Source organism: Urocampus carinirostris, chromosome 11 (assembly GCF_059441175.1).
Source record: "Urocampus carinirostris isolate Australia breed hairy pipefish chromosome 11, RoL_Ucar_1.0, whole genome shotgun sequence".
NCBI classification, from domain to species: Eukaryota; Metazoa; Chordata; class Actinopteri; order Syngnathiformes; family Syngnathidae; genus Urocampus; species Urocampus carinirostris.
The window spans coordinates 9,251,059-9,302,125 of record NC_142359.1 but is presented as its reverse complement, the minus strand read 5'-3'; the positions used below and the strand labels follow the sequence as shown (position 1 = coordinate 9,302,125).

The 51,067-nt window shown below is 39.4% G+C and overlaps 2 protein-coding genes across 4 annotated transcripts; one reads left to right on the top strand and one right to left on the bottom strand.

Moving 5' to 3' along the window:
- Positions 1-729: 729 nt before the first annotated feature.
- On the bottom strand, positions 730-12,650 carry snx15 (sorting nexin 15). The gene is made up of 7 exons (XM_088348324.1): positions 12,474-12,650; positions 9,734-9,896; positions 8,222-8,337; positions 6,383-6,644; positions 3,805-3,948; positions 3,540-3,734; positions 730-1,675 (listed from the first exon to the last, which is right to left on the bottom strand). The coding sequence occupies exons 1-7, from the start codon at positions 12,567-12,569 to the stop codon at positions 1,545-1,547; spliced, it is 1,107 nt and encodes a 368-aa protein (XP_088204450.1). The 5' UTR covers positions 12,570-12,650; the 3' UTR covers positions 730-1,544.
- Positions 12,651-21,916: 9,266 nt separating this feature from the next.
- On the top strand, positions 21,917-40,045 carry slc3a2a (solute carrier family 3 member 2a). 3 transcript variants are annotated; one of them, XM_088348323.1, is made up of 12 exons: positions 21,984-22,076; positions 22,813-22,856; positions 24,151-24,355; positions 25,502-25,686; positions 29,303-29,476; positions 32,888-32,982; positions 33,062-33,198; positions 34,826-34,935; positions 35,018-35,217; positions 36,158-36,238; positions 36,315-36,534; positions 39,900-40,045. In XM_088348323.1, exons 3-12 carry the CDS (start codon positions 24,165-24,167, stop codon positions 40,043-40,045), a joined length of 1,539 nt encoding a protein of 512 aa, XP_088204449.1. In that variant the 5' UTR covers positions 21,984-22,076; positions 22,813-22,856; positions 24,151-24,164. The 3 variants fall into 3 exon arrangements, with proteins under 3 accessions (XP_088204448.1, XP_088204449.1, XP_088204447.1); XM_088348322.1 differs by lacking the exon at positions 22,813-22,856 and having other exon boundaries at positions 21,917-22,076; XM_088348321.1 differs by lacking the exons at positions 21,984-22,076; positions 22,813-22,856 and adding an exon at positions 22,182-22,340.
- Positions 40,046-51,067: the final 11,022 nt, after the last annotated feature.

Genomic DNA, 51,067 nt, shown 5'->3' with positions numbered 1-51,067 from the left:
CAGGATGGAGCGGTGTTATCGCTCACTTTCATCCCTCCATCCTCTCCATAATGCTCAAAACAAAGTGCCAGGGGCTGGGGGGGTAGCTTGGGAGATGAATACAGAGGACGAGGGAGGGTCACTTTTTCCATCCCTTCAACAATAAATGGATGATCTCTGCTTATCTTCTAATCACATCCCTCCTTTTTCCCCCATTCTTTCCTCCGCTTTTGTTGGCTTTCAAGCTGTCCGTCCTTCTAGTCATCCATCCTCTCCACGGAGACTGTGCGAAATTGATAGGGTCCCCTTGCTTCCTGACACAGTCAAAATATTTTTTCTTCCCCATCTAACGGCACTGTGTATTTTCCAATAGACCCCTTTCGGTAATGGGAAACACGTGTAATGTAGCCTAGCTGCGCGTGGATTGTTGAGGCAGAATGGCGCCATATGTGTCAGTTTATGAGTTTATTGACAGAAAAAGATGGTGGATCGTAGATAGTCAACTCAAATAAGCATAAAATTAGTTGCAAGCAGGAAGATAGGGACTTTATTTTAGTGATTTAAGTCTTTTGTGTGTGACTTTTTCGTGTGTTATATTTGTAAATTGCTACTCAACATACAAAATATCTGTCACTCTATTCAAACTTGTACTGCTACTCTTGCTGTTTTGGGTTAACACTGCATGCACATTCTGTGCTTATTCAGTGATGACAAAGCCTGAAAAGGGGTCGATACAGCTGGAAAAAAAACAACCGCTGACAGTTTTATTAAGAAAAGCGTGCAAAAAAATTCATACAGTACACACATTTAATATGAAAACAAAATCAGATGACTCTGTAGTGTCGTACTATTTGATTCACGTATTCTTAACAATGTGCGTTTTTGTGAACATTTTGGTCCGAACTATTCACCATGAAAATGTTTTTAAAAGGACCTGAACAGAGGTAAGATCGTGAGCCCAAGTCTGAGCCTGACCTGAATTTTAGCCCAGGTCAGGCCTAAAATTACCTTCCGGTGAGGCCAGGCTTCTCTCTCGCTGACTTTTTTTTTATTATTAACCACACAATATTGGTTTTGTTTGTCTCTCTGCCTCACTCTCTCTTAAAGTGCTGTACTAGACTTTTAAGGATGTACTGCTGCTGTAGTTAACGGTCCAATTTTCAACTGACCAAAATGACAGACGGCCTTAAAATTTTCCAGTCAACTCTTCAAAAGTTTTGTCAATTTTGAAAAATTGTCGGTTAATGTAAGCTCTCCAAACACAGAAATATAAAATATATATCTGTCTATACAGTCTTGTTTAACTTATTATTTCATCGCAAAAGGCAGGCTTTAATCTATGATTGATCACTTCTCCTCCTCTCGAGTCCTCACAAATAAAATATGCAATTTTGGGTTTGCTTCCGGCTTGGTCCTTCAAATGATGTTAATGGGTCAGGCTCCAGCTGAATCAGGCTTTCATAACTGCAGGCCTGGGTCGGGGAGATTTTTTAGGCCCCATCTTACCTCTGGTCCTAAGAGGTAAAATATCGTCATTGTTTTATTGTGTTAATCACTTTGACATTTCATGTTTGGTTTGCTTGGGTGTCCTGTGCACGTGTAGGCATCGTGTGTCCTTCCAGAAGCTTCTCTGCGTGTTTCAGATACTGAGCGATCCTTCGCATAATGGCATCCTTTCGCGCTGGGTCTGGATCATCTGGAAACAAAAAGAGAAGGGAATCCTAAATTGGGTATGCCACACACTCTAAAAATGAACCAATCTAATACTTGGGTCAACGTGACCCGTTTTTCTGGGCCGTTCTACACACAAACACAACAAACAATTATTAGGATTGTTCTACACAAAATTTCCCTTTTTTTTGCACAATTGTTTGTGCAAAAAAAACTTAAAACATCACCAAATTTTTGTGGCTGTCGTTTTTGGCAAGACAATACAAGACAATGGAGCAAACAACCCAAAATTGGGTTATTTCAACACAACTGTTTTCCACAAGGATAAGCCTCGATAGAAATGTACAGCATCATCTGTACTCTGTTATAATGTTCTAACGTGAAAATCATGAGTAGAACAAACAAAATTGGTGCAAGATTCTTAAATGAATCTCAGGTTCAGACAAAGGCTGCAACAAACAATTGTTTTTGTCACGACCAGATCGGAATCAGGACCCAAATGCGTAGCATTAACCACAAGTTTATTGATAGAAAGAGGAAGGGCAGCGCCCGCGATCCGGTGCTCGCTGGACGCGGGAAGCAAGCCGCTCACACAATTGGATCGTGATCCGAATACGGAAGTGGATCTTCCGGAGCGGGAGATGGCGGTGTTGAAGACGGAAAAAAACAGGTCGATAGCCGGGACAAGAGAGCAAAAACATGGGCGGGATCAAAAACGGGTCATAAGCCGGGACGGGAGAGCAAACGTGGTCAAAGCCGGAGACAAACGTGGAGATCAGGAACGGACGGCTGGAAAAACGGGTGCAAAAAGCGGGACTGACGGGAGTCAGAGTCAAAATGCTTGCCTTGTAGAAACAGAGGTTTGCTGACGGACTGACAGCAGGACTGAGCTTAAAATGGACGGGGAACCAATCAGGTAGCCCGCAGTGACTGGCGCCAAACGAGCGGGCACAGGTGAAACTAATGAGTTATCACGACAGTTTTAACATTTGACGTTTCTATTGAATATTTTCTTGGTTAATTGATGAATCAGATGATCTCAATTTCTGTTTTATTAAACATAAACAATTTGTAGAAAACAAATACATAACGATTTAAAAAAAATAATATAAATTGGCAAAAATCTTTATTTCCCAAAGTAATATTTTTTCTGCAAAATGTATTTATCTAATTATCTTTTTTGTTAATGCTAACAGAAGTACAATAACAAAAAACATTGGCCCACAGAAGATATAAAACAATACGGAGACATACCCAAAAAAAAAAAACAATACGGTCTAATATTTAAAACAGAAATAAAATAAAAAAGGCATCTTTTTTTTAATTAAAACAACAAGTCAGATAGTCCAAGGAACTGTGTTCGATATAAAGTCATATCCCACTGCGTTTTCTCGGGTGTGTGGCCTGAAACTGAATTCATAACCATTAGAAAGTAAGCAACCGGCATAGTTATTTGTGATTCTTGTTCGTAACAACAGAGTCAGATAGCCAAAGCAAATGAAATACAGTTTTGAAAGGAAAAGCAATGCAAACTATTCGATTGAATCCCTGTCTATTGATAAGCCAGAACTGTATTTTTGGGCAAAGCTGATTAAAATAATCCAAGAAGCTTTCGTTTACAAATGATAATTTGAAAAACATCGACATGTGTTGATTAACCAATAAAAATGATTTTTTAACATATATAATTCTGACCTACCAAGTTTGCTCCAACATTAGCGCTAATGTTTTGATTTAAAACATCAGGGTATATTTATTTGCCGACGAGACCTTTTTAAGAATCGATTTAATTCATCTGTTAGTTGTTGCAATTCTACAACATGTTACCCCCAATCTTAGGACTCTTGAGTGTGCTACATTGCTAGCCACGTTTCAGAATTGTCTCTCACCTTTTACACCAGTGATGAGTATCTCCACCACCGTCCTGTATCCACAAATGGTGGCGCTAACTTCTCCCTCTGCCTCTTTTGCAATGGCCGATGTCAGTTCTGCTCCCGCCTGGGTCAAATAAACCGCGTCATCGGGCAGATTGCTTATCGGCAAGGAAAACAACTCTGAGTTGTCACCGCAGGATTTGACCCCCTCTATGACGGGTGGAGAAACGAATGAGAAAGAACTCAAAATAGTCAAATCTTGGGCTTGATTTGCGCTTACCTTGTTTATAACAGGGATCAAAGACAGCCAAGTCGTTGTCAGAAAGCGCTGGTCGTGTGTTTTCCTTTTGTGGCGAGGTGTCGGAAAGCAATTCATCCTCTTCCTGGGATGCTTGCGGTGTGTGTGTTCTGACTGGTGAAGTGACTAGAAGAGTTTATTAATTAGTTTAGGACGTATCCACACTTCACAAGCTGTGTAAGATTATCAATGGACAGATCAACAACAACCATCTCACCCATTTCCTATAACTTCCAAATCTTTGACATATAATATATTAACATGGTGTTAAGTTTAAGTCCCCAACATTTTTAATAAAACGCTCTGAAATAAAAAGACATAGAGAATCGTTCATTTAGAATTGGTTATTTTATTAATCATTATCATGAGAGCGGCGGAGACCAGGCTGTTACAAATCTCCTCCTCGCTCTGAACAAGTCCCCGAACCCTCCCTTCTAATATTAAGGTTCTTGGAGAAAAACAACTTGAGTTATGGCATGCACAGGTCAGGGTGCACCCACTAGAATGTGAAAGAGACAGAAACAAAAAAACAACTCATGGCCTTGAAGAACAGCTTACGGCTGAAAACTATACAAAAAGGGCTGAGAACACTTATAACATATTAATGTCAACTGTAGGATAAATATATGTATATAACTCCAACACATGGTCATAACAAATCTCTTCCTAGATGCGTTGATTCTTTCTATTAAGGAAGACCATAAAGTCATGAGCCAAATGGGTAGAACCATTTGAAATGATCTGCTGTCAAGTAAGAGCCGCTACCGTATCAAACAAGTATTCGGGGTTATTTTTATGTGCAGCAATAACCTTTGAGAAATTGGCTGTTTTTGGAAAGGCTCGAGCTACTGTTTGTACCATTGCGACAACCTAGGAAAGGTACCCCACGTCCATCATATTTGCTTACTAATTGATGGATGTCAGGACCAGAACGGAGACAGGACCCGCTTGCGTTACTTTTCTCTCAGTTTTATTGGGAAGAAAGGAAAGGATTGCACCCACGATCCGGTGATCGCTGGTCACGGGAAGCAGGTCGCTCTGAAAGCGGAAGTGGCACTTCCGTGGCGAGCGATGGCGGTTTCGGGAACGGAAAAAACGGGTCAGTAGCCGGGACAGGAGAGCAGAAAACGTGGTCGGGATCAGCAACGAGTCGAAAGCCAGGAGAGGATAGTAGACGTGGTCAAGATAAAAAAAACGGGTCGCAGCCGGGAACTAAAACAGGAGTGAATCAGGGTCGAAAAAGCTTGCCTAGAGTAATCTGATGTTCGCAGACGGACTGACAACAGGTGACAGATAGATGTGGGTTTTAGATAGTGACAGGGAGCCAATCAGAATCCGAGGCAGTTGGCGCCAAAGGAGCGGGCACAGGGGCATCACATCGGTAATCATGACAATGAGCTCCTTTTATTGCGATAAACCAGCGATTATCTTTCGAATACCCCATGTAATGAAAACTGTTATGTGCTCTACGGTAAACCTTATTATGCTGAAACGAACCGTCAAATTATCCACTGATAAAACGGGAGATGAATGTTCAGAAGATAAGGCGTCGTTTTGCCAAAGTAAACATTTTCAACATGCTCAAAAGTGATTTCTAGAGGTTATACACGGGGGAAAATTCTTTGTGCTTTACTGTTTTATTTCATTTCCCCTAAAATTAGATCTCATCTCATTAGCTCAGCAGTCGGCAACCTGCGGCTCCGGAGCCTCATGCGGCTCTTTCATCCTTATAATGCGGCTCTGATTGGCTTGGGAAAATAAATTACTAAAAAAAATGTTTTTATATTTAATTGAAGTGTGTTTTATTTGTGTTAGTTATATATTATTTTAGTTCTAAATTTGAAGATTATTGTGATCTTGAAATATTAAAATATTAATTAAATTATTTGATATTATTTTTTCGTCGCTCAAAACAGACGTCACACTGCGGAAGCTGGTATACCCGCTGAAACGCCGTCTATTTTGAGCGACTTTCAACCCCGGCAAAGCCAATGGAGAAATGTAAGAAAAGAAAAATATCTCAAGAAAATAGAACATTCAATGATGCCTGGGCAGATTCAATCGCATTTACCTCGGGCGAGAGTGGCCTACCAGTATGCCTAATTTGTGGAGAAAAACTGGCTAACAATAAACGGTCAACTGTCGCAAGACATTTTAACAATACACACAGAGCCTTTGGTCTGTAATTGACAATTAGATACGAAGTTATTTTAGTAAAGTTTGGTTTTAGAGGTTTTTGAGTTTTTCCTTGCCCTCATGTAGGTTTTAGATCAGGGGATGGTGTCATAATAGTCTGTGGTTTTCAATAATCTGTGGTCTGCGCAGCCCTTTGAAACTCTTAGTGATTAAGGGCTATACAAATTAACATGACTTGACTAGTAAAGTTTTTTGCTACAACACCCCTTTCTCAAGGTTTCTTCATTTTTAGGGTTTTTGAGTTTTTCCTTGGCCTCATATAGGTTTCAGTTCAGATATGTTTTAATAGTGGTCTTTTCAGCCCTTTAGGACTTTTTGTCATTAGGTTATTAAAAAAAAACCTGACTTGACAAACAATCCATACCTTTGTCATCCAGATTATCTTCCATACAAGCATCTCCTCCTTCACTCATCTCGTTGTAGGCCTCAACAGCCACTTCAGTTTTTCCCACATTGATGATGGGGTTGGTTCCAAGGTCTTGTGGTAATATGGGTGCCTCTCTACCCATCTGCTCCTCTGCCAGTTCGCAGTATGAGGCTCTCCGCTTGGGGAGAGGGATGAGAGGAGGAGGTAGATCCACGGCAGAGTCAGGAGACGGCTCTTGAGGCCACGTGACATCGCCGTCCTTTAAAAGTAGAATATAGGCTGTGGCATACTTGGAACTACCTCATTGCGATTGTATCCTCGAATGACAACACGCTTGTTCTTGGAAAAACAGACAATATTTCACTGTTAATTCAAATGTGTCAGCTTGGCAATACACTGACTGATCTTTGCAAAGGATAACAGGAACGATTGGGATTTCTTCTACTTGGTTCTAAGTGCATGCTGTGTTCAATCAACGGGTTGGCAACCCAAAATGTTGAAAAAAGCCCAACTGGACAAAAAAACAAAACCAATCACATACCTGTCAACCTCCACGGCTCCATGCCCTTACAAACTGTCATATTTTCCCTTACACAATACAAAATAATCTTACTTTTTTATCAAATGTGTTTATTGATGTAGTTTAACATGTTATATTGTACATGTGTTTCGTTATATCATATATATTGTTAATGAACATTTTGTTGTGAGTTACTTAGTTCCTCGACATTAATGAGGTTTATTATAAAAAAAAGTTAAAAAATTAAGCAACTTGGATGTTCACTGTAGAAGGAAAAAATACATGCAAATATGATTTTCTTGTTCAAATCATTAATTCATTTTCTGCATTAAATTGTCGTTGGTAATATACTGATTAAAGGGATAACCACAAACCTGTCTTTTTTTTCATTTTCTGCTTTTATACTTCCTTGTTTTCTTAACTTCTTTATACAACATAATAATTTGTAATATAATGCATCAAAGCAAGTGAGCCGTTTGAGAGCCGGCTCTCTTTAATGAGTTGAGCCGAAAAAGCCGGTTCTCTAAAAAGGGATTTCCTTTCACTAGACAAACTACCACAAGAAATCTGAGGCGGCAGACGCATGCGCACAGTAGCATCAAACCGCTCTCTTCGTTTGCAACGAAAAAAACGATACCGAGATAGAGGCTTCCGCGGCGAACTCGTTTGACTTGATTGATTTGCCGTTTGGTGATAGTCGGTGTATACCGGATGGTACCCATAGTTGACAAATTTGCGTTTTTCCGTACAGACTTTCTCGTACGTCGTACACGTCTTAAAATGCATAAAAAACGTACTTTGTACGGCAAAACCGTACAGGATGACAGGTATGCAAACATATGCTTCAAGCCTACAAAAAAATAAAGCTTTATATAAGCCTTATAAGGGAGGCAACACATATTGTTTATATACTCTATTTATATTCGTTGGTAAACTTTACGAATGTTTGTCATCCTACAGTGCCACTAGTTGCTGACCCCCGTCTTAAGCATTACTGGGCTTTAAAATCAATTGGTTTATCATTAACATAAAGCTAGCACAACTAAATGCAATTTTTATACACAACATGTCTTCAGTTTATTTTTCTTATAGATTTCCTTTTTTGAAAGCGACAATTATCTTCCATTGACATCCGTACCCGTCAGTGGCATTGAATCAATAAATACCCATGACGTCTAAAGTGAATAAGTTATGGTCCCGTTTGGAACAATTTTGCGTGATATGAGTCGAATGGATTTCATTTACTCCCATTCGAGGGACACAGGTGGAATGGAACGGGTTCGTATCGCTATGTTTCACATCAATAATTGTGTTACCCTGAAGAAGTCCAAGAGCTGTGGGCTGTTGTAGAGTGCCCGTATGGTTGTACAGAAGACTAGCATGTCTTCGGCAGCCTTCCTCCTCTCTTCAATGACAGCCTCATCGAATCTTGCTATCAACAGAAATGCAAATTGAATAGGAAAGTGTTCAGTGAGATCACTTGTGTATTAAAGAATTGGGCATTTTGTCATGTACATGTGACCATAACAGATTAAGTTATTACAAAATGGAAATTCCCATTAATTGCAGGTGATTTCAAGGAACTTGCGAAAAATATATATAATGTAAAAATGTATGGATATATATAGGGCATAGTCCTAACAATAGTTTACAGTCTGTGTTACATGTATGTGTTAGGTTAACCCCAACACTTATAATAAAACCTGCACTCAAAGGAGACACAGAGACGTGAGTATAACTTTACTTGCAAGGAGAAACGACCAGAGACTGCCCTTACGGTCTACCGAAGTCACTCTGAAAAAGTCTCTTTCGTCCTTGCCTTTTTATTGTATTAGGAACTCCCTGGTTTACATAAGGTTTCTTCTGCTAAAGGGAGGGGAAGTGACAAAAAAACAGTTTTCACAACAACATGTTATCGTATCAATACCTGTTTAAACTCACAACAACATGTTATCGATTCAAAAATATTATTCCTATTGAACTAGGCGAGAATGGCACACTAAGTAAGAATAGTATGCAACAGTAGAATAACATATTTACAGTTTAAATCCATCAGTATGGAGTCCTGTAATGGAAGCTCGTCAAACAATGTATGTTCACTGTTCCGACAGTTTATGATAAAAGCCCACAGAACAAACAACACGCACCAGAAAATACCATCCAACTGCCCTGCAATTTGATTAGGTGAGCGGTAGGAGTGGGCGGATATAATCATATAGACATAGCACACTCCCTTTTCTCTCTCGCCTGGCACCTTCTGCACCAAAGGTAGATACAACCGCATCCTTCTCATTTGCAGTATTTTGTGACATTTCAACACAAGAACTGTAGTCGCACCTTAGTTCAAACAATAGTTTACAGTCGGTGTTACACCAACAGACCCCGTTTGGCTATATGTATGGAGTCCTGTAATGGAAGCTCGTCAAACAGTGTATGTTCACTGTTGAGACAGTTTATGATAAAAGCCCACAGAACAAACAACACACACCAGAAAATGCCAACCAACTACCCTGCAATTTGATTAGGTAAGCGGTAGGAGTGGGCAGATATATTCATATAGACATAGCACACTCCCTTTTCTCTCTCGTCCAGCACCTTCTGCACCAAAGGTAGATACAACCGCATCCTTCTCATTTGCAGTATCTTGTGACATTTTTACACAAGAACTTTGGTCGCACCTTGTTTTGAAACTATTATTCACAACAAAAAAGATGGTCAAAATGAGCCTGTTGTGATGATGAAAGAATAAATTGTCAGACTTCTGATTATAGTTTGCATCAGCTAGAACTGAGGATCAAATGTTGATGTTGCAGTTTCCTTAAACCCACCTTTACCGAAGACCTGTGCTGCTGGAAAAGGCGGGAATTCCTCCTCTTTTCTGAACAGATTTTTGTGTGTGTAGGCCAGCTCGCTGTGTAGCTTCTTCAGCTCTGAGTACCTTGTCCAGACGATCACCTCTTTAACAGCTTCTGGGGAAGACTTGGACACAAACTGAAAAGGCAACGGTATTAAATCCATGTTGTTTATATTTCAACAAAAATATGAAAGCCACAAATGATGCAATGCATATTTTACAAAAAAGCTGAACAAAATGTTTTTCCCTGTTATCTAGAATCTAGTACAGCAGTCGATAACCTTTTGGACCCAAAGAGCCATAAAAGCAAAAATATTTTTTGAGACAAAATACAACAAACGGGCTCTCCGACAAAAGCTAATTCTTTAGCGCATTTTATTTCACTGTGTGACGTTTGATGATTTGATACAAATTTATGAAATAATATAAATGCCAGATGCCTGTGTATCAATATACATATACGACTTAAAATTTGCCTCCCTTCCCCATTTAAGCGTGTTAAGGCTCATTTTGACCGTCATTTTTGTCTTAAACAATGATTTGAAAAACAAGGTGCAAGCAAATTTATTTTGTAAATGTCACAAAATGGTGCAAACAAGAATACCAACGTATTTACCTTCCGCAGAGAGTCCTACCCCTACTGCTCATCCACTTAAATTTCTCTCGGTGATTTGCTTGAGTTTTTGGGTGTTTACAGTTTGTTCTGTGTTTTTTTTCCCCACCATATAAGGGATTTGTTATCGATGTACAGCCAAAACGGGGTCTGTTGATGAGACACCATGACTAAAAACTGAAACCATGCGCTATATATACTGGACCGAACCTTTCTCACATTCGGTGATGTCTCGGCTTTGTAGGCGCTGAAAACAGTTTTGCATGCAATAATACAATAGTTAGCACTTGTTCAGTTTTCTCTCTGAGCCAGTTATACTTATGGAGCGAGCCATAGGTTCTCCACACCTGATCTAGTACCAGTATTGTTACACAAATGCCAGTGCCCGTCATTGCCGAGGTCCAGTGTTCTGCCAAAACGCCCTACCCTCCCTAGACATCCTACCGTAGGCTGATCAGAAAGCAGATTTGTTTTCTTCATAATCAAGTAAAACCAGCAACACTGAAACTCTGACTGCAAACAGAACTTTTACCGATGTAAAGCAAAAGGTTGCCATGCATACATACACTACGTGGTCACGTAGTCAACAAACACCATGCTAAAAAGCTACCACATCAAAAACAGTATTTTGAAGCACTGAAAGAGTCAAAACTAAATATAAACGAAAATATTAAGTACAGTGGAACCTCGGTTTTCGAACGCCTCTCAGTTCGAACAAATCGGTTCTCGACCAAAAATTTCTAGAAATTCTTGCTTCGCTTTTCGTTCAAAAAATCGGAGTTCGAACGCCGGTACGCTAGGGGCGATGCTGAGCGGCGTACGGGTGTAGATTGCCCCCACCCCTGGTGAAGAACTGTTGTCACGTGAGCGCGCACTTCTTTTTGCTTTCGTTTTTAATATCGGTGAACGGAGTGTTTTAACCCCAATTATGCCTCGGAAGAAGGTCGGTGCAAGCAGCAAAGTTGCTACAGGTGAAAAAAGAGGAGTAGTGCGTACAACTATTGCATTTGAGAAATAAATAATAGCAAAATATGAAGAAGATGTGCGAGTTTCCCTTCTTTCGAGGGAATAGAGCATGGCTTCTGCAGACCACCACAAAGGTAAGAAATCCTATTCATAAATCTTTTCTTTATCCTTTAACCGCTCACCACTTGTTGCGGCGACCCGGGTGCTAAATGATGTGTAAACGACCTGATTTTTTTATTTTTACACGTTCATGTCTTCCGTACAAAAGATTACGCTAACGCGGACCTACGATTAGCCTGGGTTAGCTTCATGTTTACGTTCGTGGTAAACATTCAGGGTGTTGGAACGGATTAAAACGATTTTACATTACTTTTAATGGGAAAAAACGATTTCGGTGATTGAACAAATCGGTTTTCAAACAGGGTTATGGAACGGATTATGGTCGAGAACTGAGGTTCCACTGTAGTCACCGCATTCAACTGAATGTATCATCGCTTTGAAAAGAAAAATCAGCTTTTTACTGGGCATTAGTCTCGACAGGTAGAACGGAATTTCCGAACACCGGCTCGTCTCTGAGAAGCGGTAGGATGATGTACACCATGAAACAATGGTGACCAGATGATGAAGGTGCTGTATCGGAGTCAGATCAGAAGGCTTCTCCTGCGACGGGTAACCATGAAAACCAGTACTATCTGTTTCAGAGGAGGGAGGATACTCCTACCCAATAAAACAGCATTGAGATGCATGGGCGCCGCCAGGCTGTACTTGCCCAAGAAACACCACAGACCCCGGCGGTTAAGGGAGAGTGAATGTGAGTATGTATTTGCATTTTTTTCTTTGTATAAATCATAGAGTTGGATTTGCAAAGGAAGATCGAGGCCACCATGAAGCTTGTTAAGCGATTCGAAACGATTCCCTTTGATGATGTCTCCAGGAATCACAAGTTCTCATTCTCTACTCACATGACTAACAATGCCTGCATAAACTTGGAACACCCTGCATGTCAAAACAACTTAAATAGCTGGTAAGAAAAATACTTAACAGCAAAATAAACAAAACTAATGCAGTTATCTCTGAGGAGATCTTAAATCGCTTCGTCGTTTCAATATAGTTTTTAACACTGAATGCAACTAACCCTTGCTGTCACTTTGTACTCCGTGTGTCCTTTTTCGTGCGTGCGCGTGTCAGTTACACTGAAAAACCTGTACAATTCTTCGTCCTTCCGTGACATTTCCGATCTTGGCGAGTATTTAAAACTAAAAAGAACGGGTATGGACGCCGATCATGATTTTGACAGCTTCTCTTTCGACTCACTTCCGGGTTCTGGGCGTACACGCTGACGTCACGTATATATTTTAGTTTTCGCGTTGCAATAAAGTCATCAAAATATATAAACCCCTTAATCACAACATCGTGTTTTTTTTTACTTTTTGTATGCCGTAAATAAGAATAACAACATTTCAATCACTCAGAAAAATGATAATTATTTATTGCTGTAAATACATGTTCCATTACTGTTATCAAAGGCAATCCCGCTAGTACTGCAGTTTATATTTATAAATCTAAATTATTATTCGAGCAAGTTGTGTTACGTGGAAGCATATAAATCAGTTTTATTGCAAGAACGAAAATTACTTTTTGGAACGCTGTCGGATATAACTGCACTACACAAGAAAGCCACTAAAGAGCGCTCAAAGCAGCAGTATACTTGAGCCCCAAATGCTAAGCGAATGGGAAGGACAGTGTTTATTTATTCTTATTGTCACATTTCTTTTAGACACAATACATACAACGCTTCATTTATTTATTTTTTCAAAATAGAGAATACCAGGAATAGTTTGGGCCTCATCCTGTCTCAGACAACAGAACAAAAGGTTGAAACCACAAACATGTTACGGAAGTTGAGGTATTTTGTAAATGTTAGGATTTCAACTGCAATGGGGCGTCAATGGTTGGTGAAACATGAATTAAAAGAAGATTTTTTTTTCATCTTTTATGTGACGACGGGAGGAAAAATTACATCTAGCAGAGGATGGTTTCGATCCATCGACCTCTGGGTTATGGGCCCAGCACGCTTCCGCTGCGCCACTCTGCTTGCTGCCCCAAAGGGAAGATATTTACAATATAGTACTTTAGTGTAGTGCAGGTTGGTTTTATACTGGCTGATGGCATGGTATGAAGACTGAGAAAATAATAAAAAAATTCTAAAGAAATTAAATACTACTTTAGAAATACTTCAAAAAAACATTTACAGTTATACTATAATACAAAAACACTGCTAGAGAGATATTACTACAGAAATGTTACAAAAACACCACTACAGAAGTATTACAACCCAAAATACTGCAAACATACAACTGCAGTACTAATACTAGAAAAATTATACTCCGGAAATACTACAAAAAGTTACAGTAATACTCCAGATATACAACAATAAAATTCACTATGTAAATACCGCAAAATACTACAGAATTATTACAAAAAAAACTACACTAATACTATAATACGAAAACACTGCTGGAGAAATATTACTACAGAAAAGTTACAAAAACACTACGAGGGTATTTTAACAAAAATACTGCAAAAATGCAACTGCAGTAATACTAGAAAAATTCTACTATGGAAATACTACAAAAAAACTACAGTAATACTATAATACAAAAGCACTATTAGAGAAATATTACTTCAGAAATATTCAAAAACCACTACTAAAGAAGTATTACAACAACAATTCTGCAAAAATATAAACTTCAGTAATGCTAAAAAAAATCTACTACGGAAATACTATGAAAAAAACACAATAATACTACAGATATACAACAATAAAATCCACTATGTAAATTATTACCAAAAAAAACTACACTAATACTATAATACAAAAACACTGCTGGAGAAATATTACTACAGAAAAGTTACAAAATCACTACTACAGAAGTATTACAACAAAAATACTGCAAAAATACAGTAAAACTACAGTAATAATAGAAAAATTCCACTAGGGAAATACTACAAAAATCCTACAGAAATACTAAAAAAACACTACTATGAGAATACAATGAAAATAATACTTCAGAAATACTACAAAAATAATACTACAGAACTACATCAAAAATTGGACTGCAGAAATACCAAAAACATAAATAAAAATAAAACTGCAGTAATACTACAAAACGCAACATCAAATGAAGTGCTTAAAACTATCATGAATACCGATATGCTTCACCTGTGCCCACTCCTTTGGCGCCCACTGCCTCGGACTCTGATTGGCTCTCTGTCCCTATTTAATCCCACTCCTATCTGTCCCGTGTTGTCAGTCCGTCTGCGAACCTCAGTTAACATTAGGCAAGCCTTTTTCGACCCTGACTCCCACCTGTTTTTTGCTCCCGGCTTCGATCCGTTTTTGATCCCGACCACGTCTACTCTCTCGTCCTGGCTTTCGACCTGTTTTTGTCCCCGACCACGAGTAAAGTTAGTAGAGTTGGTCGAGAACCGGCTTCTTCGACTGGGCTCACTAAAAGGAACCGGCTCTTTCGGGTCCTAAACGGCTCTTCAGGTTGTTTCTGCTTCTTTAATCCCAACATCACCAAATATTATGTAAATATTGTGTGAACGCTCAGACCCGTGGAAAATCAGAGGGAACATTGGTAGGGTTACTTTAACGGGATTACTTTCAATTACTTTTGGATTACCGGGTACTCCAATACCAAATATGCTGATTAAAGACAAAAGAAACTAAATATGAATAAAATGACTAAATTTGGTGCAGGCTTGGGGAGTAACGGAACACATGGAAGGGCAAAAATGATGTTAGCAAGCTGTTTGGATTTATTTTCATTTTGTTCCTGTCGCATTTTATGCTCGTTTTGCCGGAGATCAAAGAGATCAAAGCCAGGAGAGAAAGCTTACCACGTGTTGTGAGTCATCATTTTATTCATATTTAGTTTCTTTTGTCTTCTATTAGCATATTTGGAATTGGAGTAATCCAAAAGTCATTGAGAGTAATCCAGTTAAAGTAACCCTACCCAACCCTGCATTTTATGTTAGTTTTGCCAGAGATCAAAGAGATCAAAGCCAGGAGAGAAAGCTTACCACGTGTTGTGAGTCATTATTTTATTCATATTTAGTTTCTTTTGTCTTTTAGTAGCATATTTGGTATTGGAGTAATCCAAAAGTAATCGAGAGTAATCCAGTTAAAGTAACCGTACCAACCCTGCATTTTATGTTAGTTTTGCCAGAGATCAAAGAGATCAAAGCCAGGAGAGAAAGCTTACCACGTGTTGTGAGTCATCATTTTATTCATATTTAGATTCTTTTGTCTTTTATTAGCATATTTGGTATTGGAGTAATCCAAAAGTCATTTAAGTAATCCAGTTCAAGTAACCCTACCCAACCCTGCATTTTATGTTAGTTTTGCCAGAGATCAAAGAGATCAAAGCCAGGAGAGAAAGCTTACCACGTGTTGTGAGTCATCATTTTATTCATATTTAGTTTCTTTTGTCTTTTAGTAGCATATTTGGTATTGGAGTAATCCAAAAGTAATCGAGAGTAATCCAGTTAAAGTAACCGTACCAACCCTGCATTTTATGTTAGTTTTGCCAGAGATCAAAGAGATCAAAGCCAGCAGAGAAAGCTTACCACGTGTTGTGAGTCATCATTTTATTCATATTTAGTTTATTTTGTGTTTTAGTAGCATATTTGGTATTGGAGTAATCCAAAAGTCATCGAGAGTAATCCAGTTAAAGTAACCCTACCCAACCCTGCATTTTATGTTAGTTTTGCCAGAGATCAAAGAGATCAAAGCCAGGAGAGAAAGCTTACCACGTGTTGTGAGTCATCATTGTATTCATATTTAGTTTCTTTCGTCTTTTATTGGCATATTTGGTATTGGAGTAATCCAAAAGTAATCGAGAGTAATTCAGTTAAAGTAACCCTACCCAACCCTGCATTTTGTTAGTTTTGCCAGAGATCAAGGAGATCAAAGCCAGGAGAGAAAGCTTACCACGTGTTGTGAGTCATCATTTTATTCCTATTTAGTTTCTTTTGTCTTTTAGTAGCATATTTGGTATTGGAGTAATCCAAAAGTAATCGAGAGTAATCCAGTTAAAGTAACCCTACCCGTCCTTAAATCTTACTGTTTAGTGCCATTCAAAGTCTATGAATGCAAGACAAGTTGCAAGGAAAGTTGAACTGTACTCCAGTGTGATACCTAACAATTACTCGAATACAAAACCGAGGAAAGCCGGTCAAAACCGGTTTTTCTCAGCTCGTGTGTGAACCTCCATTTTGTGCAAGCAAAATATCCTCCCACTGAGAATCCGCACAGGAATTTGCTCACGTGCATGCACCGGCTTTTCAGTGCTCAGTACACATGCATCCTCCCGAAATAGACTTTTGAGGTGTATTTTTGTTGTTACTGCCTCTGAAAAAATAGTATAACCTCGTAAACATGCCGATTTCTTTCCTGCACTTTGACCTTTGTTTCTTTATATATCCAAATTCTTTTTATCTTTTTGAATCTTTTATCTTTACAGTTAAAGGTGTCACTGGAGTGCCACGTCCAATTTCGTTGTCACAATATGTTCAACTGTGAAGGATTTTATACATTCGACTATAAAGGATTTTACACGATTGACTACAAATTACATTTAATGCAAAAGGTATTCACTGACTGGGCTGTCACACTTGTTAAGTCTCCAAAAGTCACCGAAATTTTTATGTGAACAAAGTTTTGCCGATTAAAATGTAGCCGAATTATCCATAGTCTTTATCATCGTCTTTTTCGCCGTTCTGCACTGGAAAAAGCTCGAACTCCACGTGATCTCATTCCTTCGAGAGCAGCAGACGAACATAAAATAACAATAAAGTAGATTCAAAAACAAATTTTATTATTATCTTCTCAAATAATAATAATAATAATAATCGCCTCGGAAAAAAAATCTCCCGATTTCCCATTTCTGAAACTTAACATGTATGGGCTGTAGTTCAATGTCAGGGCACCCTGGTGGAAAATGTTGTTTACAGGAACGGCGGGAACGGGACATAAGGCTGATAAGATTATTGGCACATCCGGACGCAGAAAGGCCCTGATGACGTAGAAACGCTCAGTGTTGTTTTGAGTATTCTTCTTTGGCACGCTCATGGGAGGAGTTGGTACGCCATTATGCGGGGAGAAGGTGGTGAATAGGAGAGAGCTAACGGACTTCAGAAAAGGGCTTCCCAGAGACTCCTACGACACTAATTCGGCCGTTTAAGATGGAGTACACTTAGTTAAATTGTCCTGAATGGAGAACGCTCTATTCTGATATTATCACCTAACAGAAGCTATACATGCTGAAAAGATGGGGACCAAGTACTGAGCCCTGCAGAACGCCACAGGTAACACTAAAGGGCTCAGAGGTAAAATCGCCATTTCCATCACAATGCGTCCTATCTGAGAGATGGGATCTGAACCATGAGAGAAGAGTTTCTAAGAGATTAATCTATTTTTCCAGTTAAACTCAGAAGATATGATGGTCCACAGTCTCATGGGCAGCACTGAGACCCAGCAGAAGCAACAGTGATGAGGTCTATTTCCAGGAGAAGATTGTTGTTTACTGTTGGGAATTAAATATTAAAATGTATCGTTTACCAAATTGTTCGAATTAGTTATCTGACTCCATTAACATTCACCCAACAATGCGCGCTCGTTTCTTGATGAGGGCAGATTTAATTTTATTAACGATTGAACTAAGTAAACTCCATCGAATATGGCCGAATTAGCCGAATTAGTGTCGTCGGAGTGTCTGGGGAGCCTTTTCTGAAGTTTTCCAGCCTTTCTCCTCTCGGCCCACGCCTCTCCGCAAGATCGTGTGCCGGCTCCTCCCATGGGCATGCCAATGAAGCCCCCTGGGCTCCACCATCTCGGAGAAGAGCGCCGCGATGTCTAGAATTAACCAAAACAACAGAGCGTTTCGATGTCATCAGGGCCTTGTTCTCCAAACATTGCCTACCGTCCTCCTTCGGAGTCTTCTTATCAAAATTCACTAGTCAAAATATTCTGCATTTGGAACGGCGTGACCTGTCATTGAACTATAGCCTACTCGGTGAAAATCTTCATTGCACTCAATAAATGCAACTTGTGTTCAATCGTATAAAATCCTTTATAGTCAATTGTATAAAATCCTTCATTACCTAAACCAGGGCTGTCTCATAGAGTGATTAGCCCTGAATCCTGAATCCTCTATAATGTTGTTGGCTTTCGAACCTTTCTAAGAACTGCAACAGGATCCGTGTAAACAGGTATTTCTGTTTCACCACTTGCTTAATCTGTTGGCTTTGTCTCGGCATTGCAGTGACTTTATTAAAATCTTCAACAAGTGATGCAATCAGAATGGGACTTTCGGAGTATTTACACTGAGTGAATGAATGAATGAACGAATGAAAAGACAGCATGTTTGTGTTTCATCATTTTATCACAGATTCCACTCAAGTATCTGATAACATCACGAGTTGATCTAGAGTACGACAGTTGAAAAGCATACCTGTCAACCTCCAGGGCTCCATGCCCGTACAAACTGTCGTATTTTCCCATTCAAAATAATCATACACCATTTTTTTTTTCTGAATGATGCATGATGGGAAATCGCCAGGCGGCAGACGCATGCGATTGACAAATTTGCGTTTTAACATACAGATTTCCTTGTACGTCGTACTCTTAAAATGCATAAAAAACGTACTTTATACGGCAAAACCGTACAGGTTAACAGGTATGAGCCTACTCGGTGAAAATCTTCATTGCACTCAATAAATGTAACTTGTGTTCAATCGTATAAAATCCTTTATAGTCAAACGTATAAAATCCTTCATTACCTAAACCAGGGCTGTCTCGTAGAGTGATTCGCTTTGAATCCTGAATCCTCTATAACAAGAGTCCCCAAACTTTTTCCTGTGAGGGCCACATAACTTTTCCCTTCTCTGATGAAGGGCCGGGGTCAGTTTACAACAGAAAAAGTGTGATGATGTAAGTCAAGTCATATTTATTTCTATAGCCCTTTATTACAAAAAGTCTCAAATGGCTGTACAGAACACAACAACAACAAAATAACTAGTAAAATATAACATTAGCTTTAATATGTATTTTTTTTTGGTTTTATGAATTTACCAGATTTGTTTTTATATCCTTGATAGTCCCCAAAAGATTCAATGTCAAAATAAGACTTTTAAAGATGACAAAACACATTAATTCACAAACGATAAGAAAAGGGATATTTATAACTAAGGAACATTTCATTGCAAAAGTCCAACTTTATTATCAAATACAAATTCAAATATACGGAAAAAACAAAACAAAATGCTTTCTGGTATTGTACAGGGGACCGGACCAAATGTGGAGGCGGGTCGCATCCGGCCCGCGGGCCGTAGTTTGGGGACCACTGCTCTATAATGTTGTTGGCGTCCGAACCTTTCCAAGAACTGCAACAGGATCCGTGTCAACAGATTTTTACTTTTCACCACTTGCTTAATCTGTTGGCTTTGTCTCGCCATTGCAGTGATTTTATTAAAATCTTCAGCAAGTGATGCAATCAAAATTGGACTTTCGGAGTATTAACACCCTGTAAATGAATGAGTGAATGAATGAATGAATGAAAAGACGGCATGTTTGTGTTTCATGATTAGATCCCAGATTCCACTCAAGTATCTGATGACATCACGAGTTGATGTCGAGTACGACAGTTGAAAAGTTGGTTTTATTGACACCGTTAACGGCAAATAAACAATGTGACGTTTGAACAATTTGCGTCGACATTTTTAACAGCAATTAAACACATTCGCAATTTCATTATATCATATTCTAACAATATGAGGTTTGAACAATTTTTAATCGACACTTTTCACAGCAGTTAACCAACGTGTACAGGGCAATACTATTGTGCAGGGGCATAGTGATCCAATCATCTCCGCGTTTCCGTCTTAAATGTGAGTGTTTTTGCACAATTAAGGCAAAAACAAACCGCCACCCTTGATCATTTGAAACTTGTGTGCTGCGACACGATCGAAAAACATCTTTAGGGCGTCGTCTGCAGGGTTGGGTAGGGTTACTTTAACAGGATTACTTTCAATTACTTTTGGATTACCGTATTTTCCGCACTATAAGGTGCACCTAAAAGCCTTTATTTTTTTCAAAAGCTGACCATGCGCCTTATAATACAGTGCGCCTTATATATGGATCAATATTAAGTCACAAGGTCTCGCAACAAAGGCAAGCAGCCGCCGACTAGATTTTTCCTCGTCGGCGATGTGGTCCGCGGTGTATGCTGGGATACATATGCCGGCGTTTCATTTCCCAGCCAATGTGTCAATCATCATTTGAATCGATCACTATTGGCTAAAGTTATTCGGAGGTAGAGGGGGCGGATCCTTTTTATCATTTACAGGCTCGCATAGGCTAAAGGGGCAAAACAAAGCCTGCAATCGTCCGAAAAAGATGAATGTGAATAGCAAGTTTGGTTGAACTACGGCATAGAGAAAACATGTTTTACTATTCTGTATTTGTAAATATTTTACTCTCCTGAATTTACTACACTCACAGATATAAGAGGACCATGGTTGCACATTATTATTGAACGCAACGACTTCCGTGAGCTACTCCGGCTATATATTTTCCCAGTATCTTGTTTCAGACTGATCTCGATATTTCTGTGATGAGTCTATTTTTAAATTAAACTCAGTTCCAAGTGTTTATTGTCATATGCACAGTAAAGTTGCGAGCGAAAAAGAAAATAGAAACTAAGGAATGTTTGGCATTTCTTGAATCCCAAGATTTTAACCTTCCGAATATCAGCTCAGTAGCCTAGATGGTAGGGCGCCCGCTTTAAGACTGGGAGGTCGCTGGTTCGCGCCTCGGCCGAGTCATACCTAAGACTTATAACATTGGTAAAATGTCGGCGCCCTCTGTTGGCTGCGGCTGCATCGGCTCGCTACAACGGGTCAGGTGTATCGACATTTCGTTCTGTGTACATTGTTACAAAGAATGACAATACAAAGGAAATTATTATTATATTTGGAACGATGCATTTGAGTGACATCGTACAGACACTGTTCCGTACATGTCTGAGACACGTATTAGCTTCTTTGCAAGCTTTGGGAATGGGGGTAATGAGTTTGACTGAACTATCTGACTGTTTTGTCGACGTTCCCATTGTAGAGCCTTATAATCCGGTGCGCCTTAAGTATGGAAGATTTAGGACCAAAAACTATTTTTTGAGAGTGCGCCCTATAACCCGGTGCGCCTTATAGTGTGGAAAATACGGTACTCCAATACCAAATATGCTAATAAAAGACAAAAGAAACTAAATATGAATAAAATGATGACTCACAACACGCGGTAAGCTTTCTCCCCTGGCTTTGATCTCTTTGATCTCTGGCAAAACTAACATTAAATGCGACAGAAACAAAATGAAAATAAATCCAAACAGCTTACTCCCCAAGCCTGCACAAAATTTAGTAATTGTATTCATATTTAGTTTCTTTTGTCTTTTATTAGAATATTTGGTATTGGAGTAATCCAAAAGTAATTGAAAGTAATCCAGTTAAAGTAACCCTACCCAATTTTGGTCGTCTGAACTTGTTTTCGAAAAAGAGAGACACCACCCACTCAGAACATTGGAGGAGGGCTTTCTGGGCACCTACATTAACTCACTAAACTGCTTTTCGAAGCAGATTAACTACCAACTGGGAAAAGATTGACCGTTGCAAACAGGTGAATACTATAATCCGTACATGTTTGTTTTGTTTACTAGTTTGTCTTTCACGATGACGCGATTATTTTCGTCGTGTTTCAACAACGTGTTGAAAGTACGGTATTGTAATTTATTTAAACTGTTCACCGAATAAGCAACCGGGTAACCGTCTCCGTTTTGTTACTCCATACAATATTTAAGAAGTTTTTGTTATATACTTTCTTCGTCAACCGGTTTTTTGTGTTAGCAAGCTAGCTAGAAGCTACCTCATGGAACTTTCATGGGTAATTACATCAGACAAAATGTCTATTCTGTTCGAAAGGTAGTTAAACCGGATTAACTGCCTCGCACGAGTTCGCGCAAACAACCAATAATACTTTTAAAATGGTAACTTCGTATTTTAATAAATGGTCCAAGGCTGTTTGTAGATTTTATTAAACCACTTAAACCAGTGGTGAGCAAACTACTGCCTGCGGGCTACACGCGGCCTTTCAGGCTTTTTAAACAGGCCCGCTAAACAAAAATGGTTCATAGTCAGGGTCGGGTAAGGTTACTTTAACTTGATTACTTTAAATTGCTTTTGGATTACTCCAATACCAAATATGCTAATAAAAGACAAAAGAAACTATTAATATGAATGCAATGACTAAATTTTGTGCAGGCTTGGAGAGTAACGGAATACATGAAACGGCAAAAATGATGTTGGCAAGCTGTTTGGATTTATTTTCATTTTGTTTCTGTCGCATTTTATGTTAGTTTTGCCGGAGATCAAAGCCAGGACAGAAAGCTTACCACGTATTGTGAGTCATCATTTTATTCATATTTAGTTTCTTTTGTCTTTTATTAGCATATTTGGTGGAGTAATCCAAAAGTAATTGAAAGTAATCCAGTTAACGTAACCCTACCCAACCCTGTATCATAGTATATATAATTTTAACATCACATACTACTTACAGATATTGTTTTTGGGGTGCAATTCTTATCCCCACTGTACCTTTGAGGAATAGCTTTTTCCCCCACAAAGCTAAAATTACTCTTAACCACAGTTATGGAACACCGTTTCAAGTGCAATATCCCGGGTGTGAGTGTGTGTATAGTATTTTTTTAAATGCCAATACTTTGTTAGAGGTGATTACTTTATATTTTTTGTGCTTATTATTTTATATATCGTAGATTTTACCAACTGCAGTGCAACCCTTTTGTTGTAGTAACACAATGATAAAGGTGGTTTGATTCTTGTGTAATTTTAAGTATTTCAAACCAATTTGATGGAATTAATCTTTTGTAACAAATGTAAAACCTGTACCACATTTTATGGCGCACCTATATAAACCCAAATTGGCTTGAAATTTGAAAGTGCGCCTTATAATCCAGCGCACTTCATAGTCTGGAACATGCAGTGGATAGAATTGTAAATGCATAGTTTGAAATTAAATTTCAACTGCAAAAAGATGAATCAAACTGCAAACGGTAACCATTTATGAATGAATTAATTTAATGGAGAGCTAAAAGCAGATCCCATAATGTTAATGTTCCAAGAAATAAGCTCTTCAAATTGAAATGTAATTATTTGCATGCAACCCAAGCTCTTGCTGTAGTTTTAATTCCATGCGTTATAGACCATAAAAATTTTAGCAGAAAACAGGTTTTTGAGAGTGCACCATAATACGGTGCTTATAGATAGATAAGTGCAACTCTGTATATTGTTTCATAGAAGCAAATAAGAACAGGTCTTCATATTTTTTTTTTCCTCAACTATCAACTGCGTATTTGATCTGAGACGAAAAAAATCGAATCAATCTTTTTTTCTTCCTCATGGCCAACCTTCTTCCAAATTGTAAACCCAATGCGGCCTGCTACTGTAAAGGTTTGCCCACTCCTAACGCGACTTTTGCTCCCTAGGGCAATAAAGAGCTTAAAACGAAGAAAAAAAAATATCTGCTCTAAAAGCATATAGAGTGCATTTTGAACATCTTACATCATTTTTTATTTTGTACACCCTCCTAAAGTCAAGGTTACTCCGCTGTGACCCCTAAAGGTACAGCAAAGTGAGTGTTCCCGAATAACAGCAACTCTTTTTGTGTTCTGCCTCAGGAAACGTACTAAAGATGAACTCCGACGTCGACATGAAGGACGTAGAACTCAACGAAATGGACCCGGAAAAGCAGCCCATGACCGGGGAGAACCAAGCGGTCAGCGGTGAGAAAAATGGAAGCGTCAAGGTGAAAGTTCCAGAAGAAGAAGTGGCGTTCACTGGCCTGTCCAAGGAAGCATTGATGAAGGTGGCTGGCACTCCAGGGTAAGAGCTAAACTGGTGTTGTTTCAAGATATTTACTGACATTGAAGGAGGAGGACAGACTTTTCTTCCTCTTAGTGTTGGTTAAACATCCGGTTGAGAGACGTGACGGTATAAAAATGTTGGAGTGAAGCAGTTCTTTTGAAGTTTAAAAATATAATAATATTAATATTCTGGGCTTGTGAGCTCAGAACCAGAACAAGTTTCACTAGTGTGCTATCAAAACGGCTATAAATTATTATTATACCAGAATGGTAGATATCAAGGGGCTATGGGAAAAACAAAAGACAAGTCAGTGGAAAATTCCCCAAATCCCAGCTTCTCACCAGACTTAATCGGGGTAAGATGGGGCCTCAAGAAATCCCGCTTGACCAATTAACTTGATGTGCAGCACAAAGTTCTTATTTTATTTGTGAGGACTCAGGAAGAGGGGAGGTGATTTATGATATTGTAAAAAAATCTAGTTTAACAAGGCTGTATAAACATTTACATGCATTATATTTCTTTGGATCCATATGTTATACTAAATAGAAATTATCCACCATTTATCTGATCATCTTATGGCAGTCTAAAACTTGGGCCATAAACCACAGCAGCAGTACGTTCTAAAGAATCTAGCGTGGCACTTTAAGAGAGAGAGACAAGGCAAAGAAGAACAATGACAGCCTGTAGTTAGGTATCCAAAAATCGTTTTAGTATGGATTTTTATAAACAGATTTTCACCCCAAATAAAGCAACCAATGCGAAGCCCGGCCCAACCCGAACATAATGATTGCCATTTTAGGCCCAAATTTGGATTGTAGTCGTGCTTGGGGTTAAGATCTTACCTCTAAGACTCAATCCTGCAAGCGGTTAGATAAGGCTCAAGGTCTCTCTCTGAGAAGTGAATCACACCACCACTTGGAACAATGTAGGAATTGGATAACCACTAGATGAATGGATACATTGAGGAATCAAGTGAATCAAGCAAGGAGTAAAGAACTACATTCAAATACATGTATAATCATTGACCACAACTAATTTAAGATATAAATGACTGAAATGATAAATAGGTCATAGCTGAAAACTCATACAGTGTAACTATATATGTCAGTGACACATTCTAATACTACAACATCCACTATTCTCTTTTTTTTTTTTTCCTTTTAGTTGGATGAGGTTGCGCTGTGTGTTGCTTGCCCTCTTTTGGCTGGGCTGGATCGGCATGCTGGCCGGAGCCATTGCCATTATCGTCCAGGCACCGCGCTGCAAACCTGTCCCGGAAATGAAATGGTGGAACCAAGGACCTCTGTATCAGATTTCAGACGCTGAGGCTTTCTCCGATGGGTTGGCAGGTACTTTAAAATATTGTGATTTTATTTTTTATCCTGAACATACCAAGGCAACCATTCCACCCGTGATCACCTTCTTAAAATAGGCAGACTTCACGTGTCCAGGCTGGGGCCGGGCTCAAGATATCACTTCCTAGCTTCATATCAAACTGCTTACATATGCAAAGTCTAAAGGTCTCATGAGCAAAAAAAACCCCTGAGTCATTTTTTTTTAAGTATCATGTGCTCAGATATCAGCTGAAGGTTAAGCAACTCAAGCAATTTTATGTGTGGCTAGCAGCTATTCCGTTCTGTTATTTTACAGCTTTAGCTAAGAGCTAGTCATTGCATTTCAGGATACATGTTTAGGAGGGTAAATATTGATTCATTTATAAGTGTTTTTCATTCGTAGTATGTCAATTTGGCACAGTAGAACCGAGGAAGCATGAAAGAGTGATCACATTTTTCCTCATTGTTGTCTTTTATGTAATGATAATAATATAGATCCATCGATTATTTGCACTGCTTATCGCCACTAGGGTTTGCTGGAGCCCATCCCAGCTAAAATCCGGCAGTGGGTAGGGTATAACAACAATTGTAATGGAAACTGTTTGTTTCCTTCTGCACTTTGCTTTAAAGTAATCTACCAGCTTAACAGTGATAGTCCCAGATTTAGATTTTCCTAGTCTATTTTCGAATTGACTTGATAACAAAATGGTGAACATTGTTTAGAATGGGATTAGACCTAGCTCTCCAGGATAAACACGTGATAAAGACTTGAGAGAAAAATATGATATACAGAATGTCAGGAGAAGTATGTAAACATGTGGGATGACGCTTTGCACGGAAAACCACGGCGGCCAGATGATGAAGGTGCTATATTTGAGTCGGATCAGAAGGCTTCTCCTGCTACTGGACGGAAACCAGTGGTGTTTAATGCGGGGGAGCAAGCAAACCCATACCCAAAAAATTGACCAGGAGAGGGATGGCCGCTGCCAGGCTGTACTTGCCCAAGACAGCCCACAGGAAGTGGTGCCACTACGACCCTGCCGGTTAAGGGATCTTTAAACCGCGAGCTAAGCTCAGCGCTTTAGTTACGCGAGGACTTTTCATTTCTCGTGCTGCTGGAGGGAGCCTGTGCATTCCAACTGATTGGCAGGATTTCAAGCCCTCCCACTCATGACCTGGCCCTGCATTTGAAGAACTTTATGTGCTCACATGGGCGCACACGTTCCTGCCTTGCGACGACACAAATAACCCTCGCAGCACACCAGGGCTGCAACAAATTACTATTTTAATAGTAGACTGGTCACCAACAACTGAAACAGTTAAGTCGAACATTTGGGAGAAAAAAAAAAAATCTAAATTTAGTATGTTGATTTAAATATGTGACGGATGTTAGTAAACACAAGATAAATGGGTACAGTGAAATGTATATATTTTATTGAACATACTCTAGATTCATTTAAAATTAAATGAAAATGCCTATGAATAAAAAACATTAGGCACTGTACCCAGTCATAATAAACATAAATTCATAAATAAATCAATGTCAATTTTTTTAGGGACGGAAAAACAAATTAAAAAAAATTAAATCAAGTAAATATTTTTTATCAACCAAGAAGAAGAACAATAGCAGAAGTAAAAGAAAATTTTAAAAATAAATATGATATCCGTTTTAAGAGGTATCAACTGCAAAGTCTGCAACAAAAGTAAAAAAACGATTATCAAAAGTTTTAAATCTGTTAAACCTTTTGTTCTTCGGACTGCATGCATTAAACATCTAATACGTTTGTCAGCCTGGCATAATGCTTAAACTCATGTATTGCAAAATATATGAGTATAAAATGTACAATTCATCTCATCAAAACCGTATTGGCTTGAATGTTGCTTGAATCTTACTGAGGCGAGTCTGACTCTTTTTCGTTCAACTCTCAGGCGTGCTTTTTAAATGTTCCTGCGTCACTGATCTACCGCCATGCTATCAAACTGCGGTTTAAGTAATACTTTTAGTCACCGTGTTAAGGCAGGCTTCCCGTAGGGTCTTTAACCTGATAAAGTCTTGAATTTGATAAACACAAAATGAGACCATGAAATGGTCTTCAATTTCATTTATAAGCCTTGATTTTTCCCGGTCTGTGTTTCGTCGTACCTATCTTGTTTGATATTTGGATGCGCAGGTCGGTTGTGTATGTAAAACAGGAAGTAAACCAAACTCTCCCCCACAATTGCCGCGCCCAATGTCACACATTTGCAATAACCTGTTGCACCGCTCGTGTCATTTTTGCGCCTACAAAGTTACGATCTTAGAAAGGTGCTTCATTGCGTGTTTATCCGTACTTCAAAATCTTTCTGATGTTAATGAAAACACAATAAACTACCGAAATTAAACAACGTCGTGTCGTAAAATTATTTCGAATTTTCTCCGACTATCGATCTCTGACCAATAAATGCGATGTGTCGGTAGGAAAATCCATATTTCCACAATGTACTCGCTTGCAGGCTTTTGTAGTTTTTTTTTTGGGGGGGGTCAATTTGTTGATTGGGTAAGACAGACAGTGCCCTATTTACAAGCAAGATAGGTTCCGAACGATGGTTTGTAAGTTGAATTTGTTCAGGAGTTGCTTCAGTGCTATATTTTGTATGGATAAGGTTTATATAAGGATGTTCAAGGCTTCTAGAAGTAACCTGTATTCTTTTGTACTAAAAATAAATATTTCATAGAACAATATGCTCTCTAAAGATAACTAAAGATAAGTTTATCTTACTTTTGGAAGATGAGCTTCATGAGTTGGGCTACTCCTCGGTGGTAAAAAGTGGCAGAAAAAAAGTGACCATTTTCTCAACCGCATCACTTCCTTATTCCACTTTCATTTCAAAGGAAACTGCTCGCCTCTTTTTCACACTTTACACCAACCATATTGAATTGAAGTTCATAGCGCGATGGAGATGCAGTATAGAATGTTTACACACAAACTAGGATGAGGATGCGGATTATTTCTTCTTTGGGGTGGATGCTGGGTGACCTCTCACAGCGCCACACGCCGGTAGTGGTGGAAAGAAGCACTACAGTAATTTCCTGTACTCTGAAAAAGGTGCATACAATATAAAATCTAACTTACAGCAATGTCCAGATATTTTCCGTTCTTATCTACCTTTTTTATGTAAGTCGAATGGTCGTAAGTAAGGGACCGTCTGTAAATAAAAGTCTTACATTTGAACAGAAAAATCCCAAGGAACCCTGTTGGGTTAAAATGCTGCCAGACCTTCCAAGTTTTGGTACGTGTAATTAATGTTGACGCCACCATTTCTGTCTGGTCGGCGGCGCCCTCTGGTCTGGTCAGGTGCAATCGACATTTCGTTCTGTGTACATTGTTACACAGAATGACAATACAAGGAAATTATTATTATTATTATTATTATTTTATGTTAAGGCTCGAGACAGAGACGCTATTGGCTATTGCACATCCATGACACTCAGCAGAGATTATTACATGAAAAGATGCCTCTAGTCTTTGAACAAAACAAAGTTGCGCATAAAATGAAATTCACGTGTCAATTATTTCTATCACCGATATTTGTCGACTAATCGTTTCAGCTCCAAATCTCACATGCATTCCCTCTGCTTCTCCTCGTGCAGGTATTGAGAAAAAGCTGGACAGCGTCAACCAGTTGAAGGTGAAGGGTTTGGTCCTCGGCCCGCTTCACTCCGTGCAGGCGGACCAGCCAAACACGCTGAACCTGAAGCAGATTGATCCGTCTCAGGGAACTGAGAACGACATAAAGGCTGTGCTTGAAAAGGCTCACAAGAAAGGTGTGTACTCAACTTTTAATGTCGCTTTTGGAGAAATTTACGCCATCGGGTGGTGCAGTGAAGCACACATATGTCGCTCTATACCTTTTATTTATACTTTTAAGTTGGCAAGAAAAATATGTGGTGTGATCCCTACAATAGAATGCCAATGATGATGTAAACTAAAATATGTCACTGTTGTGTGGGGAAAAATATCTATTTTTTTTCCCCAGCGTTTCAATTCAAGCAAAATATCTTGCCATTTAATTGCAAAAAAGCCAAGTAGTTTAAACCTAAAGTAACTGCCATGGGTCAAACCAGGAAGTAACTAACTAATCATATTCCAGGGCAGACGTACATCGATCTCAAAACATTAGTTTGTAAATTTTGAGCCCTGCCCTAACTAATTAGAAGTAGCATCTATAGCAAACTCATGCAGGCTGCATTAACATTCAATTTATATCAGGCAAGGGGCCACGAACTATCGTCTTTGAGACCTAGTTTAAATTGACAGTGAGATTTTAAAATGATTCATATATTTTATCAAATGTTTTAACAGCTTCTTTAGAAATTACCTTAGTAGTTTTTTAAATGAGGGATTTTTAAATCTTATTTTTTATACTCACCAATAGTGCAATACAAATTTCAAGTATTCAACAATTAGTGGGAGAATATAACGAGGTAAAAGTACTTGGTTAACTTTTAAGTTAATTGTCGATGTGTCTTTACTTGAGGAAATTATTAAGGGATGACCTTTTGAGAGCAACTATCTGCACTCTATAATCACACACTTAATTTTTACTTCAGTTGTACCGTAAATTTCAGATTACAAGCCACGACTTTTTCCCTAAACTTACCCCTCACCCTATACTTGTTGTTGGCTTGTTCTTTTTTGGGGTATTTTTGTGCTTATTGTATCTAATGATGAATTGGACTTGGCCTTGATTTATAGCTTTCAGGTAGACTTTGCTTTTTCCACTCTCTTCTTTGTTTGTGGCACCATAATAGTGATAATGAGATAAAATCTTTTGCCTTTTTTGTATGTCACCTAAACCATTAGTAGTCTCGTGGTCTGGATATGGTGCCCTCAATGCCACATGACCTGAGTTCTAGTTCCATTGCATACATTTTTTTTGTGATTTTTGGTCAGGGAAATTTTTCTACTGATTTAGTCATTGCTTTAGTCTATACTGTATAAAATGCCCAACTGTTATATGCGCAACGGCTATACTGGACTGTCTCAGAAAATTAGAATATTGTGATAAAGTTCTTTATTTTCTGTAATGCAATTAAAAAAACAAAAATGTCATACATTCTGGATTCATTACACATCAACTGAACTATTTCAAGCCTTTTATTATTTGAATATTGCTGATTTTGGCTTACAGCTGAAAAAAACTCAAAAATCCTATCTCAAAATATTAGAATACTTCCTCAGACCAAGTAAAAAAATAATTTTATAACAGCAAAACTAAATCAAACATTTGAAAATGTCCATTGATGCACTCAGTACTTGGTTGGGAATCCTTTTGCACGGATTACTGCATCAATCCGGCATGGCATTGAGGCAATCAGCCTGTGGCATTGCTGAGGTGTTATTGATGCCCAGGATGCTTCGATAGCGGCCTTCAGCTCATTTGCATTTGTAGGTCTGGTGTCTTTCATCTTCTTCTTAACTATACCCCACAAATTCTCAATGGGGTTCAGGTCAGGGGAATTAGCAGGCCAATCAAGGACAGTGATGCCATGGTCAGTGCACCAGTTACTGGTGGTTTTGGCACTGTGGGCAGGTGCCAGATCATGCTGGAAAATGAAATCCTCATCTCCATAGAGCTTTTCAGCAGATGGAAGCATGTAGTGCTCTAAAATCTCTTGGTACACAGTTGCATTTACTCTGGACTTGATGAAACACAGTGGACCAACACCAGCAGCTGACATGGCTCCCCAAACCATTGCTGACTGTGGGAACTTCACACTGGATTTCAAGCAACTTGGATTTTGCTCCTCTCCAGCCTTTCTCCAGACTCTGGCGCCTTGACTTCCAAATGAAATGCAAAACTTGCTTTCGTCTGAAAAGAGGACTTTGGACCACTCTGCAACTGTCCAGTGCTTCTTCTCCATAGCCCAAGTCAGACGCTTCTTCCGTTGTCTTGAGTTCAGAAGTGGCTTGACCATGGGAATACGGCTATTGTAGCCCATTTCCCGGACACGTCTGTGAACTGTGGCTTTTGATACCTGGACTCCAGCTTCAGCCCACTGTCTTTGAAGCTCCCCCAAATTCTGGAAGCGGCTCTTCTTCACAATTTTGTTAAGGCTGCGGCCATCTCTCTTGGTTGTGCAGCGTTTCCGGCCACATTTTTCCCTTCCAACAGACTTTTTGTGGATATGCTTTGAAACTGCACTCTGTGAACAGCCTGCTCTTTGAGAAATTTCTTTTTGTGTCTTACCCTCCTGATGGAGGGTATCAATGATGGTCCTCTGGACAGCAGACAGATCAGCAGTCTTCCCCATACTTGTGATTTAGTTTACTGAACCAAGCTGAGTGTTTTTAAGGCTCGGGAAACCCTCGCAAGGTGTTTCGAGTTAATTAGATGATTCAGGTGATTAGTTGAATAGCCTACTTGTATACTTTTTCATGATATTCTAATATTTTGAGATAGGATTTTTGAGTTTTCTTAAGCTGTAAGCCAAATTCAGCAATATTAAAATAATAAAAGGCTTGAAATAGTTCAGTTGATGTGTAATGAATCCAGAATGTATGACATTTTTGTTTTTTTAATTGCATTACAGAAAATAAAGAACTTTATCACAATATTCTAATTTTCTGAGACAGTCCAGTATATCCGGTAGCTCTTACTGAAGTTTTACTTCCATGCGCCTTTATATATGAAAAATACATGACAAAATTTGGACAATTTTACCTTTTTTTAATAATTGATTTTCACTGTTCTGTGCACTGCTACATCCTATTGTAGCCTGGTTATCCTGGAATGGGAATTACCACTTGTGTGGGCCCATTTCAAGGTTTTTTGTTTTTTTTTTATGTTAAGGTTTTGAGTTTTTCCCTTTCCCGCATGTCTGCTTCAGATTAGGGGATTCTGTAATTGTGGCTTGTGCAGTCCTTTTGAGACATCTTGTGATTAAGGGCGATACAAGTAAATATGAATTGACAGAAGACTTGTTTGGGGGTAGCGTCTTACAGTGCGGAGCACACAGTACTTATTCTCCACCAATGATACAGTTTGCAAGTAGATCTACCAAACACTTAGAATTAAAACAATAACCACCCCACCTAAGACATATTTTAACAGAAAGTGCTCTAAATATAATGAATAAAAAACATAAACCATATTATTAAATGCAATTTTAAGTGTTCACTCATGTTTGTAACATCAGCAGCACTAAGTTTAAGAACCTCTCATGTGGTCTTAGGTATCTCTGTGGTGCTGGACTTGACTCCAAACTATCTGGGCATGTCCCCATGGTTCAGCAGAAGCGACATCAATGACGTGGTGGACAGCGTCGAGGTCGGCCTCGCTTAATTTGCAAAAATGAGCAGGTTTTTGAAGCGGGCGTCAAATAAACGTTTTTGTGTCTGTCTTGCAGGCGGCGGCAGAGTACTGGCTCGACCTCGGCGTGGACGGCATCAAAATCTCGGATCTCGCCACAGCATCAAACGCCGCCGACTTGTCCAGACTGCTGGCTACCATCAAGGGGAATGACACCGAGAACGATAATGCTAAGTAAGAGGACTAGTTTGGTGGTCATCAACCACTTACACTGTATATATTCACTTTTTTTTTTATTTATTTTTTTACCCGAAACCGCTTAGAAGCCTGCGAAGTTTTACATCGCTAAATTACGGTAATAAAACAATAGCTGATCAGTCGACAAATACCGCCGAATCAAATTTGCTCAACATTGGATACTACACGGATTGCGGCAAGGCATTCGATTTTCTCTCATCATCACACTAATTTCACTCACAGTAGCACGTTGTTTCACCTTTTTTATCCTGAAGGCGCACATGATTGGTCAATCGTTGTACTAAGTTGTTTTGGCTGAACTCATTCCCACAATGCCCCATTACTGTGCCACGTTGTAATAAAGCATTCCGGGAATGAGTTCAGCCAAAACGACAGCAATATTTTTAACCTGTTTTTCAAGATTTCCTTGGTTGAATAATGATTTAAAACGGGCAACATTAGGTGATTTTTACTTTTGATTTTATTTCAGAATGTTCTAGAAAAATGCTACTTAAAATATGCAAAATGTAAAATCAGAAAAATTTAAATGTACAAATGTACTCATTTTACAATTTGTTTCCTCTTCTTTTTAGTGAAATAACATTTAAAACTAGGAAAAAATGCATTATTTTTACTGTATTTGATTGTTTTCTTTTTGTTTTGTTTTTTAACTCCAATCTTAAACAGCTTCATCAAACAAAAGACCTCACGAACATATGGTGTATAAAAAGAAAAAAATAATATTAATCTGCTGCCACCTATTGATATGGATTAATGTTACAGTTTCTTGGCTGACCATTGGAAGAAAGCAAAGATACTGAACATTAGACATAGTCTCATGGCACACTAGTTGAAAAACTGGATGAAAAACACTGTATGCAAGGGTTTTAAGTGTGTGCTGATTTTCCATGGCTTGTGGGAAAGTTCACATTTGACATTTAGACGCTGCAGCTCGGCGTGGCATGAAAAGCATTCCAGCGCCGCGGGGGAAGGTTAGCGGGAGACGGATCGGATTCAAAGAGCGGCTTCAAAGTCATTTGTTGTGTAATCACTTTTTACATTTTGGACCAAAAAGTCAGTTGTTTGCTTCTTGGGCACTTATTTGTGGCACCACATTGAATTATTGGCTCACAAAGGTTTAAAAAAAAAAAAAAAAATTTGGTACAGTAATCCCCTGTCTTTTACGGGATCGAAACTATGTAGGCACAAAAAGTGAGGGGCCTGTAGACGGAACCTACAAAGTAGAAACCTTTCTATTCATCTATTAAGTACTCTATTATTCATTAAAACGAATGTGCCTATTTATAGGCTTACGCATTCGTTTTTCAAATCAAAGTACTGTTATTTTGTCAGTCCAGAGCGTTTTGTTGACATTTTAGAGAAACTCGAAATTTAAAAAGAGTTGCGCAAAACGTAAGGTAGGTTCGACTGCCTGATTTACGCAAGTGTGCCACGTCGACCGCACGTTATCGATGGAGAGATGCAGTAAAGGGGCAGAGCGACTGTAAACCTCGATACAGCGAGGGATTACAGTATTATGAAGTGCTAAACTTGCTAAACAGGGTGCAATGTAGTGGTAATGACTGCATTTTCGTCACGGCTCAACAAGAACTCCTTTCTCTAGGATGCTAATAGGAGTGGCTGAAGGCATTTCAGCCATGGAACTCTCCAATCTACTTAACACTTCCGGCGCTGATATGGTGTTGTCCGACCTTCTCAGCGCTAATTCCCAAGGTAGTGAGGGACCATCTGTGCTCCTTACTTTTGTCCGGTTCTCACTTTTGACGGCCATTGTCTTTTCAATGTCTTCTCTAAGGGGGGGAGCGGATTAACGTTCTGAACGTGCTGCACACCGAGCAAAGAGGTCTTGGATGGTTTCTGGGCGCCACTCGGCGGGACCAGATGTCCAAACAAGCTGCATCTCGGGCCTTGATCCGGCTCTATCAACTGCTGCTTTTTACTGCGCCCGGAACGCCCGTCTTTAACTTCGGGGATGAGATTGGCCTCCAGACTCAGGTAGGGTATTTGTGGAGACCCCCCTTCCCTTTGATTCCAAACCTTAGTTGAAAAAAAGAAAAATCCTCTTGCATTACAATCATGTCCCTCTACACTGAATTAATGTTGAGCTTAGTTTTAAGGTAAAGTTTTAGCGAAGTTAGAGGATTCTACTATCTAGTGAACTAACCTTTTAAAACAGAGCTCCCTTTTACTGAAATTAATGATGAACAAAGGTTATTCATATTTATTTAATAACACTGATATCAAATGTCAGTAGTCATTAGAATAGATACTCAAAATAAGGAGAGAAGACATCAATTTATTTGTAACTTGCTAGGCAAACAGAACAGAACAGGATGAGTGTACAAAAAAGTCTTAACTATCCCGAATTTGTTTTCAAAACTGTTCCCTGGGCCTTTTTTTCCTCATTATTTTTGGGTGTGTGTATCAAAGAACAGCAACATTTTCGATTGATGGTGACGTTGATGTAAACAGTGCATGATAGTCAAAAGTACCAAACTGGGGCGAGGTTTAATAGTCGGAAGTACCAAACTGCAGCGTGGTGCAATTTACTTTTCAGGTGTCCAATATTAAAACAGAATACATTTTCTACTCCTGAATATATATATATATATATATATATATATATATATACTTTAAATCTTGTATCCAATTCAATTGCAAAACTTGTTATATAATGGTCAAATAAAAAGTGAGAAATCCGATATTCGTCAACAGACAATAACATTCATTTTTATAATACTTCAAGCCGCAACAAACCTAAGCTTTAGTACTCTTGTAATGAAGGCTTATCATTAAAGATCTTGTGAATATTTTAGTTTGGGGTAAACCAATTTTCTCACGTGTTCTCAAATCGTTTCAATTTAAAACCTGCAGTGGGTCAAGGACATGAATGATTGTCAATACAAAATCAAAGAATCTGTACTTGCATTCATAGGGTGGAAACTCTCCTCGAATGGTTTGGGACCTTGAAGAAGACCCTAACACTAAAGCAGGCACAGTCAACGAGACGGTAGAGGTAAGTGCTGGAACAGGAAGAATATTTCTAAATGCCCACGTCCATTTTTCAAACTCTCTTCGTTCTTCGTTCACAGGCCGAGCGCAACGAATATCTGTCGGTGAGGAAGTGGTTCAGATCCCTGAGTGACCTGCGAGGCAAAGAGCGCTCGCTCCTCTACGGCGACTACTACCCTCTTCAGTATTCTGCATCAACGCTCGCTTACATGCGTCTTTGGGACCAAAGCGAAAGATTCGTCACGGCAGTCAATTGGGGCGACTCCACTGAGACACTCCAGTTCACTTTGGCGCCCACAGGCGAGTTGCTTTAAATATACCGTATTTTCTGCGTTATAAGGCGCACTCGGTTATAAGGTGCACCACCAGAAATAAGTATTTTGTGATATATATTTAAGTCAAGTCATGTTTATTTGTATAGCCCTTAATCTCAAGAAGTCTCAAAGGGCTTTACAGACTATTATGACACCATCCCCTGATCTAAAACCTACGTGAAGGCGAGGAAAAACTCTTAAACCTCAGTATGAGGAAAATGAAGAAACCTTGAGAAGGTGCTGCACACGAGGTAATCCTTCCAGGATGACAATAGATGTTGCAGGGGAATCATGAGTCAAAACACAGACATCAACCTCATGAAATATAGGTAATAACAGAATGACCATTTGACAGCTTTCTGTTCCAAAATCTTGAGCGATGCAGCAGTTTTAGATGATTGCACAGTGTTTACCATAGGATTTTATGAGACCCTGGAGGGGAGACAGTCTCAAGTGGCCCAGGGGAAATGGAACATTTGGTACATTTCAAATTTAACTGACTGTTTGCCGTCATTTATATAATAAGAAACTTAAAAGTCATTTTGATTAACTTCACACGTACACACTTAACACCTATCAGGGTTTTCCGCGGACCCTTGAAAAGTCTTAAAAGGCGTTAAATTATTATTCTAAAAGTGAGGCTTTGATTGGCATTAAAATGTCTTAAATCCAAATTTTGAAAGTTAAAAATGTGAACACATTAGTAAGATTCATATATGTTTCAACTTAAAGTATTTAGTAAAATTCGTCTTTAATAATTGATATACTTTGGTGGCAACCTGGCGTGAGCACAATACGGAAGTATCAAAACGGTGATGTTGTTTCAGTCGGGCGCAAGTCTTTGGTCTAGCAAATTGGGACAGAGACGTTTATTTTTGACTGTGGGTAAATGTTAATTTTAATGAAAAGTGACTGTCAGACCAACGTTTTTTTCCCATGGCTTAAAGCTATGCCAGGTAACTTTTTTTTCCAATTGTCTTTTTTTTCCTCTCGACGTAGTCTTAAATTTAATTTTAAAAATGAATCAAAACAAGTCTTGAAAAGTCTCGAGGTTAACTTGCCTTAATCTGTAGGAACCACGATATGTCATATTTTTATTATTATATTAGTAATAATACCAGTTTGGGACTCTGGTGGGACCAGGTTAAGCCCCTGTGGCCCTCCAGAATTTTCCTAAGGTATGGGAAACACTGATGCAAGGTACATAGTAAAAAATCAATGTATTTTAATTCAAATGATTCATTTCATAGTCGATTATGACATCTGGTTTTACCTCTAAAATGTATTAACTCATTCATTATTAGTTACTGTGCTTTCCTTATTCTGAAGTATTCCCTGATTCATAAGCTAGACAGGTAGTCATCTCGAATAACTAGACTTATTTCTTTAGTTTTTGTTTATTAGGACAATATCCTCAACCATTACCCTTATAAATTCACCATAAAACTAAAAACAGTATACAAAAATGTCCTATCAGCTTTCTAACTATACATATAAAATACAGTGGAACCTCGGTTTTCGAACGCCTCTCAGTTCGAACAAATCGGTTCTCGACCAAAAATTTCGAGAAATTCTTGCTTCGCTTTTCGTTCAAAAAATCGGAGTTTGAACGCCAGTACACTAGGGGCGACACTGAGCGGCGTACGAGTGTAGATTGCCCCCACCCCTCGTGAAGAACTGTTGCAACGGCAACGCGCACTCCTTTTCTGTTTTCGTTTTTCAAAAGCGGTGAAGGGAGTGTTTTAACCCCTAATTATGCATCGGAAGAAGGTTGGTGCAAGCAGCAAAGTTGCAACAGGTGAAAAAAGAGTAGTGCGTACAACTTTTGCATTTAAGAAAGAAATAATAGCAAAATATGAAGAAAGTGTGCGAGTTTCGCTACTTTCAGGAATACAGCATGGCTTCTGCCGACCGGTAAGAAATCCTATTCATAATTCTTTTCTTTATCCTTTAACCGCTCACCACTTGTTGTGGAGACTCTGGTGCTAAATGACGTGTTAACGACCTGATTGCGCCTAATAGTGCGTTAAATGCAGTTTTTCACTTCTGTGTTTTCCGATGGGATTGTCATCGTCAACAGAGGGGTGCTCTAATGCTCGAGATGAACAGTTTCGGCTAAATTGGATAGGCCTACGTTATCATTTTCCCCACGCATTGCTTAGGTATCAGATTCAAGACTATCAACAGATTCGGAAAACACAAACCAACAACTGAAAAACTTTGCCCAGCCCTGGTTTAGCCTCATTTATAGATATCGGGGTGGAATGTACAGTTATTACAGTTATAACCCAACGTTCCCTCTAATTTTCCACGGGTCTTAGCGTTCACACAAAGTCGGTGAGCAACGCTTGAAACAACAGTGAGCAACCATAATCCAAGTGTGGCAAGATCATTTATTATCAAACATGTCCAAAACTTGACATCAAGTTTCCGGCAATGCGAAATTATTTTTCTCTTTTGAATGAATTGACTCATGTACTATTGGAAAGGTTGTATGGCCTACAAACGTCCTTTGTTCTTACAAGTCTTATATATTTTGTCGCACAATATTAACATTTTTGGGGGCTTGTTTAGTCGGTTGTAATATACAGAACTGTACTTAATCACATTTTTTAGGGGAAGTACAATGTTGGCAACAAGATTCATTTGATATAATTGGAAATTATTTGAATGTAACACGAAATTTTTCTTCTTTTTCCGTGTTTTTTTTTCTACTTTTTTTTTTTATTTCCTTTAAAAAAATCTCATTGTGTTTATATTTTCCAGCTACTTTTTTGGTTTTGTTCTTTATCTACTTTTTTCCTATATTTCTTTTCTTTTTTTCTGGCTTTTTTCTAAATTTTTCCTTCCTTTTTTCTCTTCCTTTTCTTTTTTTTCCTCAGCTTTTCACTACTATTTCATTTTGGTATTTTTTTTTTTTGTTCTATTCCCCCTTCTCTTAAGTCATTTTGTGCACAATTTGGTCATGTTGGGATTAAAGAAGCAAAAACAACCTGAAGAGCCGTTTAGGACCCGAAAGAGCCGGTTCCTTTTAGTGAGCCGAGCCGAAGAAGCCGGTTCTCGACAAACTATTAACTTTACTCAACTTCGTTCTACTTCGTCTCGACTTCAAAATACCGCACTTAGGACACAACGTCAGGGGAACCCGTGTATTTTTACCTTCATGCACTGTAACTTTGACTTAAGTCGCTTCTTAGTCATTTTGAGCCCTCATTTTTTGTGCACTGGCTAGATTTTCTTGTGCGCTGAGAATGTGCGAGCACTGCGCAATTGCGCACGCGCGCAGCTTAGAGGGAACACTGCTTATAACCCAACGTTTTATCAAAACTCCATTTTGTTTTTACTCTACAGAAATAGACGGAGTGGAGTTAGCAAAATCGGCGACGGTGAAGTTGTCCACCGATCCCGAAATCAAGGAGGACTCGACAGTGGACCTGGATGAAATCACGCTGAAACCCGGACAAGGCGTCCTACTGCAGTTCCCCTACATGGGATGACCAGGTTCCAGAAAAATAAGAATAGTTTGAATAGTTTTTTTTTTTTTTTTAACAAATAGGGTGACTCGGTCAGAAAATTCATCGTTCGCTTACAAGATAAAAATTGTGCGAACCATTATTACTGCAAATCGGCCAGTCGAGAGTCAGTTTTATTTTAATTTTGAATACGATTTTAGCTTTTTTGACACACACTCCTTGAAAATGTAGATTGTTTACAAAAGCTTGACATTCCGTTACTGTTTGGCCGCCTCTGTGTTTGGATTTTTCGGTTTTAAAGTCTAAACTCGAAGCGTGTACGTTGTTTTCACACTAAAAGAAATTGGTGTCAACGGAAATAAACTCATGTTCTGTGCCGACTGACGTCTTCTTGTCATGTGTGACAAACGGGGAAAGCGCCGCATGTTGAAAAAATGCAACTGTTTAGAATTCTGTAATGAAAGTGTGCTTTTATAACGGATTGGCTTTTAAATAGGTCTCAAATTTAATTTAATTGAAGCTTGGAGATCTTGTCTGGGTAAAAATGGGCTGCATTAGGTTTTTCTCAAGAAATGCTCAGAATAAAAACGTAACTGTTTTCAGATATCTATCAATAAAAATACAGCAAATAAATACAATATTATCACGGTTAATGGAGGTGGGGCAGGAGCATAACTAACGAAAAAAGATGTGAAGTAGTAACCTTTTTTTAAAATGTATTTATTGATTTATTAGAATCAAACTCAATTTACAGGCTCAAATAGTTAACAAATAAAAGTAATCTACTTTTAAACCTGTTTTATCAAGTAACGTCTACCGTATTTTCCGCACTATACGGTGCACCTAAAAGCCTTTTTTTTTTTTTCAAAAGCTGACCATGCGCCTTATTATACAGTGCGCCTTATATATGGATCAATATTAAGTCGCAAAGTCTCGCAACTAAGGCAAGCAGCCGCCGACTAGATTTTTCTCTGAAGGCGAAGTCGTCCGTGGTGTATGCTGGGATTTATATAGCGGCGTTTCATTTCCTAACCAATGTGTCAATCATCATTTGAATCAGTCACTATTGGCTAGAGTTATTCGGAGGTAAAGGGGGCGGATCCTTTTTTATCATTTACAGGCTCGCATAGGCTAAAGGGGCGAAACAAAGCCTGCAATTGGCCGAATAAGATGAATGTGAATCACACGTTGGGTTGCACTACGGCATAGAGAAAACCTTTTTTACTATTCTGTATTTGTAAATATTTTACTCTCCAGGATTTACTACATTCACGGTTGTAAGAAGACCATGGTTACATATCATTATTGAACGTGATGGCTGCAAGAGAACTTAGGTGAGCTATGCGGCTCTATATCTTCCCGGTATCTTGTTTTAGAACGATCTTGATGTTTCTGTAATGAGTCTATTTTTAAACTAAATTCAATTCAAAGTGTTTCTTGTCATATGCACAGTAAAGAACCCCGTTTCCCTGCACAATAAAATTCTTACTTTAAAATAAAATGGAAACTAAGAAATGTTTGGCATTTCTTGAATCCCAAGACTTTTACCTTCCGAATTATATTCGGAACGATGCATTTGAGTGATTGGTGACATCGTACAGACACTGTTTCTGTACATGTCTGAGACACGTATTTGCTTCTTTGCAAACTTTCGGAATGTTAAGGGGGTAATAAGTTTGACTGAACTAGCTGACTGTTTTGTCGACGTTCTATTGTAGCGCCTTATAATCCGGTGCGCCTTGTGTATGGAAAATATAGGACCAAAAACTATTTTTTGGGGGGGGTGCGCCCTATAACCCGGTGCGCCTTATAGTGCGGAAAATACGGTACTTTCGGATTATTTTTGTAAATATTTTTGCTGTTTCATCGCACAATTTTATGAGTGAACTACCTAATCCACTTGACTTAACATGAAACTTTCCTCAAACCATCAAATCCTGCATTTACCTTCAAGTTCTGCCCAACACATGCCATTAGCAGGTAGAGGGGTTCAGCTTTGTTGGCGATAGAAAGCATGTTCCGCTGTAGCCAATCAGGATGTATATTACAATGAAAATTCCCGAAGCAGTGAACCAGAGATAACCAAAGCGCAAAATAGCGAGGTGTCCCTACTTCAGAGACCAGGTATAATTAGTGAGGAGATAAAATCTGATTATTATTAATAGGATTAAAATATATGAATACCAGTAAGCAGTGTACTGACTTTCAAAATCCATTAAGACAACTTTGAACTCACGTTTGGCTTGCAAGTCAATATGTTTTACCTGCATGCACTGTAGTTCTGGAACTCGAGTAAATTGATCGCAATTTCAAGTCCCAAGCTTGCGAAACTATTTGGCCCCCTTGAACTCTGACCTTTTGCCACATTTCAGACTTTGAACATCAAGATGTAAAACTAATTTATTGTGAAACATCAACAATAAGTGGGACACAATCACACTTTATTGGATTTTTTTAACAAATAAAAAACAAAAAAAGTGGGTGTGCAAAATGATTCAGCCCCTTTACTTTCAGTGCAGCAAACTGTCCAGAAGTTCAATGAGGATCTCTGAATGATTCAATGTTGATGTAAATGACTAACGATGATAAATGGAATCCACCTGTGTGTAATCAAGTCTCTGTATAAATGCACCTGCACTGTGATCGTCTCAGAGGTCTGTTTAAAGCGCAGAGAGCATCACGAAGAACAAGGAAGTCGTCATTTTTATTTGTATAGCCCTTAATCACAAAGAGTCTCAAAGGGCTTCACAGGTTATTACACATGAGAAGTTTAGGTTATTCAAATGCTATAGAGTAGAAGTGAGTTTTAAGCTTGGATTTAAACATTTCCACCGAGGTTGCAGATCGGATCTCAGGGGGAAGAGCATTCCACAACACCGGTGCTCGGATGGAGAACGCTCTCGAACTAGCGGAACACTTCTTGGCTCTTGGGATCACCAGAAGACCAGCGCTCTCAGAACGAAGGCTTCGGGCCGGAACATAGGGGGAAATCAGATCTGAAAGATAAGAGGGGGAAAGTCCATGTATGATTTTTATATAATACTAAGAGAACCTGGAAAACACATCTAAGGCTAACTGGGAGCCAATGCAGGTTAGCCAAAATTGGGGTGATGTGATCGGACTTTTTTGTTTTAGTTAAAAGCCTCGCTGCAGCATTTTGTACCAGCTGAAGACTCTTGATTCTGGTCATCGGAAGACCGGAGAGTAGTGCATTACAGTCATCGAGACGGGAGGTAACAAACGCGTGAATTATAATCTCCGCATCCGACTGAGACAGTGTAGGACATTTTAGCAATGTTACGAAGATGGAAGAAAGCGGTTCTAGTAATTTTCTTCACATGTGTTTGAAAGGACAGATCGGGGTCAAATGTGACACCTAAATTTTTAAGTGAATCACTCTGTGTGATGTGACATTTGTCAATGTTCACAGCAGTTTTTGAGAATAAGTCGCGGCATTTAGATGGACCAATAACTAACATTTCGATCTTTTCAGAGTTAAGACGCAAGAAATTGAGTGACATCCACTCTTATCTCAGTGAGGTAGGCCTTCAAATTTGCACAGTTTAGTGTGGCTGATTCCTCCATCGGGAGATATAGTTGAATGTCATCTGCGTATCAATGGCAACTGATATTATATTTGCGAATAATATCACCAAATGGAAGCATGTAAATGCTAAAAAGAATGGGGCCAAGCACTGAACCCTGCGGAACACCACAGGTAACACTAAAGGGCCCAAATGTCATTTCGCCATATTTAACACAGTGCGTCCTATCTGAGAGGTAGGATCTTTGTGGACGTTTCCTGAGAGACCAATCCATTTTTCCAACCGTTCTAGTAAGATATTATGGTCCACTGTGTCAAAAGCAGCACTAAGATCCAGCAGCAGCCAAAGTGATGAAGCGCCATGGCCCCTTGGAGATCATTGGTTACCTTAATCAGAGCTGTCTCAGTAGAGTGGTTAGCCCTGAATCCTGATTGCATTGATTCAAAAAGATTGTTCTCGGATATGAAATCACTCAGCTGCTGTGCCACTACTTTTTCAAGTACTTGAGAAAGAAACGGTAGGTTTGACACAGGTCTATAATTACATAAGCTTTCTGGATCAAAGCTCCTTTTACTTCTTCTAGTTTCCTGACTACTTGAGTCACCTAGGGGTGTCAAATATTTAGGAATCGCCAAAATTCAATGATGATTCATTCTAGAGAACACATATTCACCTAACATGCACAGAGATTTCTTTTAACAATGATGCTATCAGATATTATTTCCATCAGATACATTGAGCATCTGGAATGTTAAGGTGGGGCCCCTAAAACTCATCCTGCAGGGCCTGTTTGGCCCACAGGCTGGGAGTTTTAGACCCCCTACTGTTTGAATCTTGGTTCTAAGTGCAATACCAAATAAAACTCAAATTAATTGACTGAGTCCATAATGTTTTTCTGTTAAACCTCACAGCATTTTCTCAAGAGTCAGTACGTGAAAAGAAAACTGAAAAACTGGTGTGCTATGGTGTGGACAGGGTTGGGTAGGGTTACTTTAACTGGATTACTTTCAATTACTTTTGGATTACTCCAATACCAAATATGCTAATAAAAGACAAAAACTAAATATGAATAAAATGACTCAATTTTGTGCAGGCTTGGGGAGTAACGGAACACATGGAACGGCAAAAATGATGTTGGCAAGCTGTTTGGATTTATTTTCATTTTGTTTCTGTCGCATTCTATGTGAGTTTTGCCGGAGATCAAAGAGATCCAAGCCAGGAGAGAAGGCTTACCAAGTGTTGTGAGTCATCATTTTATTCATATTTAGTTTCTTCTGTCTTTTATTAGCATATTTGGTATTGGTGTAATCCAAAAGTAATTGAAAGTAATCCAGTTAAAGTAACCCTACCCAACCCTGCATTTTATGTTAGTTTTGCCAGAGATCAAAGAGATCAAAGCAAGGAGAGAAAGCTTACCATGTGTTGTGAATCATAATTGTATTCATATTTGGTTTATTTTGTCTTTTATTAGCATATTTGGTATTGGAGTCATCCAAAAGTAATTGAAAGTAATCCAGTTAAAGTAACCCTACCCAACCCTGCATTTTATGTTCGTTTTGCCAGAGATCAAAGCCAGGAGAGAAAGCTTACCACGTGTTGTGAGTCATCATTTTATTCATATTTAGTTTATTTTGTCTTTTGTGAGCATATTTGGTATTGGAGTAATCCAAAAGTCATTGAAAGTAATCCAGTTAAAGTAACCCTACCCAACCCTGCTTTTTATGTTAGTTTTGCCAGAGATCAAAGCCAGGAGAGAAAGCTTACCATGTGTTGTGAATCATAATTGTATTCATATTTAGTTTCTTTTGTCTTTTATTAGAATATTTGGTATTGGAGTAATCCAAAAGTAATTGAAAGTAATCCAGTTAAAGTAACCCTACCCAACCCTGCGGTGTAGATAGAGGAAGTTTAAAGGTGACGGGGGGAATTTAAGGTAATTGAATCAGCATTGCGCTTTGACCGCAACTGTGCGCAATTATGCTAGACTTTCAGTCTGACTCGCCCTAAAATCTTACCCCATGTGCTAGTTTTTAACGACAATTCGGTTTAGTCGTTGGCAACGCAAGCTAGCTGCACCTCATGTAAGCTCTTAAATCACATACCATAAATTCCTACGGAGCGGACCTGATTCAAAGCGCACATTTAAGGAAGAAACTCAAGTTTGTTTTTGTACAAGCTGCCTTGGATTTTAGGCCACAGGCCTAAACTGTCATGAAAATGAACTCTTTCATGTCAATTTCTCATTTAATATGAAATCAGCGGGGAAATGTCTAGAACAGAAAAGTAACACATTGTGCCGCAACTAAGACTCTTGTTAGCGGACTGTGCCTATCTTAATCAACTCGAGCAGCAGTCAATATTACCGTAAATTTCGGACTATAGAGCGCACCTGATTATAGGCCGCACCCACCACATTTTGAGAGGTTAGTCGCTTTTGTACTTACACAAGCCGCACCTGTATATAAGCCGCATGAGCCCAAATTAAAATATGTAACGTAATCATAAAATTAACCCAAACCCAACTTTGAGTCCCGCGATTTTAACTCAACACGAAGTTCACAGTTTAAAAACCACAACCGGCAAAATAATGGAAAACGACACCGGTACTAAACATTGGTTGCAGACCTGCAGTGTCCGGGTCCCGTTAAAAGTAATCCAAGGAAAAAAAAGTGTATATTTCTAAAGGTAAGGGTGGGAAAAATATATATCCACTATTGTCTGCCGTGTCCACAAACACTCACCTTTACCGGTCCCCACTTCCCGTCATCCCCCGCGTCTGTTACGCCCCTTCTTTTTAATTGGTCAGTGCAAGACTTATCAGAATAAGCGTCCAAAATAAATACAAATAAATACATTACAAAAATATACAGTTGCAAATACATATCATACATGGTTACACATATTTACAAAGGCGGCTGTTAGAAAAATTACATAAATCGGCCGCATCACTGCATAAGCCGCAGGGTTGAAAGTTTGAGAAAAAAGTAGCGGCTTATAGTCCGGAATTTACGGTAAGTCAATTGGCATTACAATTTACGCAGGAGTTCGACAAAAACAATAGAAAACTCAGTTTACTGTATTGACTAAAATTCAGAAGCCTGTACAATTACAACAGGACCAGGCACAAGAGGGCGCCTTATCTCCCCGCACTTGATGGTGATTACCCTGACCCTTTATGATAGATAGATAGATAGATAATTTATTCATTCCCGGTAGGGAAATTCACACTTCCAGCAGTATCCTTTTGTTGTTTATTAACCGATTAACAGGATGGCCTCGGGGTGCTGTGTTGTAGTTTAGCAACAGCGGAGTGGATGACGTCACACGCTAGGCCAAAAGTTCGACGTCCCTGCAGCAGATGGAAATCTTTGCCCAGGGTTACACCACCTCGTAGATAGCGAGTCCACCTCCTCTCCGCTTCCCGCAGGCTTTTGTGTCTCTGTCTGTCCTAACAGCGCTCAAGCCGGGTAGCTCCACGTTAACATCCGGGATGCTAGACGTGAGCCACGTTTCCGTAAAACACAGCAAACTGCACTCCCTGTACGCTTTGATGTTTTTCACCAGCCAGTTCGTCGGTCTTATTGGTAGAGAGTTCACATTTACTATGATTACGGACGGTACCGAAGACGCTAACGCCGCTAGCCGGTTAGCCTTAGCTCCGACTCTGCATCCACGATAGGGCCCCCTCATCACGCCGGCACAAGAATTCTTCAGGGCAGGGAGTTGATTCCTCGAATAAACGCATTTTTGTGCGTTAAAACCCATACCGATAGGATAGAAAGTAATCCAAAATGTAGTTGTCAAACGGGACGAAAAACACCGAAGATAAAAGCAGACACTTAAAACAATAAATCACAAAAAGTGCTGCTATGATGACTGTTTGGATATAACGCGGGTTAGGGTCATTCCCGTTCCCATGCCACTTCCATCCTATTTTTTGTGTTTTTTGTGTGTGTTGTTTCTGGTTTTGACACTTTGCTAGTTGTTTTAAGACTTGGTTTGTTTTTTTGTTCCTATGGTTTTATCAAATAGAATAGAATATACCTTTATTGTTATTGTTACAACATGGGATATATTGTGACAATGAAATCGGACATGGCACTCCAGTTCCACATTATTCCAAAGACATGCATTTCAGGTGAATTGGCCGGTCCAAATTGTCCCTAGGTGTGAGTTGTCTGTCCCCGTGTGTGTGCACTGCGATTGGCTGGCAACCATTTCAGGGTGTTCCCTGCCCACTGCCCGATGATTGCTGGGATGGGCTCCAGCACCCCGCGACCCTAATGAGGATAAGCGGTGCAGCTGATGAGATGAGATATAAGGAAAACAAAGAGATAAAGGAATAAAGAAGATGTTTGTACTGTCCTTGTTGTATAGGCTTTGTTTTCCTCTGGAGGGGGGTGTATGAGGGGGTGAGGGACAGACAGAGATGGGCGGATCCAACTAATGTTTGATACCATCTTTTGTTGAGCACACTTTCCTCTGTTCTGGTTTCCTTGCGTTTTGGGTCCACCTCTGCAAACCTCATAGACTGACCGTACCACCAAAGGACCCCGCAGGAACCTTCTGCATCCCTGTCTCGACGGCAAGGAGAAAGTCCCTTAGATGCTGGTGTATCCTGTCCCGGCGGTGGGGAAATGGTCCCTTGGCCGCTTATCTATCTAAAGCAGGGGTGTCAAACTCGTTTTAGGTGGGGGGCCACAAATGCTATAAAAAAAATCTCACGGGGGCCGGACTAGTAAGTTTAAGAGAAAGAGAGGGACAGAGAAAGAGGGAGGGAAAGAGAGGGAGGGAAAGAGAGAGCGATAAACAGATAGGGAGAACAAGGGAGATGGAGTAACAATGAGAGAAAAAGAGAGAGCAGAATAGAGATATGAATGGAGAAGAAAAAAGTGAAAAAAGAGAAAGATAAAAAGAATAAGAGAAGTGAAACAACAGAAAGAAAAAGAGTCAGCAGGAGAAGAAGAGACAAAGTGAGGTGTAAGGGAGAGAGAGAGAGAGAGAGAGAGAGAGAGGGGGGGGGTCAAAAAAGGGAAGGAAAGAGGGTGAGAAAGAAAGAGAAAAATTGAAAGAGAATGTAAGTGTAAATTAGAGAGAGAAAATAGAAAGAGAGCAAGACAGAGAAAAGAAAGAGTGAGAGAAAAATAGAGAAAAGAGAAAAAGAGGGAGGAAGAGAGGGTGAACAGGAGAAAAAAAAGGGAGAAATAAATAAAAAAAGAAGTGAGTCAGAGAGAAATGGAGAAATACTACCACAATTGTTTTGCAAGTTTCACCCGGCTTTGGTGACATCTGGTGGAAACATTTAAAACTACAGCTCATTTTCCTCTTGCGCTTCTCTCACTGTTGTCTTGCGGGCTGGATTCAAACCATTGATGGGCCTAATCTGGCCCTCAGCCATTTCTGTATTCTGTCCCAGCGGCGGTAGAATTTCCTGTCCATGTGACGAGAATGTCATTCAACCGCTTCTGGTCCTGTTCCGGCGAGGATGTTCAGCCGTTACCTGTTCCAGAGAAGTAATGTTTGAGGCAGTGATGGATTTAAACTGTAAATAAGTTATTCTACTGTTGCTTATTTTCTTTGCCAACTGTGTGCCATTCTTGCTTGTGTTTGTAGAAGGAGGAAACTATTGTCATCTCTCCTTGCAAGTTAGTAAGTCATATTCACGTCTCTGTGTCTTCTTTAAGTGCAGGTTTTTATTACAAGTGTTGGGGTTAGCCTAACAGGCAGCCCCGTGAGCTTTTGGTTTTTTTGGGGGGGCGCCAGACATCTGGCCCTTGAGGGGGCGGTGTTATCAGTATCTGGCACACCACCTTCACCAGTGGGGTTGTGGAACTGGGTGCAGGTGGGCCTAATATCACCACACCTAAAGGTGATTACCCTTTATAATGACTGTTTGGACAGCACACAGGGTCGGGTCACTGCCATATCCATGCCACTGTCTTCTGTTACCGTGTCAGGTCTGGTTTTTTGTTTTCTAGTTTGAAAACTTTGCTAGTTTTAAGATCTGTTTTGTTTTTTTGATTGTTGTTCTTGGTTTTTGTTGAGCACACCTGCCTCTGTTCTGGCTTCTGACCTTTTCACACATGACGGAGAGGAAACCAAGCATTGCTCTTCTCACGGATCTTTTAACCGCCATTGTCGTAGGGTCACCACTTCCTGTGGTGTCTTGGCCAATGTTAGGAAATAAATGATTAAAATGTACCGTTTACCAAATTGTTCGAATTAGTTATCTGATTCCATTAACCAAACACAACCTACATGCGCCTAACAATGCACGCTCATTTCTTGATGGAAAAAAAGAACAAGAGACCGGCATTTTCACACGGGGGCAGATTTAATTTCTTAAATAATTTAGCTAAGTGAACTCCATCGGATATATGGCCAAATTAGCCGAATTAGTGTTGCTCGAGTCTCCGTCAAGCCTCCTCTCTCAGTTTTCTGCTTCCTCCTCGGCCCATGTTATTTCCGCAAGCTCGTGTGCCGGCTCCTTCCATGGGCGTGTCAATGAAAGCCCCCAAAACAACACCGAGCGTTTATCAAAACAATGCCTGACGTCCTTCGTCAGAGTCCTGTTATCCCCAGCCAAAACATTCAGAATTTGGAACAGCGTGACCTGAAGCCCACTCAGTGAAAATCTTCATTGCACTCGATAAATGTAACTTGTATTTAATCGTATAAAATCCTTTTTAGTAAAATGTATAAAATCCTTCATCAAGTACAGCTTTGGCGGCAACCATCCCTCTCCAACCGTTTTTGGGGGGGTAGGGGTTCAACCTAACACCTGAATCAGATAGTACTGGGTTCCATGGTTACCAGTAGCAAAAGAAACCTGCGGATCTGACTCAGATACCGCACCATCATCTAGTCACCGTTGTTTTTCGGTGTACATCATCATCCCGTTCTGAGATGAGCTGGAATTCGGCAATGGCGGCAGCGGTGTTTGACAATTCTGATACTTGATCCTGCGTTACTAAAAAAAATCGGAAGTTCAATATAAAACGATCATTTTCTTAATGCAACGTCACTATTATTAGCGGCTAGCATTAGCATTAGTAGTTAAGGTTTGTGAAACTGGCATTAGGGCACTGGTGTCAAACAGGCGGCCCGCGGGCCAGATCAGGGCCGCTAAGGGATTGAATCCGGCCCGCGAGACAACACTCAGAGAAGCGCAAGAGAAAAACAAGCTGCAGGTTGAAATATGTCAACTTGATGTTGCCAAAGATAGGTGTCTCTCACAAAGACACTGTACTTGTATTTCTTTCTCTCTCTCTCTCTCTTTTCCACCCCTTTTCTCCCACTCTCTGTCTCTGTGTCTTTCACTCTCTGTGTCTCTCTTTTTCTCTTCCTTTGTTGCTCCTTGTCTCTTTCTCTCTCTGTGTCTTTTAACCTCTTTTGCTCTAACATCCTTTTTTCCTTTTCTCTCTTTTCTCTTTCTCTCTTCATACCCTTCTCGTTTTCTTTTCTCTTTTCTCTCCTTCTGTCTTTCTATTTCTCTTTTGGA

Bases quoted from the DNA above. Each gene is read 5' to 3' on its own strand.
- snx15 (XM_088348324.1), bottom strand. From the start codon at position 12,569: ATGTCACGGAAGGACGAAGAATTGTACAGGTTTTTCAGTGTAACTGAC. The intron at 3,949-6,382 runs GTATGGATTGTT...AAACTCTTCTAG, and splicing joins AGATAATCTGGATGACAAAG to TCACTTCACCAGTCAGAACA. The intron at 1,676-3,539 runs GTGAGAGACAAT...TTTTGTTTCCAG, and splicing joins ACTCATCACTGGTGTAAAAG to ATGATCCAGACCCAGCGCGA.
- slc3a2a (XM_088348321.1), top strand. The intron at 25,687-29,302 runs GTACTTTAAAAT...CTCCTCGTGCAG, and splicing joins TTTCTCCGATGGGTTGGCAG to GTATTGAGAAAAAGCTGGAC. The intron at 34,936-35,017 runs GTAGTGAGGGAC...GTCTTCTCTAAG, and splicing joins TCTCAGCGCTAATTCCCAAG to GGGGGGAGCGGATTAACGTT.